The 63,371-nt window shown below is 34.2% G+C and overlaps 2 protein-coding genes across 2 annotated transcripts; both read right to left on the reverse strand.

Moving 5' to 3' along the window:
• Window positions 1–6,629: 6,629 nt before the first annotated feature.
• LOC141718295 (uncharacterized) lies at window positions 6,630–7,358 on the reverse strand. The gene has a single exon (XM_074520678.1). It carries the CDS (start codon window positions 7,356–7,358, stop codon window positions 6,630–6,632), a length of 729 nt encoding a protein of 242 aa, XP_074376779.1.
• A 34,755-nt stretch (window positions 7,359–42,113) lies between these two features.
• Window positions 42,114–42,815, reverse strand: LOC141718296 (uncharacterized). Its single transcript, XM_074520680.1, has one exon. The coding sequence runs from the start codon at window positions 42,813–42,815 to the stop codon at window positions 42,114–42,116; it is 702 nt and encodes a 233-aa protein (XP_074376781.1).
• Window positions 42,816–63,371: the final 20,556 nt, after the last annotated feature.

A 63,371-nucleotide genomic window follows, 5' to 3' on the forward strand; every position in this document is an offset into this window, starting at 1 on the left:
AGTTATGGAGCCAAGACTGTAATCATGGGTGAATGTGATGGATTATGGAGTTAGGACTTGGCAAAACCCATGTGCCTGTGGTTAGAAGAGCAGCAACCTTGGCGGTGTGACTCGAACAAGATTGCGCAATAAGCAAGTCATTTTTTTCAGTGGTCAAGCATTGATTATGCCACTATGGATCAAACCAAAGAGAAGTTCTAAGATATAGTCATTGTCCAGAATTTGTGTCTTTTGAGAGCTGTAGAATTGATCCATGAGGGCCAGAGAGATGAAGATTTTCCAACCACTTTACAAAAAAGAGTCAGGATTAGAGTATGATTCCAGTCTTCAGAATTTTTTAAATTTAGACCTCCTTCTTGAAGAGGTAAGCAAACCATATCCTAACTGACCTTAGCTCCTCCAATTTTATCTGTCACCTTTCCATAAGAACGTGGTGAATAATTGTTTGATGAGTTTATGCACAGCCCCTGGGAGAATGAAATGAGGGGACCAGAAGGCCTGTATTGAGAAGAGTATAGCTCTGATCAATTGGACCCTCCTTGCAAAGGAGAGAAAGTGGTTGGTCTAGTTATGTGATAACATTTCAAAATCAAAAGAAAAGATTGACCAAAGCTGATATATATTGAGTGCAAATATAGTTTTTATCATAGGAAATGCAATTCATAAATATGTGTACACAAAAAGATACTTGATGACACTCTAATGATCTTGTATTCTAAACTTTTACTAACACGTATGTATCCCACAACTTCACTTCAGTAATTAAGAAATATCACAATAATCTTTTACTTTTTCCTAATTTGTACCTATAAACAAACAAAAAATACTAAAAGAATATTTCGGTTGTGTTAAAAAATGTGAAGTTGTGTTGATATACTATCAATATTCAACAACTCTAACCTAAGAAATATAACCTTAAATCCACTTTTTTGCTAATTTATACATTAGGAAAATATATATATATATAATTTTTTTCCATTTACACAATGTATTTACATAATGTATTTACACAATGTATTTACATAATATAGAGGGGATTGTGTATCAGGACCCCTTTTAAGAGACTTCGTAGCAGATAGGTACCAACTAAAAAACAACTTTGCTTTTCTCTCCTCCCAAACAAAGAAAACATCCAACAACATATTAAGTATGCTTCTTCAACCAATGGACTCCAACCAGGTAATAAAATCTTGCAACCCCATTACAGATTTGTTTAGATGATTGTATATGTCTGTTTGGTTAATTTTTGGTGCTTTAATTTGTTTTTTTCATTTTTGCAGAGACTAGAGGACTTGCAGAAAGCTTACGCTGAATTCATATTTAAGTGCTCTGGCGAAGCTATTCATCAGAAATGGAATGTGTATGGCACCGTACCTGAGTTGCCTTCTATATTCCGTAGAAGCAAGCAAGAAAATTTTATTAGGTGCGGGTATGAAGCTGATCAGGCTATTGTCAATACCAATTACAGGAAGAAAGAAGCCGCCTTAAACAAGAGAATTCCTGATAAATTGTTCAGGAAGCTACAAGAGTGTACTCCTGGTGTACTCCTGGTGTTCAACAAGAAGGCGCTTCCAAAGAATGTTTAGATATTCGAGCAGCAAAATCAAACCTAAACAAAGTTAACGAGTGTATTCCGCCGTCTGAGCTTAAAACTATTAATGCAACAAGTGAAGGTTCTTCTCTGCAACCTTTCAAATACACATACCAGAGAAAGCGGAAGAGAGAAACTTTGAAAAGTCTCTAACGGAAATATCACTGAGATGTCTTTGTGCCCAAGTTTCTCAAGTTCCTATCTCTAATATGTCCGTCTGTTCAGAGCCGTATGATTTGTACTGGATTTAATGGTTTTGAACCGAAAATGTTAACTTATAAATGCTAAAATGACCACGGTCTATGTAAAAGAAAGTTGTTTTTATATATGATACTGGTAATCCTTCCGGTTTCTAGAGCATCTAATTGCTTCAAAATTTGTTTCCTTTTACACAAGGTATCAACCTAATATTTTTCTTTTAATTGCTCCTAGAGCAGATATGAGGGTATAGAAAAGAGGTGAAGAAAAAGAAAAAGTTTACGATTCAGATTTAGTAAATAAATCTTAATTTAAATGGCATTTTGCAGCCCTTAAAATAAAGACTTCATAGTAAGTGGCTAAACACCAGAAAATAACTTTGCTTTTCTCCCCTCCCCTAACAAAGAAAACATCCAACAACATTTTTAGTAAGCTTCTTCAACCAATGGACTCCAACCAGGTAACAAAATCGGGCAACCCCATTATAGATGTGTTTAGACTTTAGATGATTGAATATATGTGTTTGGTTAGTTTTTTGGTGCACTAATTTTTTTTTCCATTTTGCAGAGACTACAGGACTTACAGAAAGCTTACGCTGAATTCATGTTTAAGTGCTCTGGCTAAGCTATTCAGCGGAGGAATTTGTCTAGCACCGTTCCTGAGTTACCTTCTATACTCTGCAGAAGGAAGAAAATTTTATAATTGGCGGAAATAAATCTCAGGCTACTGTTAATATTAAGTACAGGAAGAAAGAAGCCGCCTTAAACAAGAGAAAACCTGATAAATTGTTCAGGAAGCTACACGAGAGTACTCCTGGTGTAGCTTTAGCAGACCGTACTCCTATGTCATTAAAGAATAGTCATCCGACTCCATTTGGCGCTTCTAAAGAATGTTTAGATAGTCCAATATCTAATTCAAACCTCAACAAATTTGAAGAGTGTATTCCGCCCCCAGAGCTTAAAACTATCGGTGCAACAAGTGAAGGTTCTTCTCTGCAACCTTTCAAATACACAGACAAGAGGAAGCGGTTGAGAGAAACTTTGAAAAGTGTCTAATGGAAATATCACTGAGATGTCTTTGTGCCCAAGTTTCTGTTGAAAGAAAGGATCTCACTCAAACTCACACAACTCAAGATATTTAGGAGAAGATGTATTTTATATAAACTATAATGCTTGAAAATGACTTGATCATAAATGATTTGGTACAAGGTTTTATATAGGACTCTATGGAAAGATCTAGAAACTTACTTAATTGCTAGAGTTCAAAAGACTCTTGCTTAAATGCTAGACATCAAAAGACACACTACTAGAACACTCTGTGGATAGTTCTAGCAATTAGACAAAATCAAGAATTATGTAGAATAGTCCATACACTTATATTATTTTAAGTCAAAATTATATTTTATTTTTAACACCCTCCCTTAATTTTGACTATCCCAAGTAAGGCTTCAAAATTTGTTGAAGACATCACTCTTGAGAGACTTTGTAAAGATGTCACCTATTTTATATTGGGACTTCACATAGTTGACTTCCACTTCATTTCTTGCAATGCATTCTCGAATATAAAGATATTTTGTGTCAATAGGCTTGCTTCGTTCATGAAATACCATATTTTTCGCCAAAACTATAGCCGACTTGTTATCAACCAATATTTCGGTAGACTCATTTTGTGGCATGTTGAGCTCATCTAAAACTTTCCTTAACCATATAGCTTAACAAACACAGGAGCATAATGCCACATATTCCGCTTCACAAGTAGATAAAGTAACAATGAGTTGCTTTTTTGAACTCCATGAAAAAGATGTATCACCCATAAAGAACACATATCCGGTGGTACTCTTTCGCTCATCAATGGCACCAGCCCAATCACTATCAAAATAGCCAACAAGTTTGACCTCACTAGAATGATGATAAAATAACCCATAATCTATCGTACCTTTAAGATAACGAAGAATCCTCTTGGCCGCCTTCAAGTGTGTTGTTATTGGAGTCTTCATGTAGCGACTAACAAGTCCAACACTATAAAGTATATCGGGCCTCGTGCATGTCAAGTATCTCAAACTTCCCACAAGACTTTTGAAGTAAGTGGGATCCACCTTCTCACCTTCTTCAAAATTTGACAATTTTGATCCCCACTCAATAGGGGTGATAACGGCTTGACAATTTTCCATCTTGAACTTTTTCAAAATCTTCCTTGTATAGCTTCCTTGTGATATTAGTATTCCATCATTCATTTGCTTCACTTCAATGCCAAGATAGAAAGACATAGGCCCAATGTCGGTCATCTCAAATTCTCTTTCCATGTCTTTCTTAAATTTCTCAAACATACTTGGACTATTTCCCGTAAATATTAAATCATCCACATAAAAGAACACAAGAAAATATTCTCCATTTTTTATAACCTTGGTATATAGAGCATGTTCATGAGGACAATTGTGAAATCCTTGAGATTGAAAGTATTTGTCAAGTCTACTATTTCAAGCCTTTGGCGCTTGTTTCAATCCGTATAGGGCCTTCTTTAACTTTAATACTTTTCCTTCTTGTCCTTTCATGATGTATCCCAGTGGTTGCTCCACATTACACAACTTCTTCAAGAACACCATTCAAAAAGGCGGATTTTACATCCATTTGATGAATTTTCCATCCATTTTATGCCCAACGAGATTATTAGCCTTATAGTCTCCATTCTTGCGACCGATGCAAACACTTCATCATAATCCACTCCATGTCTTTGAGTGTAGCCTTTGGCTACCAATATTTTCTTGTATTTTTCAACCATGCCTTGGGCATTTTTCTTCACCTTATATACCCACTTCACACCAATAGCTTTTTGCCCTTTAGGAAGTGTTGCTAACTCCCATGTGTCATTCTTCTTGATTGACTCAATCTCCTCGTCCATTGATTTCTTCCACCTTTCATCTTGCACGGCTTCTTTGAAGCTTGTTGGTTCAGTTTTCGCTAGAAGACAAAGTAGAGTTAAGTCAGAAATGGCGGGAACCTCATCCGTTTCATCATAAATGTCTTGAAGACTTCTATAATTTCTTAGTGGTGTCTCATCACTATCACTTGAAGAAGATGAGGGAGTTGTTTGTCCATCACTACTTGTTACTCGTGGTGATGTGTGAGGAGTGATATGTTGCCCATAATTTTCTTCAATATCTTCTTCATCAATAAATGGGAAGAAATTATAATCTTCTTGTGTATTGCTCCAATCCCATGAGCTTTCTTCATTAAACACAACATCTTTACTAATAACAATTTTTCCATTAATGGGGTTGTAAAGTTTGTACCCCTTTGCTCTTGCATCATAGCCAACAAAAACATACTTCTCATTTTTGTAATCCAATTTTGTTCGTAGCTCATCATCGACATGTGCATAAGCTATGCTTCCAAAAACTCGTAAGTGAGTAATAGATGGTCTTTTTCCTTTCCATGCTTGTTGTAGAGTCATGTCTATGACACTTCTTGTTGGACATCGATTTGACAAATAAACGGCACAATCTACCGCTTCGGCCCAAAATTCCTTAGGCATATTTTTGCTCTTTAGCATGCTTCGAGCCATGTTAAGAATGGTTCTATTTTTTCTTTCAGCGACTCCGTTTTGTTGAGGTGATCTTGGCACCATTGCGGGTCTTCTTATTCCATAATCTTCACATAATTTTAAGAACTCATTTGAATTAAATTCGCCTCCTCGATCCGAACGAATTGCTTTTATTTGATATTTGCTCTCCTTTTCAACTTGGGCTTTGAATTTTTTAAAGCATTCAAAAACTTGGGATTTCTCTTTGAGAAAGTATACCCATGTCTTGCGGCTAAAATCATCAATAAATAATAAGAAATAATGATTTTTGCTAAAAGATGGAGGATTAAAAGACCCGCATACATCCGAATGAATAAGTTCAAGTGGCTCCTTTGCTCGTCATAGATTTCTTAGGAAAACTCCTTCTTGATTGCTTTCTGTATAGAAATCCTTCACAAATTTGATTTGGATGATTGATATGAGGCAAACCATTCACCATGTGCTTCTTAGATAGTGAATTTAATCCTTCAAAATTTAAGTGCCCATGCCTAAGATGCCAAAGACAAGAATAATCTCCAACACAAGCCTTTAAACATTTTGGACCATCATTTTCAATTTTGAGAATTAACATACGATTCTTGGTCATAGGCACCTTAGCAATTAAATTATCACAAGAGTCTCTCAAGTTAAGAAATCCATCTTTCATGGTGATGGTGTAGCCTTTTTTCATTAGTTGGCCCAAATTTAAGATATTATTTTTCATACAAGGCACATAATAAACACTTGAAATAAAATCATGATCTCCATTTTTCAAGCGAATTAAGATGTTACATCTTCCTTTGATGGGCACTCCCGAAGAGTCTCCAAAAGTGACTTTTCCATTCACATTTTCATTGAGATTCACGAACAAGTTTTTATTTCCACACATATAATATCTTGCCCCACTATCAAGATACCATAGATTGTCTCCACAATTTTCTTCTCCTTTTTTGTGCTAAAAATAAAGTGGGTTCATTGCCTTTGTCTTCTACAAGATTAGCTTTCTCCTCAACTTGATCTTTTGAAGTGAGACACTCAGAAGCATAATGACCATATTTTTGACAATTATAACATTTGACATTTGATTTGTCATACCTTGAAATAAATCTTCCTCTTCCACGGCTTCTTGAATTTCTTGTCTCGCACACTCATTCATCCTTTTGATTTTCCTCTTTTTGTTGGCCACGTCCTCGACCACGGCCTCTTTGACTTGTGTGTCTTCCATTATTATTTTTGAAAGATAATTTTTCTTGCAAGGCTTGTTCAATTGGTTCATTCCTTTTTAACATTTTTTCTTCATGGGCTTGTAGTGATCCCATAAGCCTCTTTGACTTGTGTATCTTCCATCATTATTTTTGAAAGATAATTTTGCTTGCAAGGCTTGTTCAATTGGTTCATTACTTTTCAACATTTTTTCTTCATGGGTTTGTACTGATCCCATAAGCTCATCAATAGTCATTTCATCTATATCTTTAGCCTCCTCAATTGCCACGACTTTATAATCAAATTTAGAGACAAGTGAGCGAAGAATTTTTTCAATAACTCGAACATCACTTACCTCTTCTCCATTGCTTTTCATTTGGTTGACAATGGTCAAGACCCTTGAAAAATAATCCGAGATTGATTCGGATTCTTTCATTCGCAAAGCCTCAAACTCACCACGAAGTGTTGGTAACAGAACTCTCTTCACTTTTGCATCTCCACTAAAAGAAGAATTTAAAATATCCCAAACTTTTTTTGATATTGTTGCGAAAGCCACCTTTTGTAGCATATAATCATCCAAACATTGATGGATGATCATAATCACCTTTTGGTCCTTCTTTCTTTGGGCTTGTAGTTGATCTTTTTCAACTTGATTCAAATTTACTTCATCTTCGGGCACCATTAATCCTTTCTCCACAAGTTCCCACATATAATTTGCTCCAAGGATCACCTTCATACGAATGCACCAATTCTCGTAATTGTATTTGGTAAATTTTGGCATTTGCCATTGAGACATTCCATTTTCCATGATTTCCTTCTTCTTTAACAAACACAAGTCTTCTTTGAAGACAAATAGAACCGTTGACTCTTGATGCCACTTTGTTGGAAGAAAGGATCTCACACAAACTCACACAATTCAAGATATTTAGGAGAAGATGTATTTTATATAAACTATAATGGTTAAAAATGACTTGATCACAAATGATTTGGTACAAGACTTTATATAGGACTCTATGGAAAGATCTAGACACTTACTTAATTGCTAGAGTTCAAAAGACTCTTGTTTAAATGCAAGACATCAAAAGACACACTACTAGAACACGTTCTAGAGATTAGACAAAATCAAGAATAATCTAGAATAGTCCATACACTTCTATTTTTTTAAGTCAAAATTATATTTTATTTTTAACAGTTTCTCAAGTTCCTATCTCTTCACTCATGTCTTATGCGGTATATATTGATAAGTGGGAATTATAAAAGACACATATTTATTTCTCTTTCACAATATGTAATTACAAATTTTATTTGTTTAAATAAAAAAGAAACTGCACATTTTTTTTATTTAAAAAAATCGTTGAAAATAATAAAATAGTTTTAAAAGTGGTTCACAGTTGTCCAAAATGATTCTACAGTAGAATCAAATTTAAAATCACTTATTTTTCCAAATTTTAAGTGTTACATAAAATATTTAAATATAAATTATATTCAATATTAGTATCAAATGTTTTGATTTTATAAAGTAAATTTACAATTTTTGATGAGATTTTATTATATAACCTATTTTTTTCACACACTTGGTTTTCCGTTGAACATTGATCTACACTGATATATAATAAGTTGCTTTTCTTAATTTTCGTGTACATTCAATAATATTTTCTAATGACCAATGTGAATGAACAATCCATGTCTTATATGACATGGTTGACATGGTAGTTGGGCATCTTGGAGTCAACATTAATTTTATTTAAAAGAGCTAAAAGAACTCAGCAATATACTATTTTCAAAATTCAATTTTTAAGTACATTTATTGTCTAATAAAGAGTAGAATATTTTTAAAAATAATATCTTACTAAAATTTCTCTAACTCATTGTTTAACATTTGTTAGGTTTTCGAGTTTGTATAAACTATTTGAAGTTGATAGTTAGCTTGTCAACGATCTTTATGTTAAGTTCTATATTTAAACAATTGTTGAGAGGTGCAACTCTGTCAATTTGAACATTAGTTTATTTACGATTTCTATGAACGATTTTATTATATTTTTTTTTAAAATATGTCGACTTAGGGAAATGTATCTTAGTTGAAACATTTAATTTAATGTTTTTGTTAGTCGAGAATTTCAGGATGTGACCGACAGTATTCAATCCTTAGGTATGCGATTCTGTAGACTACTTTTATGTTTGACCTCTGGATTTTTTATCATGTTTTGATATATTGATAAACTAAATTTATGAACAATTTTTTTTATATCATTTCTCGAACTTTAATGAATAACGGTTGATTATTAGATGTTGGAACAGAGGATTTCCAGAATGTCGAGAAACTATTGGCTTCCTATTACCCTCACTCCAAGGAGGATTCTATGAAGACCCTAACTTGGAGAAGGATCCTAAGGAGGATATTGGGGAGAGTATTCTGGAGATAAAGGAGTAAGAGAAGAAGATGAATATGACAAAACCAAAGAGGTCTTAGAAGCCACAAGTGTAGGTATAGGTTGATGGTCAGATCTTACTTTATGATGAGGGTCAGTCATTCTCTTTGAGAATTAGTAAATGAGAGAAATACATATGGGATCTATTGCACGTTTAGGAGTTTGAAATCTAGGTAAAAGTAGTCATGCTAAAGTGCACTACAGAAATTTTTTAGGGTGAGGTATACTGGAATTTGTAAAAATTTGAGCATAAGGATGGGAGATTCCAGTTTAAAGAGAAAATATGTGGGTAAGAAGAAGAGTTTAAAGTTGTTGGGGAACATTTAGCTAAAAAACTATATTTTTTTGTTATTTTTATTTTTCATTTGCATTTAGTGACATGAATTTAAGACTTAAAATAGTTGTTGATAAATTAAAAAATAATAGTTACATTTTAAAACTTAAAAACAAATTAATGACAAAAGTAATGCAATTTTTTTTTATATTTTAATATCAACTACTCTTGGAACTCATCGTAAAATGTAGTTACATAATCATATAATTTATTTTCAAAAATATGTTTAGAAATTCAAAATTTGAGTCCCCCAGACATCATAATAAGAATTTCAAAATATAAGGAAATAAAACATTAGTCAAGATAATCAAATGTACACCATTATATTTTATAATTTCATATATTTTTTTCTTAAATAAAATATATATACAAAAATATAAATAAATACTAAAAGAAAATTCATGTTTTTTTTATAGAAAAAAGTTAGATCGTGCTAATACATTATCAATATTCACAACTCTAATTTAAGAAATACAAAAAATTTTAGTAATTCCACTTTTTGCCAATTTATACATTAGCAAAAAAATATACAAAATTTGTTTAATTTTACACAAGGTATCAACCTAATATTTTTCTTTTAATTGCTCCTAGAGAGATATGCCTTCATGGAAAAGAGGTGAACAAAAAGAAAAAGTTTACTATTCAAATGTAGTAAACAAATTTAAATTTAAATGGCATTTTGCAGCCCTTCATAAGTAAGTGGCTAAACACCAGAAAACAATTTTGCTTTTCTCCCCTCCCCTAACAAAGAAAACATCCAACAATATTTTTAGTAAGCTTCTTCAACCAATGGACTCCAACCGGGTAACAAAATGTGCAACCCCATTATTGATGTGTTTAGATGATTGTATATATGTGTTTGGTTAGTTTTTTGGTGCTCTAATTTTTTTCCATTTTGCAGAGACTACAGACTTACAGAAACCGTACGCTGTTTAAGTGCTCTGGCCAGGAATTTGTCTGGCACCATGCCTGAGTTACCTTCTATACTCCGCAGAAGCAAGGAAGAAAATTCCTGTACAAGAGAATTCCTGACAAATTGTTCAGGAAGCTACACGAGAGTACTCCTGGTGTAACTCTAACAGACCGTACTCCTATGTCATTAGAGAATAGTCATCCGGCCTGAGCTTAAGACTACTGGTGCAACAAGTGAAGGTTTTTCTCTGCAACCTTTGAAATACACATACCAGAGGAAGCCGAAGAGAGAAACTTTGAAAAGTCTCTAATGGAAATATCAGTGAGATGTCTTAGTGCCCAAGTTTCTCAAGTTCCTATCTCTAATCTGTCGGTTTGTTCAGAGCCGTATGATTTGTACTTTCTATGTAAAAGAAGGTTGTTTTTATATATGATGCTAGTAATCCTCAGAGTTTCTAGAGCATCTAATTGCTTCATAATTTTTATTAACTTTTTCTATATAAGAGTGACACTGGTCCTCTTTCTTTCATTTATCATTGTTAGTTTCTCTAACTACAGTCAGTTAGTCACAACTTACATGTTTCTCTAACCATAAAAATTTACTATTAGTCTGTCAACAAGTATACATGCTTGGTACGTCACAACTGTAACCTAGTCTTTTTTTACAAATCAAATGTATCATATTCTTAAGCAAACAAGTAATAATAAATTATATGATGCTACTTTAAAAAATAAGGTTGCAGAGTAATAATCTCTTCAATCATATTTTATGCGGTATATATTGATTAATGAATTCCTTAGAGAATTATTATTTGATAGAGATATAAAATACACATATTTATTTTATTTTCACAATATGTTATTACAGATTTTAATTATTTAATTAAAAACGATTGCAAAATATTCAAATATAATTATTATTCTATATTAGCATCAAATTTTTTGATTTTTAAAATTAAATTTTACAATTTGTGATGAGATTTTATTATATAATCTTATTTTTTAACAAACTTGATTGATATAGAATAAGTTGCTTTCGTTAATTTTCATGTGCATCTAATAATATTACCACGTGAACAGTTGTGAATGAACAATCCAAGTCTTATATGACATGGTAGCAGGCGTCTAGTCGAGATTAATTTCTATTTTCATTTAAAAGAGCTATAAAAACTTAGGAATATACTATTTTTAAAAACTCGATGTTCAAGTAAATTTATTGTATAATACAGAGCATTACTTTATTTATTATTTCGACGTTAATTTTAATATATTTGTTTTAAAAATGTTGACTTTAGGAACAATATCTTCGTTGAAACATTTTATTTAATATTTTTACTTAGTCAAAATTCTCGGGATGTGAAAACCCGCAAACCTTAGGTATGCCATTCGGTAGACTATCTTTTATGTTTGACTCGTGAATTTTCGATCGTATTATGACATATTGATAAACTAAATTTATGAATAATTTCTTTTTTTTTTCCTTTCTCGAACTTTAATGAATAATAATGATTATTATATATGTTGGACAAGAGAATTTCAAGAATGTTAGAAACTGTTGGTGTCCGATGTCCCTGCGGTGGGGAATCATATTTATAGGAAGACCCTAACTTGGAGAAGGATCCTAACGAGGATAAATATCCTAATGAGGAGAGTCCTACTATAACCAACGAGTGAGGAGTCATTCATTCTCTTTGAGAATTCGCAAAGGAGAGAAATGCATATAGGATCTGTTGCACGTTTACGAGTTTCAAATCGAAGTAAACAGTAGCCATGCGAAAGTGTCCTAAAGAAATATTTTAGGGTGAAGTAGATTCGGATTTGCAAATATTTGAGCGCAATGATTGAGAGATTCATGAGTTAAAAAGAGATGTGCTAGAGGAAGATTTTGAAGTTGTTAGGGAACTTTTAGCTAAAAAAATAATTTTATGTTATTTTTATATTTTATTTGCATTTAGTGACATGAAATTAATACTTAAATCTAACTTAGTGTTTATCATATCCGTGTTAATTGTTGATCGATTAAAAAATAATAGTCTTATTTTAAAACTTCAAAACAAATTAATGAGAAATTTAATACAAAAAAATATTATATATTTTAATATCTAACTACTCTTCGAACTCATCAATAACATATAGTTACATGATCGTATCATTTGTTTTCAAATATATTTTCAGAAATTCAAGATTTTTTTTATCATAGGTAACCCGCAGCCACTACCCTTCGGGTGCGCACTAACTCAGGAGGCATAATCATAAATTTCCCTCCCGTGGGATTCGAACCTGTGACCAAGAAAATAGTTATCCACTCTTTAACCAACTGAGCCAACCATTACCGGACGAGATTCAAGATTCGAGTCCCTACAACGAGACTTGATAATAAGATTTCAAATTATAACAAAATAAAACATTAGTCAAGATAATCAAATGTATAATACTCCCTCCGTCCCAATTTATAATCTGTCTTGTTTGACTTTTTACGGTCAAATTGACACAACTTTGATCGAAAATTTCATATTGTATAATATCGAAAATACTTATTAAATTTCTATCATTAGAAAGTATGTTTAATCTACTTATATATATATATATATATTAATTTTTCAAAATAATGAAAGAATGAGTTTTTATTTACGATCAAAGTTAAGTCAATTTGAACATCAAAAGTCAAACAAGACAGATAAATTGGGACGAGGGAGTATTATATTTTATACTTTCATATATTTGTTTTCTTACTCATAAAAAACATAAACAAAAATATAAGTAAATATTAAGATAAAATATATTTAAAATCATGCATGCATTAGGTCATAAGTTAATATTATAAAATCATAAAAAATGTAAAATTTGATATTGTTAACCAAGATAACAAATAATAATGATCAATCTACATACCTAGATCACGTCCAAATACATGTTTCAGGTAACACGTATAATTATAACAACAAAAGATGATCATGGATTTGTTTAAAAAGAAAAGTTATTCATTTGTAATGTATGAAAACTTAATTATTGACGAAAAAATTGAATATTAAATATGAATGTATTGGTAAATTTAGAATGATCATAGTCACTTATGCAATAATAAAATCGCAGGATCAGACAAAATATAATTCAACAAATTAAATACATGACAAAAATGTGAATGATTACCATGGTAGCAAAAATATATATTTAAACATTATTACAATTTACAGATGAGATTTACTAGTAATATTTATTATTACCCACCCCCGTCGACTTAACAATGCAATTAAACCCTTTTAAATCCAAATCCGGGCCAATCTACAATGCGTACACATTTAATTTTTTCATATTTTACAACTTAATTTTTTACGACTTTTTTTATTGAAATTTATGTAAGAATGAATTTGTATTTGAGAGAATTGCAGAATGCACTCCTTAACTTTGGCTAAAATTCAAAGTTCTATACTTGTTTTGATAAATTGCAGATTGCATCTTTAACTTTAAAATCCGTTTCACGTTGCATCCCTGTTATAATTTTCCGTGAAATATGACCGTTAACGTTAAGTGTTTGAAGGATAAAGTTGGTATATTAGTGTTTGAATGATAAAAATGTGTGTATATATTGTGGGCATGTTTAATCAATTTTTACACAACAGTTGTCTTTTTCATCAAATTTGAACCCTTGTACTCTCATCGTCGATAACTATTAGCTATACATGCTGCAAGCTACTTTTACAAAATGAGACGGCAAAATTGTAATTAAGAATGAATATGAAGGGTGGTTTTAGTATAAAGGACTTTAAGTTTGGGTTTATAATAGACAACTCAAACAACTTCACTTTCTTCCCAAACTAAAGCTAAAAAAATAACATCATTTGAACATTTTAAGGAACAAGAATTTAAGCAAACGCTCCACTGACCAGATAATAAAAATCATGGAAATCCATTTCCATAATTCAACCCTAGATCACCCTCATTTCACGGCGGCGCAGTCGCCGAGCCACCATCTTTCAACTGTTTAGGGTTCTTTTCTATGAACTATAGGTGTTTCTTCTTTTCTTGTAGCTTTCACCCATGTAGATATAGATGCAGTATTATTTTTTGTCAAATAATAGAGGCTGACTTTCAAATAACGTTTGAGGCTATGGACAATCGGATGATTGTGTTCGAAAATGAAGTCGCGGTAATGAAAAACAACGCCATATTTGTAGAATTTGTGAAAGATGCACTTACTGGTACATTGAAAAGGCAAAATCTGATTTAGCCGATTGGTGCAAAGTTGTGAAATAATTATAGTTGCAATTATATGTGTAATATACGTGTGTAATTGGAGTATTTGAAATTTGGTTATTTTTGACCCATAAATAATTAGAGTTCATTAATTAGGGATTTTTTTATCGTAGAGAACACGCAGCCGCTACCCATCGGGTACGCAATGGATAAACTTCACGGACTCACGTAATAATATCTAAATCACGTGAACCAAGGTAAACCGCTCAGGAGGCATAATCATAAATTCTTCTCACCCGGATTCGAACCTGAGATAAGGTTATAGTTATCCCCTCTTTAACAAACTGAGTCAACCTTTGCGGGCTTAATTAGAAATTAAATGAATTTTAAACTTATTTTTTAGAATTAGGGTTAGATATTGCGTCCCCTTGTCCACCATGTTCAGGAGTATGCAATTCATTTTGCAGCCATCGATAATGTTTAGGAAGAAAGATTTCAGATTAATATAGAAAAAGTAAGTTGGGCTAAAAGACAACATACTACTTATTTTATTAACAACTATAATTAATATAATATTAAAATAAAAATAATAAAATAACAAAATAACAAATATTTAAATTGCGCCCGTTTTAGACTAGTAATATTAATATACTATTGTCTCTTTCTTCAATAGTAATTTTGACACTCTTCTTATCAAAATTTGCTCCAACAATTGTCACTCAAAACTGTCAAACTATTTGTATACAAGTATAATTAAAATAGATATGAAGGTACAAGTCTTTAATAATATATATAACATGGTTTCTAATTTGGTAGGGTGCCAAAGGGTGCCAAAAGTTGGCTACTTTGTTTGCACCCCTAAGTCTCGGATGGGTAGCCAACAAGAGCGACATGCAACATGGCATTTTGCCACTCTTTTTAGCACCCCATTCGAGATGCCCGAGCAAGACAAATTTAGTAGGTGCAGCAATGTAGCTGAGGCTATTGACTTGATGCTAAAAACAGCTCAAATGCCAAGTCCGGGAAGAAAAAGCATGCCCTAAACAAGAGAATTCCTGATAGGTTGTTCAGGAAACTACACAAGACTTCTGGTGTAGCTCTTGCAGACCATACTCCCAAGTCAGCAGAGAACGGTGATCAGATAGTTGATTTACTAGTGCCTATTGTACCAGAAAGTGCTTACACAGAATGTTTAGACATTCAAGTTTCTAAATCAACCCTCAACAAAGTTGATGAGTCTATTCCGCCGCCTGAGCTTAAAACTATTGGTGCAACAAGTACATGTTGGTCTCTGCAACTTTTCAAATACACATTTCAGAGGAAGCCGAAGGTAGAAACTGTGGGAATCTCCGATGGAAATGTATCGGCTGTGAACCTCACTCCAGAGAGAGAGATTGAAAAGAAATAAATATATGTAGATTGTGAGAATTCTAGGATGGTAGCTGGATCATATTTAGTAAGCAGGAAGTGAGATAGAGGTTGCTCGTCAAGTTGGCGATTTACGTTTGTGCTCTTGTTGTGCTTTATGAGAAGCAATATGTACATTTATATTATAGGATATGTATTTATTGTTATCGGGCATACCAGCAGTGAATTAAAAAATAATTGACTTAGTTCTTCATATTTATTTCTTTCTGTTGATCCGTAACATGCTCCAGGATTTTGTCAATTTCAAGACTGAATTTTGTGGTGATTCAATTTGGCTAGCACAAAAAATGGGGATGTCAGATGTCCATTTTGTTTGGAAGATAAATATGTAATTCAAACATTTTGAAAAGATTGACGAAAACACAACTTGAGGAAGCAAAAGATATAATGACCGAGCTCAGGGAAAAAGCATACAGTTTTATTTGGAGAATAAGAAAGCAATTCATCAGATAAGTTTTACTTTTTCCTGATTTGTGCATATAAACGGAAATTTTTTAAAAGAAGTATCTGGTTTTGTTTTATAAAAAAGTTAAATTGTGCTAATGCATCATCAATATTGGACACCTCTAACTTAAGAAATACAAAGAATTTCAGTAATTCTACTTTTTTTTGCCAATTTATACATTAGAAAAAATATACAAAATTTGTTTCCTTTTACACAAGGTATCTACCTAATATTTTTCTTTTAATTGCTCATTTAGCTATATCACGCTTATGGAAGAAAGGTTAAGAAAAAGAAAATTCTAACAATTCAAATGTAGTAACTAAATCTTGATTTAGGGGGTATTGTGTAGCACAAGCCCTTAAATAGAGATTTCATAGCAGATAGCTACTCACAGGAAATCAACTTTGTTTTTCACCAGAAAACAGCAGGAGTTAAAACTCTACAACAAGGGGACAAGAGGTCAACCACGCCCTTTGTTGGTAATTACTTTGCTTTTTCTTTCCTCCCAAAACAAAGAAAACATCCAACAACATTTTTAGTAAGCTTCTTCAACCAATGGATTCGAACCAGGTGATAAAATCTTGCAACCCCATTACAATATTAGTGTTTTGATTGTATATGTGTGTTTGGTTAAAATTTTGGTTTCCTTTTTTTGCAGAGACTACAGGACTTACAGAAAGCTTACGCTGAATTCATGTTTAAGTGCTCTGGCGAAGCTATTCAGAAAAGGAATTTGTATGGCTCCGTGCCTGAGTTACCTTCTATACTCCGTAGAAGAAAGGAAGGAAATTTTATCAGGCACGGAAATGAAGCTCAGGCTATTGACGGCTTGATGCTAAAAACAGCGGTCAATACCAGGTACAGGAAGAAAGAAGCTGCCTTAAACAAGAGAATTCCTGATAAATTATTCAGGAAGCTACACGAGACTCCTGGTGTAGCTCTAGCAGACCATGCTCCTATCTCGGTAGAGAACAGTAATCAGACTCCAGTTGGTTTATTAGTGCCTGCTGAACAAGAAGGCACTTCCAAAGAAAGTTTAGACATTCAAGTGTCAAAATCAAACCTCAACAAAGTTAAAGAAGGTATTCCACCGACTGAGCTTAAAACAATTGGAGCAACAAGTGAAGGTTCTTCTCTGCAACCTTTCAAATACACATTCCAGAGGAAGCGGAAGAGAGAAACTTTAAAAAGTCTCTGATATGGAAATATCACTGAGATGTCTTTGTGGCCAAGCTAGTTTTCTCAAGTTCCTATTTGTAATCTGTCCGTCTGTTTAGAGCAGTATGATTTGGACAGGATTTATTCGTTTCGAACGGAAAATGTTGTAACTTATTAAAGCTTAAATGACCACATTCTTTGTAAAAGAAAGTTGATTTTTGGTGCTGGTAATCCTCCGAGCTTCCGGAGCATCTAATTGCTTCATCACTTTTATAAATTTTTCAATATAAGAGTGAAAACGCTCATCTTTCCCTCATTTGTGATTGCTACTTTCTCTAACTATAGTCAGTTAGCCTCTCAGAACAATAAAAATCTAATTGCTTTGTACGTCACAACTGTATACTATTCTCTTTTTTTGACAAATCAACTATATCCTATTCTTAAGCAAACAAGTCATAATAAAATTAATAAGGTTGTAGAGTAATAATCTCTCCAATCATGTTTCATGCCACACACATTGATATATAATAGGTTGTTTTTCCAAATTTCTTTGTACATCCAACAATATTACAATGTGAACTGTAACAAGTAATTTCTAGTTTTATTTAAAACCGCAACATAATTTTCTTAAAATTAGATGGTCAAACATATTTATCCTACAATAAAGAGAAGGATTTTTTTAAGGATAATATCTTGTTGAGCTTTTGTGGATTATGGTTTTGAAAAAAAAAACATTTTTTCACGCCTTTCGAGTTTTTAAAACTGTTTGGAGTTGATAGTTGGTTTGTGACTTTATATTTAAATATCTGTCAAAATTTGTGCCTCTATTCATTTGAACCTTATTTTGTTTATGATTTCGACATTTGATTTTAAGATAATTTGTTTTAAAAATATTGACTTTCGGAATTGTATCTTAGTTGTAGCATTTTCGTTAATATTTTTATTGGTTGAAAATCCCGGTACGTGATAAGTGGTATTCAGATCTTAGGTTTAAGATCATATAGAGTTCCTTTTACGTTTGACATGTGGAGTTTGATTGTGTTTCAAGATATTTGACATATTGATTAACTGAATTTATAATCATTTTCTTTTGTTTCCTTCTCGAACTTCTATGGATAATATTTTATTATCATGTGTTGAATTTCGTGGGAGGAGGATTTCGAGGATGTGTAGGAAATATTAGTGGCTGGTGACCCTAATTCGGAGGAGGATCTTTATAACTATGAGGAAGACCATGTCTTGAAGGAAGACCCTCACTAGAACAAAGATTTTAGCTAGGAGAGTCCTACTGAGGAGGATGAGTCAATGGATGAATGTGAACAAGAGGATGAAGATGATAACACCAAGGAGATTTTAGTTAGTGATGATCGGTCACACATTCCTTATGAGAATTTCCAAATGGATAATCGGATATATGATTTGTTTCACATGTTTAAAATCAAAGTCAGCGGTTATCCATGTGCAAGTGTCGTAGAAAGATTCTTGAAGGTGAAGTAGATTCGCTTCTCAAAAAACTTGAGGATAAGGATGGAGAGATTTTTGAGCTAAAAGAGAAAATGCATGTGCTAGACGAAGAGCTTAAAGTTGTTATGAAATTTTTAGCTAAAAAAAATAGATTTTATGCGTTTTTTTATGTTTTATTTGCATTCAATAACATGAAGTTGATACTTTAAATCTTAGTTTTTTTTAATTCAAAAACAAATTATTAATAATTCAAATCTTGATCAAGTATATCGATAAGGAAGGTGTGTGTATGGAACCACATCTCACCATCAGTCATAGAACTAGTTGCCTTTGTTATCGAATGAGCTGCTAAATTCGCTGATTGTCTCACAAAATACACATAATAGGACCTCAAGTCATATAGAATTTCTAAGCAATCTGACACGATAGATCCGAAAAAAGAGTTGTCTCGAGTCTTGGTGCGAATTGCTTCGACTACATTGAGGTTGTCCAGCTCAATATAGACTTGTTGTTTTTCCATCTTTTTTAGACAAGCTGGTGCTTCTCTGAAGGCCAAAGGTTCTGCAACTCGAGGTTCCAAAGTTCCTATAAGCCTTCCACCACATCCTGAGTATTTATTTATTATTGTTTATTCTGTTAGTCTAAAAATCTCTAGTTACTCCAGTTTAGCACTTGTGAAGTTTTGATTCCAAGATTGTTTATATTGAGACGGAATGCCAATACGCTGCATATTTAAGAGAAATTCATAATTCTTTAGTTTTTTAGTGATCCTGCAATTTAAATTAACTTGTAGATAAAAAAATCCATGAGTGCATAGCGAACAATCTCATTTGTGTAATGATTTTTTCCATACCTATTCTAATCCAAAAGGGACTAATTTAGCTAGATGATGAGCTACATAATTGGCATTTCTACAAACATGTGACCAGCTAACTGAACTAAAACTACAACATAAAGCAAAAATATGGACATAGTATCAAGGTCAGCAAGAAAGATGGCTCTCTTGGAGAGTCGGTTGATTATAAGTTGACAATCTAACTCCAATATATCTTCTTTTAATCTATGCCTTCGTCCTAATCTTGCCTCCATTGCAAGTGCATTTGCTTCTGCAACTTCTCGAAACCAATGTACCCTGACTCTTGTAGTAGGAGCAAAAATTATATCTATTTAACCATGCTTATTATTAGAAGTTGTAGTTATAATGCTTTAGTTAACCAAAATCAAATTCCAATCCTTGATTATTTCTCATTATGATTATTAGAAGTTGTAGTCATAAGGCTTTAACTAACCAAAATCAAATTTCAATCCTTGATTGTAAATATAAAAATGGAAAGATTGTGAAACTCGTAAATCTTTACTACTATAAGCACAACAATTATTGGTAAAAACCTTTAAAACAAATTAATGAAAATTTATTCCTAAGCAGATCAACCATTGATGATGGGCATACCTATCCACCCGCGGTTTATGCCAAATCAAATTACACCAAGGGACCTCTGGGAGCTTAAGTCTGATATTCTCCCATATATGCTTCTGATTTTGTGAATAGGAGTAGTGCTTCATAAGATCATGTCTTCTCTTTTCAGGTCAAAAGGAGGTATGTCAAAGTTATGGAGCCAATACTGTAATCATGTGTGAATGTGATGGATTCTGGAGCTAGGACTTGGCAAAACCCGTGTGCCTGTGGTTAGAAGAGCAGCAACCTTGGCGGTATGACTCGAACAAGATTGCGCAATAAGCAAGTCATTTTTTTCAGTGGTCAAGCATTGATTATGCCACCATGGATCAAACCAAAGAGAAGTTCTAAGATATTGTCAATGTTAAAGGAGATAAACTGTAATGCCAGGGGCCTGAGATTTAGAATTTTTCTCCAGATCCAAGAGCAGTCTGTGGGGATAGTCATTGTCCAAAACAATACCGAAAGGGGGGTTTGGATCCCGCGGCACCTCCGGTGTGAAAGTAAGAACTCGCTTTTGGGGAAGATGAAGATAGATATGAATGCAAGGTGGCTGTGTGTGTATATGAGTGTGAGAGAGTGGTTACCCCAAAACCTTACCTTCCCGGGGTATTTATAGCCAAGGATAGGGTTTTGGGGTTGGTACCTTTAAATTATATCCCTTGTTTCTGGGAGCGGAGGTCACATGGCTAGAGTACGGGACTGGCTGAGGAATGTTCTGAGGATCATTTGACACGTGCCCTAATTATTCCCATAATTGATGTGTGACAGTTGTCCCCATCATGTGCTTGGGCTAGTGTCTCACATGCTAGGATTTATCAAGTTTGGGCTCACGGGACTGCACCAGTCAGGACTGGTAGTGTTCAAGACTAGTCCTTCCAAGAGCTGTGTGGAGTTAGGAGTTCCGGACTAGTCCTTCCAGGAGCTGTAAGGAGTTAGGAGTCTAGGACTAGTCCTTCCAAGAGCTATATGTACTATCAATATTTACTATCATGTGCCCCCACTCCCTTATACATATTTTCTGGATGGGGGAGTAAATTTGGGCTTGTTTGGAGAACGTGAGATTTTGGTTGCTGTCTTTAGGAGAATTTGAGCATTTCTTGTCCCCCAGTCCGGATTATGTTGAGCTCAGCGAATCAGGACTAAGGTTTGTTGTTTTTGGAAGGAGTTGAGCTTTTCTTGCCCCTTAGTCCGGATTGCGATGAGTTCAGCCAATCAGGACTAAGGTCGTAGTCTTTCGAAGGAGTTAAGCTTTTCTTGCCCCTAGTCCGGATTGCTTTGAGTTCAGCTAATCAGGACTAAGGTTTGTTGTCTTTGGAAGGAGTTGAGCTTTTCTTTCCCCCTAGTCCGGATTGCAATGAGTTCAGCCAATCAGGACTAAGGTCGTAGTCTTTAGAAGGAGTTGAGCTTTTCTTGCCCCCCAGTCCGGATTGCTTTGAGTTCAGCCAATCAGGACTAAGGTTTGTTGTCTTTGGAAGGAGTTGAGCTTTTCTTGCCCCCAGTCCGGATTACGATGAGTTCAGCGAATCAGGTCTAAGGTCATCGTCTTTAGAAGAAGTTGAGCTTTTATTTCCCCCCAGTCCGGATTGCTCTGAGTTTAGCCAATCAGGACTAAGGTTTGTTGTCTTTGGAAGGAGTTGAGCTTTTCTTGCCCCCCAGTCCGGATTGCTCTGAGTTTAGCCAATCAGGACTAAGGTTTGTTGTCTTTGGAGGAGTTGAGTTTTGCTTGCCCCTCAGTCCGGATTGCGATGAGTTCAGCGAATCAGGACTAATGTCGTTGTCTTTAGAAGGTGTTCGGCTTTTCTTGCCCCTACTCCGGATTGCTTTGATTTCTAGAGTCCAGACTTGGAAGTTGAAACGGTTTTGAGGATTTTCCCCCCAATTATTTAAATTATTACAGCTTTTGGTGGTTAAAAGACGTGTCATAATTATGATTGACATTAAACACCGTGTGCGATAAGAGGTCAGGATTGTGCCACATGGCGTGGCTTTTGAGTTTTTCACCACGCCTATAAAAGGAGGCCCTTCCCTCTTTCTTTATTTTTTACTGCTTCTCTAATTTTATTCTCTTTTTCTCTCTTTTCTCTGGAGCTTTTCCGGTGTTCGTCACAGAAGCCTCGAAGTTCGCGGCTGTTGATCGAGCGTCATCAATCTCTCCGTAATCTCTAATTTGTAAGCTTTTGGTTGTTGTCTTAAGGAGAATTTGAGCTTTTCTTGCCCCTAGTCCGTCTTGTGTTGAGCTCAGCCAATCAGGACTAAGGTTTGTTGTTTTTGGAAGGAGTTGAGTTTTTCTTGCCCTCTAGTCCGGATTGCGATGAGTTCAGCGAATCAGGACTAAGGTCGTTGTCTTTAGAAAGAGTTGAGCTTTTCTTGCCCCCAGTCCGGATTGCTTTGAGTTCAGCTAATCAGGACTAAGGTTTGTTGTCCTCGGAAGGAGTTGAGCTTTGAGAAAATATGTGTGTAAGAAGAAGAGTTTAAAGTTGTTGGGGAACATTTAGCTAAAAAACTATTTTTTTTGTTATTTTTATGTTTTATTTGCATTTAGTGACATGAATTTAAGACTTAAAATAGTTGTTGATAAATTAAAAAATAATAGTTACATTTTAAAACTTAAAAACAAATTAATGACAAAAATAATACAATTTTTTTTTATATTTTAATATCAACTACTCTTGGAACTCATCAGTAACATACAGTTACATAATCATATAATTTATTTTCAAAAATATGTTTAGAAGTTCAAAATTCGAGTCCCCCAGACTTCATAATAAGAATTTCAAAATATAAGGAAATAAAACATTAGTCAAGATAATCAAATGTACACCATTATATTTTATAATTTCATATATTTTTTTCTTAAATAAAAAATATATACAAAAATATAAATAAATACTAAAAGAAAATTCATGTTTTTTTATAGAAAAAAGTTAGATCGTGCTAATACATTATCAATATTCACAACTCTAATTTAAGAAATACAGAGAATTTCAATAATTCCACTTTTTGCCAATTTATACATTAGCAAAAGAATATACATAATTTGTTTAATTTCACACAAGGTATCAACCTAATATTTTTCTTTTAATTGCTCCTAGAGAGATATGCCTTTATGGAAAAGAGGTGAAGAAAAAGAAAAAGTTTACTATTCAAATGTAGTAAACAAATCTAAATTTAAATGGCATTTTGCAGTCCTTAAAATAAGGGCTTCATAAGTAAGTAGCTAAACACCAGAAAACAACTTTGCTTTTCTCCCCTCCCCTAACAAAGAAAACATCCAACAACATTTTTAGTAAGCTTCTTCAACCAATGGACTCCAACCAGGTAACAAAATCGTGCAACCCCATTATTGATGTGTTTAGATGATTGTATATATGTGTTTGGTTAGTTTTTTGGTGCTCTAATTTTTTTCCATTTTGCACAGACTACAGGACTTACAGAAAGCATACGCTGAATTCATGTTTAAGTGCTCTGGCCAAGCTATTCAGCCGAGGAATTTGTCTGGCACCGTGCCGGAGTTACCTTCTATACTCCGCAGAAGCAAGGAAGAAAATTTTATTAGGTACAGGAAGAAAGAAGCCGCCTTGAACAAGAGAATTCCTGACAAATTGTTCAGGAAGCTACACGATAGTACTCCTGGTGTAGCTCTAACAGAACGTACTCCTATGCCATTAGAGAATAGTCATCCGACTCCATTTGGCGCTTCCAAAGAATGTTTAGATAGTTCAAACCTCAACAAAGTTGAAGAGTGTATTCCCCGGCCTGAGCTTAAGACTACTGGTGCAACAAGTGAAGGTTTTTCTCTGCAACCTTTGAAATACACATACCAGAGGAAGCCGAAGAGAGAAACTTTGAAAAGTCTCTAATGGAAATATCAGTGAGATGTCTTAGTGCCCAAGTTTCTCAAGTTCCTATCTCTAATCTGTCGGTTTGTTCAGAGCCGTATGATTTGTACTTTCTATGTAAAAGAAGGTTGTTTTTATATATGATGCTAGTAATCCTCAGAGTTTCTAGAGCATCTAATTGCTTTATAATTTTTATTAACTTTTTCTATATAAGAGTGACACTGGTCCTCTTTCTTTCATTTGCCATTGTTAGTTTCTCTTACTACAGTCAGTTAGTCACAACTTACATGTTTCTCTAACCATAAAAATTTACTTTTAGTCTGTCAACAAGTATACATGCTTGGTATGTCACAACTGTAACCTAGTCTTTTTTTTACAAATCAAATGTATCATATTCTTAAGCAAACAAGTAATAATGAATTATATGATGCTGCTTTAAAAAATAAGGTTGCAGAGTAATAATCTCTTCAATCATATTTTATGCAGTATATATTGATTAATGAATTCCTTAGAGAATTATTATTTGATAGAGATATAAAATACACATATTTATTTTATTTTCACAATATGTTATTACAGATTTTAATTATTTAATTAAAAAACGATTGCAAAATATTCAAATATAATTATTATTCTATATTAGCATCAAATTTTTTGATTTTTAAAATTAAATTTTACAATTTGTGATGAGATTTTATTATATAATCTTATTTTTTAACAAACTTGATTGATATAGAATAAGTTGCTTTCGTTAATTTTCATGTGCATCCAATAATATTACCACGTGAACAGTTGTGAATGAACAATCCAAGTCTTATATGACATGGTAGCAGGCGTCTAGTCGAGATTAATTTCTATTTTCATTTAAAAGAGCTATAAAAACTTAGGAATATACTATTTTTAAAAACTCGATGTTCAAGTAAATTTATTGTATAATACAGAGCATTACTTTATTTATTATTTCGACGTTAATTTTAATATATTTGTTTTAAAAATGTTGACTTTAGGAACAATATCTTCGTTGAAACATTTTATTTAATATTTTTACTTAGTCAAAATTCTCGGGATGTGAAAACCCGCAAACCTTAGGTATGCCATTCGGTAGACTATCTTTTATGTTTGACTCGTGAATTTTCGATCGTATTATGACATATTGATAAACTAAATTTATGAATAATTTCTTTTTTTTCCTTTCTCGAACTTTAATGAATAATAATGATTATTATATATGTTGGACAAGAGGATTTCAAGAATGTTAGAAACTGTTGGTGTCCGATGTCCCTGCGGTGGGGAATCATATTTATAGGAAGACCCTAACTTGGAGAAGGATCCTAACGAGGATAAATATCCTAATGAGGAGAGTCCTACTATAACCAATGAGTGAGCAGTCATTCATTCTCTTTGAGAATTCGCAAAGGAGAGAAATGCATATAGGATCTGTTGCACGTTTACGAGTTTCAAATCGAAGTAAACAGTAGCCATGCGAAAGTGTCCTAAAGAAATATTTTAGGGTGAAGTAGATTCGGATTTGCAAATATTTGAGCGCAATGATTGAGAGATTCATGAGTTAAAAAGAGATGTGCTAGAGGAAGATTTTGAAGTTGTTAGGGAACTTTTAGCTAAAAAAAATAATTTTATGTTATTTTTATATTTTATTTGCATTTAGTGACATGAAATTAATACTTAAATCTAACTTAGTGTTTATCATATCCGTGTTAATTGTTGATCGATTAAAAAATAATAGTCTTATTTTAAAACTTCAAAACAAATTAATGAGAAATTTAATACAAAAAAATATTATATATTTTAATATCTAACTACTCTTCGAACTCATCAATAACATATAGTTACATGATCGTATCATTTGTTTTCAAATATATTTTCAGAAATTCAAGATTTTTTTTATCATAGGTAACCCGCAGCCACTACCCTTCGGGTGCGCACTAACTCAGGAGGCATAATCATAAATTTCCCTCCCGTGGGATTCGAACATGTGACCAAGAAAATAGTTATCCACTCTTTAACCAACTGAGTCAACCATTACCGGACGAGATTCAAGATTCGAGTCCCTACAACGAGACTTGATAATAAGATTTCAAATTATAACAAAATAAAACATTAGTCAAGATAATCAAATGTATAATACTCCCTCCGTCCCAATTTATAATCTGTCTTGTTTGACTTTTTACGGTCAAATTGACACAACTTTGACCGAAAATTTCATATTGTATAATATCGAAAATACTTATTAAATTTCTATCATTAGAAAGTATGTTTAATCTACTTATATATATATATTAATTTTTCAAAATAATGAAAGAATGAGTTTTTATTTACGATCAAAGTTAAGTCAATTTGAACATCAAAAGTCAAACAAGACAGATAAATTGGGACGAGGGAGTATTATATTTTATACTTTCATATATTTGTTTTCTTACCCATAAAAAACATAAACAAAAATATAAGTAAATATTAAGATAAAATATATTTAAAATCATGCATGCATTAGGTCATAAGTTAATATTATAAAATCATAAAAAATGTAAAATTTGATATTGTTAACCAAGATAACAATTAATAATGATCAATCTACATACCTAGATCACGTCCAAATACATGTTTCAGGTAACACGTATAAATTACGTGTATAACAACAAAAGATGATCATGGATTTGTTTAAAAAGAAAAGTTATTCATTTGTAATGTATGAAAACTTAATTATTGACGAAAAAATTGAATATTAAATATGAATGTATTGGTAAATTTAGAATGATCATAGTCACTTATGCAATAATAAAATCGCAGGATCAGACAAAATATAATTCAACAAATTAAATACATGACAAAAATGTGAATGATTACCATGGTAGCAAAAATATATATTTAAACATTATTACAATTTACAGATGAGATTTACTAGTAATATTTATTATTACCCACCCCCGTCGACTTAACAATGCAATTAAACCCTTTTAAATCCAAATCCGGGCCAATCTACAATGCGTACACATTTAATTTTTTCATATTTTACAACTTAATTTTTTACGACTTTTTTTATTGAAATTTATGTAAGAATGAATTTGTATTTGAGAGAATTGCAGAATGCACTCCTTAACTTTGGCTAAAATTCAAAGTTCTATACTTGTTTTGATAAATTGCAGATTGCATCTTTAACTTTAAAATCCGTTTCACGTTGCATCCCTGTTATAATTTTCCGTGAAATATGACCGTTAACGTTAAGTGTTTGAAGGATAAAGTTGGTATATTAGTGTTTGAATGATAAAAATGTGTGTATATATTGTGGGCATGTTTAATCAATTTTTACACAACAGTTGTCTTTTTCATCAAATTTGAACCCTTGTACTCTCATCGTCGATAACTATTAGCTATACATGCTGCAAGCTACTTTTACAAAATGAGACGGCAAAATTGTAATTAAGAATGAATATGAAGGGTGGTTTTAGTATAAAGGACTTTAAGTTTGGGTTTATAATAGACAACTCAAACAACTTCACTTTCTTCCCAAACTAAAGCTAAAAAAATAACATCATTTGAACATTTTAAGGAACAAGAATTTAAGCAAACGCTCCACTGACCAGATAATAAAAATCATGGAAATCCATTTCCATAATTCAACCCTAGATCACCCTCATTTCACGGCGGCGCAGTCGCCGAGCCACCATCTTTCAACTGTTTAGGGTTCTTTTCTATGAACTATAGGTGTTTCTTCTTTTCTTGTAGCTTTCACCCATGTAGATATAGATGCAGTATTATTTTTTGTCAAATAATAGAGGCTGACTTTCAAATAACGTTTGAGGCTATGGACAATCGGATGATTGTGTTCGAAAATGAAGTCGCGGTAATGAAAAACAACGCCATATTTGTAGAATTTGTGAAAGATGCACTTACTGGTACATTGAAAAGGCAAAATCTGATTTAGCCGATTGGTGCAAAGTTGTGAAATAATTATAGTTGCAATTATATGTGTAATATACGTGTGTAATTGGAGTATTTGAAATTTGGTTATTTTTGACCCATAAATAATTAGAGTTCATTAATTAGGGATTTTTTATCGTAGAGAACACGCAGCCGCTACCCATCGGGTGCGCAATGGATAAACTTCACGGACTCACGTAATAATATCTAAATCACGTGAACCAAGGTAAACCGCTCAGGAGGCATAATCATAAATTCTTCTCACCCGGATTCGAACCTGAGATAAGGTTATAGTTATCCCCTCTTTAACAAACTGAGTCAACCTTTGCGGGCTTAATTAGAAATTAAATGAATTTTAAACTTATTTTTTAGAATTAGGGTTAGATATTGCGTCCCCTTGTCCACCATGTTCAGGAGTATGCAATTCATTTTGCAGCCATCGATAATGTTTAGGAAGAAAGATTTCAGATTAATATAGAAAAAGTAAGTTGGGCTAAAAGACAACATACTACTTATTTTATTAACAACTATAATTAATATAATATTAAAATAAAAATAATAAAATAACAAAATAACAAATATTTAAATTGCGCCCGTTTTAGACTAGTAATATTAATATACTATTGTCTCTTTCTTCAATAGTAATTTTGACACTCTTCTTATCAAAATTTGCTCCAACAATTGTCACTCAAAACTGTCAAACTATTTGTATACAAGTATAATTAAATAGATATGAAGGTACAAGTCTTTAATAATATATATAACATGGTTTCTAATTTGGTAGGGTGCCAAAGGGTGCCAAAAGTTGGCTACTTTGTTTGCACCCCTAATTCTCCGATGGGTAGCCAACAAGAGTGACATGCAACATGGCATTTTGCCACTCTTTTTAGCACCCCATTCGAGATGCCCGAGCAAGACAAATTTAGTAGGTGCAGCAATGTAGCTGAGGCTATTGACTTGATGCTAAAAACAGCTCAAATGCCAAGTCCGGGAAGAAAAAGCATGCCCTAAACAAGAGAATTCCTGATAGGTTGTTCAGGAAACTACACAAGACTTCTGGTGTAGCTCTTGCAGACCATACTCCCAAGTCAGCAGAGAACGGTGATCAGATAGTTGATTTACTAGTGCCTATTGTACCAGAAAGTGCTTACACAGAATGTTTAGACATTCAAGTTTCTAAATCAACCCTCAACAAAGTTGATGAGTCTATTCCGCCGCCTGAGCTTAAAACTATTGGTGCAACAAGTACATGTTGGTCTCTGCAACTTTTCAAATACACATTTCAGAGGAAGCCGAAGGTAGAAACTGTGGGAATCTCCGATGGAAATGTATCGGCTGTGAACCTCACTCCAGAGAGAGAGATTGAAAAGAAATAAATATATGTAGATTGTGAGAATTCTAGGATGGTAGCTGGATCATATTTAGTAAGCAGGAAGTGAGATAGAGGTTGCTCGTCAAGTTGGCGATTTACGTTTGTGCTCTTGTTGTGCTTTATGAGAAGCAATATGTACATTTATATTATAGGATATGTATTTATTGTTATCGGGCATACCAGCAGTGAATTAAAAAATAATTGACTTAGTTCTTCATATTTATTTCTTTCTGTTGATCCGTAACATGCTCCAGGATTTTGTCAATTTCAAGACTGAATTTTGTGGTGATTCAATTTGGCTAGCACAAAAAATGGGGATGTCAGATGTGCATTTTGTTTGGAAGATAAATATGTAATTCAAACATTTTGAAAAGATTGACGAAAACACAACTTGAGGAAGCAAAAGATATAATGACCGAGCTCAGGGAAAAAGCATACAGTTTTATTTGGAGAATAAGAAAGCAATTCATCAGATAAGTTTTACTTTTTCCTGATTTGTGCATATAAACGGAAATTTTTTAAAAGAAGTATCTGGTTTTGTTTTATAAAAAAGTTAAATTGTGCTAATGCATCATCAATATTCGACACCTCTAACTTAAGAAATACAAAGAATTTCAGTAATTCTACTTTTTTTTGCCAATTTATACATTAGAAAAAATATACAAAATTTGTTTCCTTTTACACAAGGTATCTACCTAATATTTTTCTTTTAATTGCTCATTTAGCTATATCACGCTTATGGAAGAAAGGTTAAGAAAAAGAAAATTTTAATAATTCAAATGTAGTAACTAAATCTTGATTTAGGGGGTATTGTGTAGCATGAGCCCTTAAATAGAGATTTCATAGCAGATAGCTACTCACAGGAAATCAACTTTGTTTTTCACCAGAAAACAGCAGGAGTTAAAACTCTACAACAAGGGGACAAGAGGTCAACCACGCCCTTTGTTGGTAATTACTTTGCTTTTTCTTTCCTCCCAAAACAAAGAAAACATCCAACAACATTTTTAGTAAGCTTCTTCAACCAATGGATTCGAACCAGGTGATAAAATCTTGCAACCCCATTACAATATTAGTGTTTTGATTGTATATGTGTGTTTGGTTAAAATTTTGGTTTCCTTTTTTTGCAGAGACTACAGGACTTACAGAAAGCTTACGCTGAATTCATGTTTAAGTGCTCTGGCGAAGCTATTCAGAAAAGGAATTTGTATGGCTCGGTGCCTGAGTTACCTTCTATACTCCGTAGAAGCAAGGAAGGAAATTTTATCAGGCGCGTGAATGAAGCTCAGGCTATTGACGGCTTGATGCTAAAAACAGCGGTCAATACCAGGTACAGGAAGAAAGAAGCTGCCTTAAACAAGAGAATTCCTGATAAATTATTCAGGAAGCTACACGAGACTCCTGGTGTAGCTCTAGCAGACCATGCTCCTATCTCGGTAGAGAACAGTAATCAGACTCCAGTTGGTTTATTAGTGCCTGCTGAACAAGAAGGCACTTCCAAAGAAAGTTTAGACATTCAAGTGTCAAAATCAAACCTCAACAAAGTTAAAGAGGGTATTCCACCGACTGAGCTTAAAACAATTGGAGCAACAAGTGAAGGTTCTTCTCTGCAACCTTTCAAATACACATTCCAGAGGAAGCGGAAGAGAGAAACTTTAAAAAGTCTCTGATATGGAAATATCACTGAGATGTCTTTGTGGCCAAGCTAGTTTTCTCAAGTTCCTATTTGTAATCTGTCCGTCTGTTTAGAGCAGTATGATTTGGACAGGATTTATTCGTTTCGAACGGAAAATGTTGTAACTTATTAAAGCTTAAATGACCACATTCTTTGTAAAAGAAAGTTGATTTTTGGTGCTAGTAATCCTCCGAGCTTCCGGAGCATCTAATTGCTTCATCACTTTTATAAATTTTTCAATATAAGAGTGAAAACGCTCATCTTTCCCTCATTTGTGATTGCTACTTTCTCTAACTATAGTCAGTTAGCCTCTCAGAACAATAAAAATCTAATTGCTTTGTACGTCACAACTGTATACTATTCTCTTTTTTTGACAAATCAACTATATCCTATTCTTAAGCAAACAAGTCATAATAAAATTAATAAGGTTGTAGAGTAATAATCTCTCCAATCATGTTTCATGCCACACACATTGATATATAATAGGTTGTTTTTCCAAATTTCTTTGTACATCCAACAATATTACAATGTGAACTGTAACAAGTAATTTCTAGTTTTATTTAAAACCGCAACATAATTTTCTTAAAATTAGATGGTCAAACATATTTATCCTACAATAAAGAGAAGGATTTTTTTAAGGATAATATCTTGTTGAGCTTTTGTGGATTATGGTTTTGAAAAAAAAAAACATTTTTTCACGCCTTTCGAGTTTTTAAAACTGTTTGGAGTTGATAGTTGGTTTGTGACTTTATATTTAAATATCTGTCAAAATTTGTGCCTCTATTCATTTGAACCTTAATTTGTTTATGATTTCGACATTTGATTTTAAGATAATTTGTTTTAAAAATATTGACTTTCGGAATTGTATCTTAGTTGTAGCATTTTCGTTAATATTTTTATTGGTTGAAAATCTCGGTACGTGATAAGTGGTATTCAGATCTTAGGTTTAAGATCATATAGAGTTCCTTTTACGTTTGACATGTGGAGTTTGATTGTGTTTCAAGATATTTGACATATTGATTAACTGAATTTATAATCATTTTCTTTTGTTTCCTTCTCGAACTTCTATGGATAATATTTTATTATCATGTGTTGAATTTCGTGGGAGGAGGATTTCGAGGATGTGTAGGAAATATTAGTGGCTGGTGACCCTAATTCGGAGGAGGATCTTTATAACTATGAGGAAGACCATGTCTTGAAGGAAGACCCTCACTAGAACAAAGATTTTAGCTAGGAGAGTCCTACTGAGGAGGATGAGTCAATGGATGAATGTGAACAAGAGGATGAAGATGATAACACTAAGGAGATTTTAGTTAGTGATGATCGGTCACACATTCCTTATGAGAATTTCCAAATGGATAATCGGATATATGATTTGTTTCACATGTTTAAAATCAAAGTCAGCGGTTATCCATGTGCAAGTGTCGTAGAAAGATTCTTGAAGGTGAAGTAGATTCGCTTCTCAAAAACTTGAGGATAAGGATGGAGAGATTTTTGAGCTAAAAGAGAAAATGCATGTGCTAGACGAAGAGCTTAAAGTTGTTATGAAATTTTTAGCTAAAAAAAATAGATTTTATGCGTTTTTTTATGTTTTATTTGCATTCAATAACATGAAGTTGATACTTTAAATCTTAGTTTTTTTTAATTCAAAAACAAATTATTAATAATTCAAATCTTGATCAAGTATATCGATAAGGAAGGTGTGTGTATGGAACCACATCTCACCATCAGTCATAGAACTAGTTGCCTTTGTTATCGAATGAGCTGCTAAATTCGCTGATTGTCTCACAAAATACACATAATAGGACCTCAAGTCATATAGAATTTCTAAGCAATCTGACACGATAGATCCGAAAAAAGAGTTGTCTCGAGTCTTGGTGCGAATTGCTTCGACTACATTGAGGTTGTCCAGCTCAATATAGACTTGTTGTTTTTCCATCTTTTTTAGCCAAGCTGGTGCTTCTCTGAAGGCCAAAGGTTCTGCAACTCGAGGTTCCAAAGTTCCTATAAGCCTTCCACCACATCCTGAGTATTTATTTATTATTGTTTATTCTGTTAGTCTAAAAATCTCTAGTTACTCCAGTTTAGCACTTGTGAAGTTTTGATTCCAAGATTGTTTATATTGAGACGGAATGCCAATACGCTGCATATTTAAGAGAAATTCATAATTCTTTAGTTTTTTAGTGATCCTGCAATTTAAATTAACTTGTAGATAAAAAAATCCATGAGTGCATAGCGAGCAATCTCATTTGTGTAATGATTTTTTCCATACCTATTCTAATCCAAAAGGGACTAATTTAGCTAGATGATGAGCTACATAATTGGCATTTCTACGAACATGTGACCAGCTAACTGAACTAAAACTACAACATAAAGCAAAAATATGGACATAGTATCAAGGTCAGCAAGAAAGATGGCTCTCTTGGAGAGTCGGTTGATTATAAGTTGACAATCTAACTCCAATATATCTTCTTTTAATCTATGCCTTCGTCCTAATCTTGCCTCCATTGCAAGTGCATTTGCTTCTGCAACTTCTCGAAACCAATGTACCCTGACTCTTGTAGTAGGAGCAAAAATTATATCTATTTAACCATGCTTATTATTAGAAGTTGTAGTTATAATGCTTTAGTTAACCAAAATCAAATTTCAATCCTTGATTATTTCTCATTATGATTATTAGAAGTTGTAGTCATAAGGCTTTAACTAACCAAAATCAAATTTCAATCCTTGATTGTAAATATAAAAATGGAAAGATTGTGAAACTCGTAAATCTTTACTACTATAAGCACAACAATTATTGGTAAAAACCTTTAAAACAAATTAATGAAAATTTATTCCTAAGCAGATCAACCATTGATGATGGGCATACCTATCCACCCGCGGTTTATGCCAAATCAAATTACACCAAGGGACCTCTGGGAGCTTAAGTCTGATATTCTCCCATATATGCTTCTGATTTTGTGAATAGGAGTAGTGCTTCATAAGATCATGTCTTCTCTTTTCAGGTCAAAAGGAGGTATGTCAAAGTTATGGAGCCAATACTGTAATCATGTGTGAATGTGATGGATTCTGGAGCTAGGACTTGGCAAAACCCGTGTGCCTGTGGTTAGAAGAGCAGCAACCTTGGCGGTATGACTCGAACAAGATTGCGCAATAAGCAAGTCATTTTTTTCAGTGGTCAAGCATTGATTATGCCACCATGGATCAAACCAAAGAGAAGTTCTAAGATATTGTCAATGTTAAAGGAGATAAACTGTAATGTCAGGGGCCTGAGATTTAGAATTTTTCTCCAGATCCAAGAGCAGTCTGTGGGGATAGTCATTATCCAAAATTCGTGTCTTTTGAGAGCTGTAGAATTGATCCATGAGGGCCAGAGAGATGAAGATTTTCCAACCACTTTACAAAAAAGAGTTAGGATTAGAGCATGATTCCAGTCTTCAGAATTTTTTAGATTTAGACCTCCTTCTTGAAGAGGTAAGCAAACCATCTCCCAATTGACCTTAGCTCCTCCAATTTTATCTGTCACATTTCCATAAGAACCTGGTGAATAATTGTTTGATGAGTGTATGCACAGCCCCTGGGAGAATGAAATGAGGGGACCAGAAGGCCTGTATTGAGAAGAGTATAGCTCTGATCAATTGGACCCTCCTTGCAAAGGAGAGAAAGAGGTTGGTCTAGTTATATGATAACTCCTGGTGGAAGGGCCGCTCCTTCGACATCGTGCCTAGATCCTTCGCCGCTATGGAGGTGTAGCTGTGGTGGGACTCCTATAAAACAACACCGGAAGGGGGGTTTGGATCCCGCGGCACCTCCGGTGTGAAAGTAAGAACTCGCTTTTGGGGAAGATGAAGATAGATATGAATGCAAGGTGGTTGTGTGTGTATATGAGTGTGAGAGAGTGATTACCCCAAAACCTTACCTTCCCGGGGTATTTATAGCCCAAGGATAGGGTTTTGGGGTTGTTACCTTTAAATCATATCCCTTGTTTCTGGGAGCGGAGGTCACATGGCTAGAGTGAATGCTTTACACGTGTCAGTGCGGGACTGGCTGAGGAATGTTCTGAGGATCCTTTGACACGTGCTCTAATTATTCCCATAATTGATGTGTGACAGTTGTCCCCATCATGTGCTTGGGCCAGTGTCTCACGTGCTAGGATTTATCAAGTTTGGGCTCGCGGGACTGCACCGGTCAGGACTGGTAGTGTTCAGGACTAGTCCTTCTAAGAGCTGTGTGGAGTTAGGAGTTCCGGACTAGTCCTTCCAGGAGCTGTAAGGAGTTAGGAGTCTAGGACTAGTCCTTCTAAGAGCTATATGTACTATCAATATTTACTATCATGTGCCCCCACTCCCTTATACATATTTTCTGGATGGGGGAGTAACTTTGGGCTTGTTTGGAGAACGTGAGCTTTTGGTTGTTGTCTTTAGGAGAATTTGAGCATTTCTTGCCCCCCAGTCCGGATTATGTTGAGCTCAGCCAATCAGGACTAAGGTTTGTTGTTTTTGGAAGGAGTTGAGCTTTTCTTGCCCCCTAGTCCGGATTGCGATGAGTTCAGCGAATCAGGACTAAGGTCGTTGTCTTTAGAAGGAGTTAAGCTTTTCTTGCCCCTAGTCCGGATTGCTTTGAGTTCAGCTAATCAGGACTAAGGTTTGTTGTCTTTGGAAGGAGTTGAGCTTTTCTTGCCCCCTAGTCCGAATTGCGATGAGTTCAGCAAATCAGGACTAAAGTCATTATTTTTAGAAGGAGTTGATCTTTTCTTGCCCCCTAGTCCGGATTGTGATGAGTTCAGCGAATCGGGACTAAGGACGTTGTCTTTAGAAGGAGTTGAGCTTTTCTTGCCCCCCAGTCCGGATTGCTTTGACTTCAGCCAATCAGGACTAAGGTTTGTTGTCTTTGGAAGGAGTTTAGCTTTTCTTGCCCCCAGTCTGGATTACGATGAATTCAGCGAATCAGGACTAAGGTCGTCGTCTTTAGAAGGAGTTGAGCTTTTATTTCCCCTCAGTCCGGATTGCTCTGAGTTTAGCCAATCAGGACTAAGGTTTGTTGTCTTTGGAAGGAGTTGAGCTTTTCTTGCCCCCAGTCCGGATTGCTCTGAGTTCAGCCAATCAGGACTAAGATTTGTTGTCTTTGGAGGAGTTGAGCTTTGCTTGCCCCTCAGTCCGGATTGCGATGAGTTCAGCGAATCAGGACTAATGTCGTTGTCTTTAGAAGGTGTTGGGCTTTTCTTGCCCCTACTCCGTATTGCTTTGATTTCTAGAGTCCAGACTTGGAAGTTGAAACGGTTTTTAGGGTTTTCCCCCCAATGATTTGAATTATTACAGTTGTTGGTGGTTAAAAGACGTGTCGTAATTATGATTGACATTAAACACCGTGTGCGATAAGAGGTCAGGATTGTGCCACATGGCGTGGCTTTTGAGTTTTTCATCACGCCTATAAAAGGAGGCCCTTCCCTCTTTCTTTATTTTTTACTCCTTTTCTAATTTTATTCTCTTTTTCTCTCTTTTCTCTGGAGCTTTTCCGGTGTTCGTCACAGAAGCCTCAAAGTTCGCGGCTGTTGATCGAGCCACATCAATCTCTCTGTAATCTCTAATTTGTAAGCTTTTGGTTGTTGTCTTAAGGAGAATTTGAGCTTTTCTTGCCCCTAGTCCGTATTGTGTTAAGCTAGCCAATCAGGACTAAGGTTTGTTGTTTTTGGAAGGAGTTGAGTTTTTCTTGCCCTCTAGTCCGGATTGCGATGAGTTCAGCGAATCAGGTTTAAGGTCGTTGTCTTTAGAAAGAGTTGAGTTTTTCTTGCCCCCAGTCCGGATTGCTTTGAGTTCAGCTAATCAGGACTAAGGTTTGTTGTCCTCGGAAGGAGTTGAGCTTTGAGAAAATATGTGTGTAAGAAGAAGAGTTTAAAGTTGTTGGGGAACATTTAGCTAAAAAACTATTTTTTTTGTTATTTTTATGTTTTATTTGCATTTAGTGACATGAATTTAAGACTTAAAATAGTTGTTGATAAATTAAAAAATAATAGTTACATTTTAAAACTTAAAAACAAATTAATGACAAAAGTAATACAATTTTTTTTATATTTTAATATCAACTACTCTTGGAACTCATCAGTAACATATAGTTACATAATCATATAATTTATTTTCAAAAATATATTTAGAAATTCAAAATTCGAGTCCCCCAGACTTCATAATAAGAATTTCAAAATATAAGGAAATAAAACATTAGTCAAGATAATCAAATGTACACCATTATATTTTATAATTTCATATATTTTTTTCTTAAATAAAAAATATATACAAAAATATAAATAAATACTAAAAGAAAATTCATGTTTTTTATAGAAAAAAGTTAGATCGTGCTAATACATTATCAATATTCACAACTCTAATTTAAGAAATACAGAGAATTTCAGTAATTCCACTTTTTGCCAATTTATACATTAGCAAAAAAATATACAAAATTTGTTTAATTTTACACAAGGTATCAACCTAATATTTTTCTTTTAATTGCTCCTAGAGAGATATGCCTTTATGGAAAAGAGGTGAAGAAAAAGAAAAAATTTACTATTCAAATGTAGTAAACAAATCTAAATTTAAATGGCATTTTGCAGCCCTTAAAATAAGGGCTTCATAAGTAAGTGGCTAAACACCAGAAAACAACTTTGTTTTTCTCCCCTCCCCTAACAAAGAAAACATCCAACAACATTTTTAGTAAGCTTCTTCAACCAATGGACTCCAACCAGGTAACAAAATCGTGCAACCCCATTATTGATGTGTTTAGATGATTGTATATATGTGTTTGGTTAGTTTTTTGGTGCTCTAATTTTTTTCCATTTTGCACAGACTACAGGACTTACAGAAAGCATACGCTGAATTCATGTTTAAGTGCTCTGGCCAAGCTATTCAGCCGAGGAATTTGTCTGGCACCGTGCCTGAGTTACCTTCTATACTCCGCAGAAGCAAGGAAGAAAATTTTATTAGGTACAGGAAGAAAGAAGCCGCCTTGAACAAGAGAATTCCTGACAAATTGTTCAGGAAGCTACACGAGAGTACTCCTGGTGTAGCTCTAACAGAACGTACTCCTATGTCATTAGAGAATAGTCATCCGACTCCATTTGGCGCTTCCAAAGAATGTTTAGATAGTTCAAACCTCAACAAAGTTGAAGAGTGTATTCCCCGGCCTGAGCTTAAGACTACTGGTGCAACAAGTGAAGGTTTTTCTCTGCAACCTTTGAAATACACATACCAGAGGAAGCCGAAGAGAGAAACTTTGAAAAGTCTCTAATGGAAATATCAGTGAGATGTCTTAGTGCCCAAGTTTCTCAAGTTCCTATCTCTAATCTGTCGGTTTGTTCAGAGCCGTATGATTTGTACTTTCTATGTAAAAGAAGGTTGTTTTTATATATGATGCTGGTAATCCTCAGAGTTTCTAGAGCATCTAATTGCTATAGAAAAACAAAATATACACACGTACACTCTTGTATGTATATTACTTGAGAGAAGATAAACAAAAAAAACTGTAAAAGTCTATCAACTTGAACGGTACAATACAGAATATAAAGATGATGTCCACACGGATAAGAACTACCCTGAACAACACTCCTAATACAACACTAATGCTCCTATTTTATTGCAATGACTGAAAGACTAAATCAGATAATCCTAACAACTATATTTATTTAATAAAACATGTTTAGATTAAATATCCAACACATGCCCCCCTAATCTAAACATTTTCACCAGCTTGCAGAACTTGGCGTAAATGCAGCAAGATTCTCAACTCCAATCTTCTTTCTCATTTCTTCAAACTTAACTCGACCCAAAGCTTTAGTTAAAATATCTGCTCTCTGCTCTAGTGTCACAACATACTTAACCACCAGCTTACCACGTTCAATGTATCCGCGAATGAAATGAAATCGGACATCTATGTGTTTGCTTCTTCCATGCAGAACCGGGTTTTTCATGAGTTCTATTGCCGATTTATTATCAACATGAAGCACTACAGGTCCAAGTCGTTGTCCCAGAATTTCTTCCAATAATCCTTGAATCCATATGCTTTGACAGGCGGCCGTAGTAGCCGACATGTACTCCGCTTCACAAGAAGATAGAGCTACCACCCTCTGTTTCTGCGATGCCCATGATATCAAGCTTTTGTTCAAGTAAAAGCACATCCCCCCAGTACTTCTTCAATCAATCACATCACCTGCTAAATCACTATCGTAGAATCCATACAACATATTTCTGTTCTTCTCATTCGTATACACTAAGCCGTAATGGACAGTACCCTTCACGTACCTTAATATATGTTTCACAGCTTGCTGGTGTTTTTCCGTGGGATTTTGCATAAACCTGCTCACTACACCCACGGCGTATGAAATATCCGGGCGAGTGTGAGTTAAGTAGCGTAAACTCCCCACAATGCATCTGTAATCTGCCCCCCTCATCCTTGTCCAATTGAAGTTTATGTTCCATTGGGCACTTTGTTGAGTTGCAACCCAACATATTAGCTTTTTCCAGCAATTTAATAGCATATGCAGACTGCTTAAGAGTGGTGAACAGGCCTCCTTGATGCACTTCTATACCAAGATAAAAAGACAACAACCCCAAATTGCTCATCTCAAATTATCTGTTCATTTGAATCTTAAAATCTTCGATTTCTTGCTTATTAGAGCCAGTCACCAAGAGATCGTCTACGTATACACCAACTATAATTATATTCCCATTTACTGACCTTGTGTACACTGCTTGCTCGTGTAAACATTTTTTAAAACCCAATGTACATAAACATTTGTCAAGTCATTCATTCCAGGCCCGGGGTGCTTGATGTAGCCCGTATAAAGCCTTTATCAGCCTATAAACCTTATTTTCTTCCCCTTCTTTCACAAACCCTTCAGGCTGCATAACGTATACCTCTTCAGGAAGCTCCCCATTCAAAAATGCGGATTTAATGTCAAGATGGTGTACTACCCATCCCTCCTTGGCCGAAAGAGCTAACAACAATCTAACAGTATCCAGTCGGGCCACCGGAGCAAAAACCTCGTCGTAATCTATTCCCTTACGCTGAACATAACCCTTCGCGATAAGACGCGCCTTACATTTTATCACATTCCCTTCTGGATCCCTTTTTTGTTTATATACCCATTTCAAACCAATGGGCTTATGTCCTGCTGGAAGATCAGTAAGGACCCAAGTGTTATTCTTTTCTATTATTTCAAACTCCAGTTTCATAGCCTCGTCCCACTCTCTTTCACCCGCTGCTTCCTTGAAACATATTGGCCCTTCAATCTTTAGCCGCATCAGTTCATTAATCAACTCTACTATCTCAGTTTCATTATAAATATCATTCAGCGATCTGAATCGCTTTGGTGTACTATTTTCTACAGATGAGGCCTCTGTGACTTGAGTTGTTGAGGTTTCGCTGGGTACACCGCTTGTTATAGTTGACATTTCTGCATTACTCCTTTGTGAAATGAATGGTGAGACTGATGATTGCATAGGTGTTGCAGGCTTCTCGTCTGCATCTTGCACAGAATCTTCAACTTCTGGGAAGCTGGGCATCTCGACATAATTACCTGGAATGATCACCTCCTTTTCTTCTCCTTGATCCCATGCCCAGAAAATATTTTCTTGAATCACCACATCCCGACTTACATGTACTCTTCCAGTTTTGGGGTCAAACAGTCGATTTCCTTTTGTTCCTGGTTCTTTACCCAGGTACACTACCAGTTTACCACGATCATCTAGCTTCTTAATATGTACAGCAGGAACTTTCATATAAGCCGTACTTCCAAATACTTTCATGTGTCTCATATTTGGTTTGTCTCCACTCCACGCCTCATATGGTGTTCTCCCATTTAAGATACGGGTTGGCAATCGATTTAGGATATAAACCGAGTGGCGTACTGCCTCCCCCCATAGAAATGCTGGTAGTTTTGCCTCCTTTAACAAACTTCTTAGTCATTGTAACAACAGTACGATTCCTACGCTCCACCACCCCATTTTGTTGTGGGGTGTATGGCGCAGTATAGTGCCTCTGAATCCCTGCCTACTCACAATACACATTAAAATCATTTGAACAAAATTCTCCTCCCCGATCCGTTCTCAAAATCTTTATCTTATTTTCAGTTCCATTTTCCACAAACGCCTTGAATTTTTTAAATATTTAAATGCACTGCTTTTATCTTTCAACATATATACCCACATTTTCCTACTAAAATCATCGACAAATAGAAGAAAATATCGATTACCTCCGGGAGTTACGGGAGATATTGGCCCACAAATATCTGCATAAATGATCTCCAATGTCTTTCTCGAAATGAATTTAGCCTGCACTGGAAACAGTTTCCTGGACTGCTTCGACAAAAGGCAACCATCACATCGTGTTAATGGCTGCATTAACTTCGGGAGTCCATATGTCATCTTATCCTTGGACATGAGTTCTAATGCCTGGAAATTAACATGGCCGAGTCGGGCGTGCCACAGCCAAGTATCCTCCTCCACTTTGGTGATAAAACACGCTGGTTTGCTCTCCTCAAGACTGATTTTATATAATCGGTTCTCTGTTCGTTTTACTTTCATTAGTAACCTGCCACTCCGCACATACACCCACAGGTAATCATCCTCTAGTATTACTTTGTTTCCAATTTCCGAAAGTTGACCCAAGCTAATGATGTTGTTACACAAACTCGGAATATAATACACATCCGTTAGAGTTCTCTCTTCTCCGTTTTTGCACTGAAATGACACCGTTCCTTTTCCTTTTATTGGTACAGTGGACCCATCCCCAAATTTTACATTTCCTGTAATTTGTTCGTCTAGTTCCTTGAATTTTCCACGCTGCCCAGTCATATGGTTGCTAGCGCCATTATCCAAATACCATATATATGACTCCCTCTGTGCTCCTGTGTTTGCACGTAATTGTGGAATCATCATGTCTTCAACAATACAGAAAGAGTTTCTGACTTTCCGACTTCAGCTATCAGTAACGTTGGTTCATCCTCATATGTCTTGGAGAGGTTTACTTCCTTCGGGTTTGCCTCCCTTTCCCTGCGGGGCCTGCGGCATTCTGCTGCAAAATGACCAAGACCCTGGCAATTAAAACACCGCACTCTGCTCCTGTCCCGCACTGCACGATACCCTTCCTTTGCCCGATATTCTCCATTTCCTCGAGCCCCATCTCTGTTTGTTCTCTTTAGCCATTCATCATGCGTCAACAATAGCTGACCCTCATTATTTTCCTTCTTCCTCCATTCCTCCTCGGTTAGAAGTAATTGTCCATGGCTAGTCTCAGTTCCCCCCTTCAGCCTCTCTTCGTGAGTTGTGAGTGACCCAATGACCTCTTCAACCGACATGGCCTCGAGATTCCCAAATTGCTCGATGGCCGATGCTATTTGCAGAAATTTTGAAGGAACCGCTCTGAGAAGTTTTTTAACCACATAAGCTTCCTCAACCGTTTCTCCCAATGCTCTAATATTGGTAACCAAGCTATTTAATTTCAGATAAAATTCATCCAGCTGCTCATTCTCCTTCATACGTATTGATTCAAATTCACACTTGAGTGTCTGTGCTTTAGCCATCTTGACCTTTTCAGCTCTCAAGGACATTGTTTTGATTGCATTCCAGGCCTCCATAGAAGTCTTCTTTTATGCGATTGACAAAAATATATCTTCTGGAATGCCTTGATAAATTACTGCCAAGGCACGCTTGTCCATCTTTTCGTCAATGGCAGCTTTAGGATCCTTTGGAGCGATAGCATCCCATATACCGTGAGCTTGCATGAACACCCTCATCTTTAAAGCCCAAGCAGTATAGTTTGATTTGGACAACATCGGATAGCTCAAGCCGAAAGATCCTTCCTTAGTCTTGTTATTGTCCATGATGGTGCACAAGAATCGTAGTTGTAAGCTCTGATACCAAGTATAGAAAAACAAAATATACACACGCACATGTATATTACTTGAGAGAAGATAAACAAAAAAAACTGCAAAAGTCTATCAACTTGAACGGTACAATACAGAATATAAAGATGATGTCCACACGGATAGGAACTACCCTGAACAACACTCCTAATACAACACTACTGCTCCTATTTTATTGCAATGACTGAAAGACTAAATCAGATAATCCTAACAACTATATTTATTTAATAAAACATGTTTAGATTAAATATCCAACAATTGCTTCATAATTTTTATTAACTTTTTCTATATAAGAGTGACACTGGTCCTCTTTCTTTCATTTGCCATTGTTAGTTTCTCTAACTACAGTCAGTTAGTCACAACTTACATGTTTCTCTAACCATAAAAATTTACTATTAGTCTTTCAACAAGTATACATGCTTGGTATGTCACAACTGTAACCTAGTCTTTTTTTTACAAATCAAATGTATCATATTCTTAAGCAAACAAGTAATAATGAATTATATGATGCTGCTTTAAAAAATAAGGTTGCAGAGTAATAATCTCTTCAATCATATTTTATGCAGTATATATTGATTAATGAATTCCTTAGAGAATTATTATTTGATAGAGATATAAAATACACATATTTATTTTATTTTCACAATATGTTATTACAGATTTTAATTATTTAATTAAAAAACGATTGCACATTTTTTAATTAAAAAGACGTTAAAAGTCAATGAAGTAGTTCAAAGTAATTAACTGTTGTCCGAAATGATTCTATAGTCGAATCAGATTTAAAATCATTTTTTTACAAATTTTAAGTGTTAAGCAAAATATTCAAATATAATTATTATTCTATATTAGCATCAAATTTTTTGATTTTTAAAATTAAATTTTACAATTTGTGATGAGATTTTATTATATAATCTTATTTTTTAACAAACTTGGTTGATATAGAATAAGTTGCTTTCGTTAATTTTCATGTGCATCCAATAATATTACCACGTGAACAGTTGTGAATGAACAATCCAAGTCTTATATGACATGGTAGTAGGCGTCTAGTCGAGATTAATTTCTATTTTCATTTAAAAGAGCTATAAAAACTTAGCAATATACTATTTTTAAAAACTCGATGTTCAAGTAAATTTATTGTATAATACAGAGCATTACTTTATTTATTATTTCGACGTTAATTTTAATATATTTGTTTTAAAAATGTTGACTTTAGGAACAATATCTTCGTTGAAACATTTTATTTAATATTTTTACTTAGTAAAAATTCTCGGGATGTGACAACCCGCAAACCTTAGGTATGCCATCCGGTAGACTATCTTTTATGTTTGACTCGTGAATTTTCGATCGTATTACGACATATTAATAAACTAAATTTATGAATAATTTCTTTTTTTTCCTTTCTCGAAATTTAATGAATAATAATGATTATTATATATGTTGGACAAGAGGATTTCAAGAATGTTGAGAAACTGTTGGTGTCCGATGTCCCTAACTCGGAGGGGAATCATATCTCATAGGAAGACCCTAACTTGGAGAAGGATCCTAACGAGGATAAATATCCTAATGAGGAGAGTCCTACTATAACCAATGAGTGAGCAGTCATTCATTCTCTTTGAGAATTCGCAAAGGAGAGAAATGCATATGGGATCTGTTGCACGTTTAGGAGTTTCAAATCGAAGTAAACAGTAGCCATGCGAAAGTGTCCTAAAGAAATATTTTAGGGTGAAGTAGATTCGGATTTGCAAATATTTGAGGGCAATGATTGAGAGATTCATGAGTTAAAAAGAGATGTGCTAGAGGAAGATTTTGAAGTTGTTAGGGAACTTTTAGCTAAAAAATTAATTTTATGTTATTTTTATATTTTATTTGCATTTAGTGACATGAAATTAATACTTAAATCTAACTTAGTGTTTATCATATCCGTGTTGATTGTTGATCGATTAAAAAATAATAGTCTTATTTTAAAACTTTAAAACAAATTAATGAGAAATTTAATATACAAAAATATTATTTATTTTAATATCTAACTACTCTTCGAACTCATCAATAACATATAGTTACATGATCATATCATTTGTTTTCAAATATATTTTCAGAAATTCAAGATTTTTTGTATCATAGGTAACCCGCAGCCACTACCCTTCGGGTGCGCACTGAGTAAACCCTACGGGCTCACGCAATATTCTGCAAACCACGTGTACCAAGGTAAATTGTATTTAAGCGACAGACTCAGGAGGCATAATCATAAATTCCCCTCCCGTGGAATTCGAACCTGTGACCAAGAGAATAGTTATCTCATCTTTAACCAACTGAGCCAACCCTTACTGGCCGAGATTCAAGATTCGAGTCCCTACAACGAGACTTGATAATAAGATTTCAAATTATAACAAAATAAAACATTAGTCAAGATAATCAAATGTATACTACTCCCTCCGTCCCAATTTATCTGTCTTGTTTGACTTTTTACGGTCAAATTGACACAACTTTGACCGAAAATTTCATATAGTATAATATCGAAAATACTTATTAAATTTATATCATTAGAAAGTATGTTTAATCTACTTATATATATATTTAATTTTTCAAAATAATGAAAGAATGAGTTTTTATTTACGATCAAAGTTGAGTCAATTTGAACATCAAAAGTCAAACAAGACAGATAAATTGGGACGGAGGGAGTATTATATTTTATACTTTCATATATTTGTTTTCTTACTCATAAAAAACATATACAAAAATATAAGTAAATATTAAGATAAAATATATTTAAAATCATGCATGCATTAGGTCATAAGTTAATATTATAAAATCATAAAAATGTAAAATTTGATATTGTTAACCAAGATAACAAATAATAATGATCAATCTACATACCTAGATCACGTCCAAATACATGTTTTAGGTAACACGTATAAATTACGTGTATAACAACAAAAGATGATCATCGATTTGTTTAAAAAGAAAAGTTATTCATTTGTAATGTATGAAAACTTAATTATTGACGAAAAAATTGAATATTAAATATGAATGTATTGGTAAATTTAAAATGATCATAGTCACTTATGCAATAACAAAATCGCAGAATCTGACAAAATGTAATTCAACAAATTAAATACATGACAAAAATGTGAATGATTACCATGGTAGCAAAAATTTATATCTAAACATTATTACAATTTACAGATGAGATTTACTAGTAATATTTATTATTACCAACCCCCGTCGACTTAACAATGCAATTAAACCCTTTTAAATCCAAATGCGGGCAAATCTACAATGCGTACACATTTAATTTTTTCATATTTTACAACTTAATTTTCTACGACTTTTTTTATTGAAATTTATGTAAGAATGAATTTGTATTTGAGAGAATTGCAGAATGCACTCCTTAACTTTGACTAAAATTCAAAGTTGTATACTTGTTTTGATAAATTGCAGATTGCATCCCTTAACTTTAAAATCCGTTTCACGTTGCACCCCTTTTATAATTTTCCGTGAAATATGACCGTTAACGTTAAGTGTTTGAAGGATAAAGTTGGTATATTAGTGTTTGAATGGTAAAAATGTGTGTATATATTGTGGGCATGTTTAATCAATTTTTACACAACCGTTGTCTTTTTCATCAAATTTGAACCCTTGTACTCTCATCGTCGATAACTATTAGCTACACATGCTGCAAGCTACTTTTACAAAATGAGAACGGCAAAATTGTAATTAAGAATGAATTTGAAGGGTGGTTTTCGTGTAAAGGACTTTAAGTTTGGGTTTATAATAGACAACTCAAACAACTTCACTTTCTTCCCAAACTAAAGCTAAAAAAATAACATCATTCGAACATTTTAAGGAACAAGAATTTAAGCAAACGCTCCACCGACCAGATAATAAAAATCATGGAAACCCATTTCCATAATTCAACCCTAGATCACCCTCATTTCACGGCGGTGCAGTCGCCGAGCCACCATCTTTCAACTGTTTATGGTTCTTTTCTATGAACGATAGGTGTTTCTTCTATTCTTGTAGCTTTCACCATGTCTACTGTAGATATAGATGCAGTATTATTTTTTGTCAAATAATAGAGGCTGACTTTCAAATAACGTTTGAGGCTATGGACAATCGGATGATTGTGTTCGAAAATGAAGTCGCGGTAATGAAAAACAACGCCATATTTGTAGAATTTGTGAAAGATGCACTTACTGGTACATTGAAAAGGCAAAATCTGATTTAGCCGATTGGTGCAAAGTTATGACAGATAATAACGCTAAGCAGGTTAGATCTTTATATGTATCATTTGTAAATACTGCAATTAATCGTTACATTTAATTGTGAAATAATTATAGTTGCAATTATATGTGTAATATACGTGTAATTGGAGTATTTGAAATTTGGTTATTTTTGAACCATAAATAATTAGAGTTCATTAATTAGGGATTTTTTTATCGTTGAGAACCTGCAGCTACCGGCACGCAATGTGTAAACTTCACGGACTCACGTAATAATATCCAAATCACGTGAACCAAGGTAAACGGCTCAGGAGGCATAATCATAAATTCTTCTCAACCGGATTCGAACCTGAGATAAGGGGATAGTCAACCTTACCGGCTTAATTAGAAATTTAATGGCTTTTAAAATTATTTTTTAGAATTAGGGTTAGATATTGCGTCCGCCTTGTCCACCATGTTCAGGAGTATGCAATTCATTTTGTAGCCATTGATAATGTTTAGGAAGAAAGATTTCAGATTAATATAGAAAAAGTAAGTTGGGCTAAAAGACAACATACTACTTATTTTATTAACAACTATAATTAATATAATATTAAAATAAAAATAATAAAATAACAAAATAACAAATATTTAAATTGCGCCCGTTTTAGACTAGTAATATTAATATACTATTGTCTCTTTCTTCAATAGTAATTTTGACACTCTTCTTATCAAAATTTGCTCCAATAATTGTCACTCAAAACTGTCAAACTATTTGTATACAAGTATAATTAAAATAGATATGAAGGTACAAGTCTTTAATAATATATATAACATGGTTTCTAATTTGGTAGGGTGCCAAAGGGTGCCAAAAGTTGGCTACTTTGTTTGCACCCCTAATTCTCCGATGGGTAGCCAACAAGAGTGACATGCAACATGGCATTTTGCCACTCTTTTTAATTAGCACCCCATTCGAGATGCCCGAGCAAGACAAATTTAGTAGGTGCAGCAATGTAGCTGAGGCTATTGACTTGATGCTAAAAACAGCTCAAATGCCAAGTCCGGGAAGAAAAAGCATGCCCTAAACAAGATAATTCCTGATAGGTTGTTCAGAAAACTACACAAGACTTCTGGTGTAGCTCTTGCAGACCATACTCCCAAGTCAGCAGAGAACGGTGATCAGATAGTTGATTTACTAGTGCCTATTGTACCAGAAAGTGCTTACACAGAATGTTTAGACATTCAAGTTTCTAAATCAACCCTCAACAAAGTTGATGAGTCTATTCCGCCGCCTGAGCTTAAAACTATTGGTGCAACAAGTACATGTTGGTCTCTGCAACTTTTCAAATACACATTTCAGAGGAAGCCGAAGGTAGAAACTGTGGGAATCTCCGATGGAAATGTATCGGCTGTGAACCTCACTCCAGAGAGAGAGATTGAAAAGAAATAAATATATGTAGATTGTGAGAATTCTAGGATGGTAGCTGGATCATATTTAGTAAGCAGGAAGTGAGATAGAGGTTGCTCGTCAAGTTGGCGATTTACGTTTGTGCTCTTGTTGTGCTTTATGAGAAGCAATATGTACATTTATATTATAGGATATGTATTTATTGTTATCGGGCATACCAGCAGTGAATTAAAAAATAATATTGACTTAGTTCTTCATATTTTGTGGTGATTCAATTTGGCTAGCACAAAAAATGGGGATGTTAGATGTGCATTTTGTTTGGAAGATAAATATGTAAACATTTTGAAAAGATTGACGAAAACACAACTTGAGGAAGCAAAAGATATAATGACCGAGTTCAGGGAAAAAACATACAGTTTTATTTGTAGAATAAGAAAGCAATTCATCAGATAAGTTTTACTTTTTCCTGATTTGTGCATATAAACGGAAATTTTTTAAAAGAAGTATCTGGTTTTGTTTTATAAAAAAGTTAAATTGTGCTAATGCATCATCAATATTCGACACCTCTAACTTAAGAAATACAAAAAATTTCAGTAATTCTACTTTTTTTTGCCAATTTATACATTAGAAAAAATATACAAAATTTGTTTCCTTTTACACAAGGTATCTACCTAATATTTTTCTTTTAATTGCTCATTTAGCTATATCACGCTTATGGAAGAAAGGTTAAGAAAAAGAAAATTCTAACAATTCAAATGTAGTAACTAAATCTTGATTTAGGGGGTATTGTGTAGCACAAGCCCTTAAATAGAGATTTCATAGCAGATAGCTACTCACAGGAAATCAACTTTGTTTTTCACCAGAAAACAGCAGGAGTTAAAACTCTACAACAAGGGGACAAGAGGTCAACCACGCCCTTTGTTGGTAATTACTTTGCTTTTTCTTTCCTCCCAAAACAAAGAAAAAATCCAACAACATTTTTAGTAAGCTTCTTCAACCAATGGACTCGAACCAGGTGATAAAATCTTGCAACCCCATTACAATATTAGTGTTTTGATTGTATATGTGTGTTTGGTTAAAATTTTGGTTTCCTTTTTTTGCAGAGACTACAGGACTTACAGAAAGCTTACGCTGAATTCATGTTTAAGTGCTCTGGCGAAGCTATTCAGAAAAGGAATTTGTATGGCTCCGTGCCTGAGTTACCTTCTATACTCCGTAGAAGAAAGGAAGGAAATTTTATCAGGCACGGAAATGAAGCTCAGGCTATTGACGGCTTGATGCTAAAAACAGCGGTCAATACCAGGTACAGGAAGAAAGAAGCTGCCTTAAACAAGAGAATTCCTGATAAATTATTCAGGAAGCTACACGAGACTCCTGGTGTAGCTCTAGCAGACCATGCTCCTATCTCGGTAGAGAACAGTAATCAGACTCCAGTTGGTTTATTAGTGCCTGCTGAACAAGAAGGCACTTCCAAAGAAAGTTTAGACATTCAAGTGTCAAAATCAAACCTCAACAAAGTTAAAGAGGGTATTCCACCGACTGAGCTTAAAACAATTGGAGCAACAAGTGAAGGTTCTTCTCTGCAACCTTTCAAATACACATTTCAGAGGAAGCGGAAGAGAGAAACTTTAAAAAGTCTCTGATATGGAAATATCACTGAGATGTCTTTGTGGCCAAGCTAGTTTTCTCAAGTTCCTATTTGTAATCTGTCCGTCTGTTTAGAGCAGTATGATTTGGACAGGATTTATTCGTTTCGAACGGAAAATGTTGTAACTTATTAAAGCTTAAATGACCACATTCTTTGTAAAAGAAAGTTGATTTTTGGTGCTGGTAATCCTCCGAGCTTCCGGAGCATCTAATTGCTTCATCACTTTTATAAATTTTTCAATATAAGAGTGAAAACGCTCATCTTTCCCTCATTTGCGATTGCTACTTTCTCTAACTATAGTCAGTTAGCCTCTCAGAACAATAAAAATCTAATTGCTTTGTACGTCACAACTGTATACTATTCTCTTTTTTTGACAAATCAACTATATCCTATTCTTAAGCAAACAAGTCATAATAAAATAAATAAGGTTGTAGAGTAATAATCTGTGCAATCATGTTTCATGCCACAGACATTGATATATAATAGGTTGTTTTTCCAAATTTCTTTGTACATCCAACAATATTACCATGTGAACTGTAACAAGTAATTTCTAGTTTTATTTAAAACCGCAACATAATTTTCTTAAAATTAGATGGTCAAACATATTTATCCTACAATAAAGAGAAGGATTTTTTTAAGGATAATATCTTGTTGAGCTTTTGTGGATTATGGTTTTGAAAAAAAAACATTTTTTCACGCCTTTCGAGTTTTTAAAATTGTTTGGAGTTGATAGTTGGTCTCTGACTTTATATTTAAATATCTGTCAAAATTTGTGCATGTATTCATTTGAACCTTAATTTGTTTATGATTTCGACATTTGATTTTAAGATAATTTGTTTTAAAAATATTGACTTTCGAAATTGTATCTTAGTTGTAGCATTTTCGTTAATATTTTTATTGGTTGAAAATCTCGGTACATGATAAGTGGTATTCGGATCTTAGGTTTAAGATCATATAGAGTTCCTTTTACGTTTGACATGTGGAGTTTGATTGTGTTTCAAGATATTTGACATATTGATTAACTGAATTTATAATCATTTTCTTTTGTTTCCTTCTCGAACTTGTATGGATAATAGTTTATTATCATGTGTTGAATTTCGTGGGAGGAGGATTTCGAGGATGTGTAGGAAATATTAGTGGCTGGTGACCCTAATTCGGAGGAGGATCTTTATAACTATGAGGAAGACCATGTCTTGAAGGAGGACCTCACTAGAACAAAGATTTTAGCGAGGAGAGTCCTAGTGAGGAGGATGAGTCAATGGATGAATGTGAACAAGAGGATGAAGATGATAACACTAAGGAGATTTTAGTTAGTGATGATCGGTCACACATTCCTTATGAGAATTTCCAAATGGATAATCGGATATAGGATTTGTTTCACATGTTTCAAATTAAAGTCAGTGGTTATCCATGCGGTTATCCATGTGCAAGTGTCGTAGAAAGATTCTTGAAGGTGAAGTAGATTCGCTTCTCAAAAACTTGAGGATAAGGATGGAGAGATTTTTGAGCTAAAAGAGAAAATGCATGTGCTAGACGAAGAGCTTAAAGTTGTTATGAAATTTTTAGCTAAAAAAAATAGATTTTATGTGTTTTTTTATGTTTTATTTGCATTCAATAACATGAAGTTGATACTTTAAATTTTAGTTTTTTTTAATTCAAAAACAAATTATTAATAATTCAAATCTTGATCAAGTATATCGATAAGGAAGGTGGGTGTATGGAACCACATCTCACCATCAGTCATAGAACTAGTTGCCTTTGTTATCGAATGAACTGCTAAATTCGCTGATTGTCTCACAAAATACACATAATAGGACCTCAAGTCATATAGAATTTCTAAGCAATCTGACACGATAGATCTGAAAAAAGAGTTGTCTTGAGTCTTGGTGCGAATTGCTTCGACTACATTGAGGTTGTCCAGCTCAATATAGACTTGTTGTTTTTCCATCTTTTTTAGCCAAGCCGGTGCTTCTCTGAAGGCCAAAGGTTCTGCAACTCGAGGTTCCAAAGTTCCTATAAGCCTTCCACCACATCCTGAGTATTTATTTATTATTGTTTATTCTGTTAGTCTAAAAATCTCTAGTTACTCTAGTTTAGCAGTTGTGAAGTTTTGATTCCAAGATTGTTTATATTGAGACGGAATGCCAATACGCTGCATATTTAAGAGAAATTCATAATTCTTTAGTTTTTTTAGTGATCCTGCAATTTATATTAACTTGTAGATAAAAAAATCCATGAGTGCATAGCGAGCAATCTCATTTGTGTAATGATTTTTTCCATACATATTCTAATCCAAAAGGGACTAATTTAGCTAGATGATGAGCTACATAATTGGCATTTCTACGAACATGTGACTAGCTAACTGAACTAAAACTACAACACAAAGCAAAAATATGGACATAGTATCAAGGTCAACAAGAAAGATGGCTCTCTTGGAGAGTCGGTTGATTTTAAATTGACAATCTAACTCCAATATATCTTCTTTTAATCTATGCCTTCGTCCTAATCTTGCCTCCATTGCAAGTGCATTTGCTTCTGCAACTTCTCGAAACCAATGTACCCTGACTCTTGTAGTAGGAGCAAAAATTATATCTATTTCACCATGCTTATTATTAGGAGTTGTAGTTATAATGCTTTAGTTAACCAAAATCAAATTCCAATCCTTGATTATTTCTCATTATGATTATTAGAAGTTGTAGTCATAAGGCTTTAGCTAACCAAAATCAAATTTCAATCCTTGATTGTAAATATAAAAATGGAAAGGTTGTGAAACTCGTAAATCTTTACTACTATAAGCACAACAATTGTTGGTAAAAACCTTTAAAACAAATTAATGAAAATTTCTTCCTAAGCAGATCAACCATTGATGATGGGCATACCTATCCATCCGCAGTTTATGCCAAATCAAATTACACCAAGGGACCTCTGGGAGCTTAAGTCTGATATTCTCCTATATATGCCAGGTTCTGATTTTGTGAATAGGAGTAGTGCTTCATAAGATCATGTCTTCTCTTTTCAGGTCAAAAGGAGGTATGTCAAAGTTATGGAGCCAAGACTGTAATCATGTGTGAATGTGATGGATTCTGGAGCTAGGACTTGGCAAAACCCGTGTGCCTGTGGTTAGAAGAGCAGCAACCTTGGCGGTATGACTCGAACAAGATTGCGCAATAAGTAAGTCATTTTTTTCAGTGGTCAAGCTTTGATTATGCCACCATGGATCAAACCAAAGAGAAGTTCTAAGATATTGTCAATGTTAAAGGAGATAAACTGTAATGCCAGGGGCCTGAGATTTAGAATTTTTCTCCAGATCCAAGAGCAGTCTGTGGGGATAGTCATTGTCCAAAATTCATGTCTTTTGAGAGCTGGAGAATTGATCCATGAGGGCCAGAGAGATGAAGATTTTCCAACCACTTTACAAAAAAGAGTTAGGATTAGAGCATGATTCCAGTCTTCAGAATTTTTTAGATTTAGACCTCCTTCTTGAAGAGGTAAGCAAACCATCTCCCAATTGACCTTAGCTCCTCCAATTTTATCTGTCACATTTCCATAAGAACCTGGTGAATAATTGTTTGATGAGTGTATGCACAGCCCCTGGGAGAATGAAATGAGGGGACCAGAAGGCCTATATTGAGAAGAGTATAGCTCTGATCAATTGGACCCTCCTTGCAAAGGAGAGAAAGAGGTTGGTCTAGTTATGTGATAACTCCTGGTGGCAGGGCCGCTCCTTCGACATCGTGCCTAGATCCTTCGCCGCTATCGAGGTGTAGCTGTGGCGGGACTCCTACAAAACAACACCGGAAGGGGGGTTTGGATCCCGCGGCACCTCCGGTGTGAAAGTAAGAACTCGCTTTTGAGAAAGATGAAGATAGATATGAATGCAAGGTGGCTGTGTGTGTATATGAGTGTGAGAGAGTGATTACCCCAAAACCTTACCTTCCCGGGGTATTTATAGCCAAGGATAGGGTTTTGGGGTTGGTACCTTTAAATTATATCCCTTGTTTCTGGGAGCGGAGGTCACATGGCTAGAGTACGGGACTGGCTGAGGAATGTTCTGAGGATCCTTTGACACGTGCCCTAATTATTCCCATAATTGATGTGTGACAGTTGTCCCCATCATGTGCTTGGGCCAGTGTCTCACATGCTAGGATTTATCAAGTTTGGGCTCGCGGGACTGCACCAGTCAGGACTGGTAGTGTTCAAGACTAGTCCTTCCAAGAGCTGTGTGGAGTTAGGAGTTCCGGACTAGTCCTTCCAGGAGCTGTAAGGAGTTAGGAGTCTAGGACTAGTCCTTCCAAGAGCTATATGTACTATCAATATTTACTATCATGTGCCCCCACTCCCTTATACATATTTTCTGGATGGGGGAGTAAATTTGGGCTTGTTTGGAGAACGTGAGATTTTGGTTGCTGTCTTTAGGAGAATTTGAGCATTTCTTGTCCCCCAGTCCGGATTATGTTGAGCTCAGCCAATCAGGACTAAGGTTTGTTGTTTTTGGAAGGAGTTGAGCTTTTCTTGCCCCTTAGTCCGGATTGCGATGAGTTCAGCCAATCAGGACTAAGGTCGTAGTCTTTAGAAGGAGTTAAGCTTTTCTTGCCCCTAGTCCGGATTGCTTTGAGTTCAGCTAATCAGGACTAAGGTTTGTTGTCTTTGGAAGGAGTTGAGCTTTTCTTGCCCCCTAGTCCGGATTGCGATGAGTTCAGCCAATCAGGACTAAGGTCGTAGTCTTTAGAAGGAGTTGAGCTTTTCTTGCCCCCCCAGTCCGGATTGCTTTGAGTTCAGCCAATCAGGACTAAGGTTTGTTGTCTTTGGAAGGAGTTGAGCTTTTCTTGCCCCCAGTCCAGATTACGATGAGTTCAGCGAATCAGGACTAAGGTCATTGTCTTTAGAAGGAGTTGAGCTTTTATTTCCCCCCAGTCCGGATTGCTCTGAGTTTAGCCAATCAGGACTAAGGTTTGTTGTCTTTGGAAGGAGTTGAGCTTTTCTTGCCCCCCAGTCCGGATTGCTCTGAGTTTAGCCAATCAGGACTAAGGTTTGTTGTCTTTGGAGGAGTTGAGCTTTGCTTGCCCCTCAGTCCGGATTGCGATGAGTTCAGCGAATCAGGACTAATGTCGTTGTCTTTAGAAGGTGTTGGGCTTTTCTTGCCCCTACTCCGGATTGCTTTGATTTCTAGAGTCCAGACTTGGAAGTTGAAACGGTTTTGAGGATTTTCCCCCCAATTATTTAAATTATTACAGCTTTTGGTGGTTAAAAGACGTGTCGTAATTATGATTGACATTAAACACCGTGTGCGATAAGAGGTCAGGATTGTGCCACATGGCGTGGCTTTTGAGTTTTTCACCACGCCTATAAAAGGAGGCCCTTCCCTCTTTCTTTATTTTTTACTGCTTCTCTAATTTTATTCTCTTTTTCTCTCTTTTCTCTGGAGCTTTTCCGGTGTTCGTCACAGAAGCCTCGAAGTTCGCGGCTGTTGATCGAGCGTCATCAATCTCTCCGTAATCTCTAATTTGTAAGCTTTTGGTTGTTGTCTTAAGGAGAATTTGAGCTTTTCTTGCCCCTAGTCTGTATTGTGTTGAGCTCAGCCAATCAGGACTAAGGTTTGTTGTTTTTGGAAGGAGTTGAGTTTTTCTTGTCCTCTAGTCTGGATTGCGATGAGTTCAGCGAATCAGGACTAAGGTCGTTGTCTTTAGAAAGAGTTGAGCTTTTCTTGCCCCCAGTCCGGATTGCTTTGAGTTCAGCTAATCAGGACTAAGGTTTGTTGTCCTCGGAAGGAGTTGAGCTTTGAGAAAATATGTGTGTAAGAAGAAGAGTTTAAAGTTGTTGGGGAACATTTAGCTAAAAAACTATTTTTTTTTGTTATTTTTATGTTTTATTTGCATTTAGTGACATGAATTTAAGACTTAAAATTGTTGTTGATAAATTAAAAAATAATAGTTACATTTTAAAACTTAAAAATAAATTAATGACAAAAATAATACAATTTTTTTTATATTTTAATATCAACTACTCTTGGAACTCATCAGTAACATACAGTTACATAATCATATAATTTATTTTCAAAAATATGTTTAGAAGTTCAAAATTCGAGTCCCCCAGACTTCATAATAAGAATTTCAAAATATAAGGAAATAAAACATTAGTCAAGATAATCAAATGTACACCATTATATTTTATAATTTCATATATTTTTTTCTTAAATAAAAAATATATACAAAAATATAAATAAATACTAAAAGAAAATTCATGTTTTTTTATAGAAAAAAGTTAGATCGTGCTAATACATTATCAATATTCACAACTCTAATTTAAGAAATACAGAGAATTTCAATAATTCCACTTTTTGCCAATTTATACATTAGCAAAAGAATATACATAATTTGTTTAATTTCACACAAGGTATCAACCTAATATTTTTCTTTTAATTGCTCCTAGAGAGATATGCCTTTATGGAAAAGAGGTGAAGAAAAAGAAAAAGTTTACTATTCAAATGTAGTAAACAAATCTAAATTTAAATGGCATTTTGCAGCCCTTAAAATAAGGGCTTCATAAGTAAGTAGCTAAACACCAGAAAACAACTTTGCTTTTCTCCCCTCCCCTAACAAAGAAAACATCCAACAACATTTTTAGTAAGCTTCTTCAACCAATGGACTCCAACCAGGTAACAAAATCGTGCAACCCCATTATTGATGTGTTTAGATGATTGTATATATGTGTTTGGTTAGTTTTTTGGTGCTCTAATTTTTTTCCATTTTGCACAGACTACAGGACTTACAGAAAGCATACGCTGAATTCATGTTTAAGTGCTCTGGCCAAGCTATTCAGCCGAGGAATTTGTCTGGCACCGTGCCTGAGTTACCTTCTATACTCCGCAGAAGCAAGGAAGAAAATTTTATTAGGTACAGGAAGAAAGAAGCCGCCTTGAACAAGAGAATTCCTGACAAATTGTTCAGGAAGCTACACGAGAGTACTCCTGGTGTAGCTCTAACAGAACGTACTCCTATGTCATTAGAGAATAGTCATCCGACTCCATTTGGCGCTTCCAAAGAATGTTTAGATAGTTCAAACCTCAACAAAGTTGAAGAGTGTATTCCCCGGCCTGAGCTTAAGACTACTGGTGCAACAAGTGAAGGTTTTTCTCTGCAACCTTTGAAATACACATACCAGAGGAAGCCGAAGAGAGAAACTTTGAAAAGTCTCTAATGGAAATATCAGTGAGATGTCTTAGTGCCCAAGTTTCTCAAGTTCCTATCTCTAATCTGTCGGTTTGTTCAGAGCCGTATGATTTGTACTTTCTATGTAAAACAAGGTTGTTTTTATATATGATGCTAGTAATCCTCAGAGTTTCTAGAGCATCTAATTGCTTCATAATTTTTATTAACTTTTTCTATATAAGAGTGACACTGGTCCTCTTTCTTTCATTTGCCATTGTTAGTTTCTCTAACTACAGTCAGTTAGTCACAACTTACATGTTTCTCTAACCATAAAAATTTACTATTAGTCTGTCAACAAGTATACATGCTTGGTATGTCACCACTGTAACCTAGTCTTTTTTTTACAAATCAAATGTATCATATTCTTAAGCAAACAAGTAAAAATGAATTATATAATGCTGCTTTAAAAAATAAGGTTGCAGAGTAATAATCTCTTCAATCATATTTTATGCAGTATATATTGATTAATGAATTCTTTAGAGAATTATTATTTGATAGAGATATAAAATACACATATTTATTTTATTTTCACAATATGTTATTACAGATTTTAATTATTTAATTAAAAAACGATTGCAAAATATTCAAATATAATTATTATTCTATATTAGCATCAAATTTTTTGATTTTTAAAATTAAATTTTACAATTTGTGATGAGATTTTATTATATAATCTTATTTTTTAACAAACTTGATTGATATAGAATAAGTTGCTTTCGTTAATTTTCATGTGCATCCAATAATATTACCACGTGAACAGTTGTGAATGAACAATCCAAGTCTTATATGACATGGTAGCAGGCGTCTAGTCGAGATTAATTTCTATTTTCATTTAAAAGAGCTATAAAAACTTAGGAATATACTATTTTTAAAAACTCGATGTTCAAGTAAATTTATTGTATAATACAGAGCATTACTTTATTTATTATTTCGACGTTAATTTTAATATATTTGTTTTAAAAATGTTGACTTTAGGAACAATATCTTCGTTGAAATATTTTATTTAATATTTTACTTAGTCAAAATTCTCGGGATGTGAAAACCCGCAAACCTTAGGTATGCCATTCGGTAGACTATCTTTTATGTTTGACTCGTGAATTTTCGATCGTATTATGACATATTGATAAACTAAATTTATGAATAATTTCTTTTTTTTTCCTTTCTCGAACTTTAATGAATAATAATGATTATTATATATGTTGGACAAGAGGATTTCAAGAATGTTGAAAACTGTTGGTGTCCGATGTCCCTGCGGTGGGGAATCATATTTATAGGAAGACCCTAACTTGGAGAAGGATCCTAACGAGGATAAATATCCTAATGAGGAGAGTCCTACTATAACCAATGAGTGAGCAGTCATTCATTCTCTTTGAGAATTCGCAAAGCAGAGAAATGCATATAGGATCTGTTGCACGTTTACGAGTTTCAAATCGAAGTAAACAGTAGCCATGCGAAAGTGTCATAAAGAAATATTTTAGGGTGAAGTAGATTCGGATTTGCAAATATTTGAGCGCAATGATTGAGAGATTCATGAGTTAAAAAGAGATGTGCTAGAGGAAGATTTTGAAGTTGTTAGGGAACTTTTAGCTAAAAAAATAATTTTATGTTATTTTTATATTTTATTTGCATTTAGTGACATGAAATTAATACTTAAATCTAACTTAGTGTTTATCATATCCGTGTTGATTGTTGATCGATTAAAAAATAATAGTCTTATTTTAAAACTTTAAAACAAATTAATGAGAAATTTAATACAAAAAAATATTATATATTTTAATATCTAACTACTCTTCGAACTCATCAATAACATATAGTTACATGATCATATCATTTGTTTTCAAATATATTTTCAGAAATTCAAGATTTTTTTATCATAGGTAACCCGCAGCCACTACCCTTCGGGTGCGCACTAACTCAGCAGGCATAATCATAAATTTCCCTCCCGTGGAATTCGAACCTGTGACCAAGAAAATAGTTATCCTCTTTAACCAACTGAGCCAACCATTACTGGACGAGATTCAAGATTCGAGTCCCTACAACGAGACTTGATAATAAGATTTCAAATTATAACAAAATAAAACATTAGTCAAGATAATCAAATGTATAATACTCCCTCCGTCCCAATTTATAATCTGTCTTGTTTGACTTTTTACGGTCAAATTGACACAACTTTGACCGAAAATTTCATATTGTATAATATCGAAAATACTTATTAAATTTCTATCATTAGAAAGTATGTTTAATCTACTTATATATATATATATTAATTTTTCAAAATAATGAAAGAATGAGTTTTTATTTACGATCAAAGTTAAGTCAATTTGAACATCAAAAGTCAAACAAGACAGATAAATTGGGACGGGGGAGTATTATATTTTATACTTTCATATATTTGTTTTCTTACTCATAAAAAACATAAACAAAAATATAAGTAAATATTAAGATAAAATATATTTAAAATCATGCATGCATTAGGTCATAAGTTAATATTATAAAATCATAAAAAATGTAAAATTTGATATTGTTAACCAAGATAACAAATAATAATGATCAGTCTATATACCTAGATCACGTCCAAATACATGTTTCAAGTAACACGTATAAATTACGTGTATAACAACAAAAGATGATCATGGATTTGTTTAAAAAGAAAAGTTATTCATTTGTAATGTATGAAAACTTAATTATTGACGAAAAAATTGAATATTAAATATGAATGTATTGGTAAATTTAGAATGATCATAGTCACTTTTGCAATAACAAAATCGCAGGATCAGACAAAATGTAATTCAACAAATTAAATACATGACAAAAATGTGAATGATTACCATGGTAGCAAAAATATATATTTAAACATTATTACAATTTACAGATGAGATTTACTAGTAATATTTATTATTACCAACCCCCGTCGACTTAACAATGCAATTAAACCCTTTTAAATCCAAATCCGGGCCAATCTACAATGCGTACACATTTAATTTTTTCATATTTTACAACTTAATTTTTTACGACTTTTTTTATTGAAATTTATGTAAGAATGAATTTGTATTTGAGAGAATTGCAGAATGCACTCCTTAACTTTGGCTAAAATTCAAAGTTCTATACTTGTTTTGATAAATTGCAGATTGCATTCCTTAATTTTAAAATCCGTTTCACGTTGCATCCCTGTTATAATTTTTCGTGAAATCTGACCGTTAACGTTAAGTGTTTGAAGGATAAAGTTGGTATATTAGTGTTTGAATGATAAAAATGTGTGTATATATTGTGGGCATGTTTAATCAATTTATACACAACAACAGTTGTCTTTTTCATCAAATTTGAACCCTTGTACTCTCATCGTCGATAACTATTAGCTATACATGTTGCAAAATTGTAATTAAGAATGAATATGAAGGGTGGTTTTAGTATAAAGGACTTTAAGTTTGGGTTTATAATAGACAACTCAAACAACTTCACTTTCTTCCCAAACTAAAGCTAAAAAAATAACATCATTTGAACATTTTAAGGAACAAGAATTTAAGCAAACGCTCCACTGACCAGATAATAAAAATCATGGAAATCCATTTCCATAATTCAACCCTAGCTCACCCTCATTTCACGGCGGCGCAGTCGCCGAGCCACCATCTTTCAACTGTTTAGGGTTCTTTTCTATGAACGATAGGTGTTTCTTCTTTTCTTGTAGCTTTCACCCATGTAGATATAGATGCAGTATTATTTTTTGTCAAATAATAGAGGCTGACTTTCAAATAACGTTTGAGGCTATGGACAATCGGATGATTGTGTTCGAAAATGAAGTCGCGGTAATAAAAACAACGCCATATTTGTAGAATTTGTGAAAGATGCACTTACTGGTACATTGAAAAGGCAAAATCTGATTTAGCCGATTGGTGCAAAGTTGTGAAATAATTATAGTTGCAATTATATGTGTAATATACGTGTGTAATTGGAGTATTTGAAATTTGGTTATTTTTGACCCATAAATAATTAGAGTTCATTAATTAGGGATTTTTTTTATCGTAGAGAACACGCAGCCGCTACCCATCGGGTGCGCAATGAATAAACTTCACGAACTCACGTAATAATATCTAAATCACGTGAACCAAGGTAAACCGCTCAGGAGGCATAATCATAAATTCTTCTCACCCGGATTCGAACCTGAGATAAGGTTATAGTTATCCCCTCTTTAACAAACTGAGTCAACCTTTGCGGGCTTAATTAGAAATTAAATGAATTTTAAACTTATTTTTTAGAATTAGGGTTAGATATTGCGTCCCCTTGTCCACCATGTTCAGGAGTATGCAATTCATTTTGCAGCCATCGATAATGTTTACGAAGAAAGATTTCAGATTAATATAGAAAAAGTAAGTTGGGCTAAAAGACAACATACTACTTATTTTATTAACAACTATAATTAATATAATATTAAAATAAAAATAATAAAATAACAAAATAACAAATATTTAAATTGCGCCCGTTTTAGACTAGTAATATTAATATACTATTGTCTCTTTCTTCAATAGTAATTTTGACACTCTTCTTATCAAAATTTGCTCCAACAATTGTCACTCAAAACTGTCAAACTATTTGTATACAAGTATAATTAAAATAGATATGAAGGTACAAGTCTTTAATAATATATATAACATGGTTTCTAATTTGGTAGGGTGCCAAAGGGTGCCAAAAGTTGGCTATTTTGTTTGCACCCCTAATTCTCCGATGGGTAGCCAACAAGAGTGACATGCAACATGCCATTTTGCCACTCTTTTTAATTAGCACCCCATTCGAGATGCCCGAGCAAGACAAATTTAGTAGGTGCAGCAATGTAGCTGAGGCTATTGACTTGATGCTAAAAACAGCTCAAATGCCAAGTCCGGGAAGAAAAAGCATGCCCTAAACAAGAGAATTCCTGATAGGTTGTTCAGGAAACTACACAAGACTTCTGGTGTAGCTCTTGCAGACCATACTCCCAAGTCAGCAGAGAACGGTGATCAGATAGTTGATTTACTAGTGCCTATTGTACCAGAAAGTGCTTACACAGAATGTTTAGACATTCAAGTTTCTAAATCAACCCTCAACAAAGTTGATGAGTCTATTCCGCCGCCTGAGCTTAAAACTATTGGTGCAACAAGTACATGTTGGTCTCTGCAACTTTTCAAATACACATTTCAGAGGAAGCCGAAGGTAGAAACTGTGGGAATCTCCGATGGAAATGTATCGGCTGTGAACCTCACTCCAGAGAGAGAGATTGAAAAGAAATAAATATATGTAGATTGTGAGAATTCTAGGATGGTAGCTGGATCATATTTAGTAAGCAGGAAGTGAGATAGAGGTTGCTCGTCAAGTTGGCGATTTACGTTTGTGCTCTTGTTGTGCTTTATGAGAAGCAATATGTACATTTATATTATAGGATATGTATTTATTGTTATCGGGCATACCAGCAGTGAATTAAAAAATAATTGACTTAGTTCTTCGTATTTATTTCTTTATGTTGATCCGTAACATGCTCCAGGATTTTGTCAATTTCAAGACTGAATTTTGTGGTGATTCAATTTGGCTAGCACAAAAAATGGGGATGTCAGATGTCCATTTTGTTTGGAAGATAAATATGTAATTCAAACATTTTGAAAAGATTGACGAAAACACAACTTGAGGAAGCAAAAGATATAATGACCGAGCTCAGGGAAAAAGCATACAGTTTTATTTGGAGAATAAGAAAGCAATTCATCAAATAAGTATGTACACAAAAAGCTGATGTGTCATAATATCGTATTCTGAACTTTTACTTATATGTATTCCACAACT

This window comes from Apium graveolens, chromosome 4, assembly GCF_009905375.1.
Source record: "Apium graveolens cultivar Ventura chromosome 4, ASM990537v1, whole genome shotgun sequence".
Taxonomy (NCBI): domain Eukaryota; kingdom Viridiplantae; phylum Streptophyta; class Magnoliopsida; order Apiales; family Apiaceae; genus Apium; species Apium graveolens.

Coding starts and splice junctions, on each gene's coding strand:
- LOC141718295 (XM_074520678.1), bottom strand. CDS start 7,358: ATGGAAAATGGAATGTCTCAATGGCAAATGCCAAAATTTACCAAATAC.
- LOC141718296 (XM_074520680.1), bottom strand. CDS start 42,815: ATGGAGGCCTGGAATGCAATCAAAACAATGTCCTTGAGAGCTGAAAAG.